The sequence below is a fragment of the Ricinus communis genome, chromosome 4, assembly GCF_019578655.1.
Source record: "Ricinus communis isolate WT05 ecotype wild-type chromosome 4, ASM1957865v1, whole genome shotgun sequence".
Classification (NCBI taxonomy): domain Eukaryota; kingdom Viridiplantae; phylum Streptophyta; class Magnoliopsida; order Malpighiales; family Euphorbiaceae; genus Ricinus; species Ricinus communis.
Genome location: NC_063259.1, coordinates 9,181,101 through 9,253,189, shown reverse-complemented (window position 1 = coordinate 9,253,189; position 72,089 = coordinate 9,181,101).

Sequence of the window (72,089 nt, the reverse complement as noted above, 5' to 3'; positions counted from 1 at the left end):
GAAGCTTTAGCTTGTAGGCATTAGGACCATATGCTTCTAAGACCCTGAAGGGGCCATCTTCTCTCGGGTCCAGTTTGGAGCGTCTCCTAGACGGGAAACGCTCCTTCCTCAAGTGAACGAAATAAGGTCCCCGGGAGCAAATGTGATATAGTGCCGGCCCTTGTTTGCCTTGTGCTCCAACTGCCTAGCCCTCCTTTCCAGCTGCTCCTCAGTCCTAGCATGCAACTCCTGAATCATCTCGGCCTGGGCAGCTCCACGAACATGGTCTCCGTCCTTCAAAGGATGCGGCACCAAGTCCAAAGGCGACAAAGGGTTGCGGCCATATACTACCTCAAATGGGGACATCTTCGTAGCTGAATGGACAGACCTATTATTAAAAAACTCAACAAAAGCAAGTAAGTCCTCACAACAGCGAGGGTTGGCCCTAAGCATTGTCCTAAGCAAGGTTCCTAAGGTCATATTGGTCATTTCCGTTTGGCCATCTGTTTGGGGGTGGTAGCTCGTAGAGAGTAGAAGATTGGTACCTAACTTACCCCACGAATTTCTCAAAAAATGGCTAACAAATTTCATGTCTCTATCACTAACAATAGTACATGGAATATCATGTAAGCGAACCACATGCTCAAAGAATAAAGAAGCACAATCTGAAGCATTGTTAGTGAACTTACATGGTATAAAATGAACCATCTTGGAGAACCGATCAACCATTACGAAAATAGAGTCCCTCCCCTTCTTAGATCTTGGCAACCCCATCACAAATTCCATGGATATATCCTCCCAAGGTACCCGCGGTATGGGTAAGGGTGTGTACAGTGAGGGGCTCGACCTAGACTTAGCTTTATGGCAAGTGACACAAGCATTGCAAAATTTAGTCACTTGTTTAGTCATGTGTGGCCAATAAAAGTGTTCCTTAAGAGCTGCTACGGTTTTGGCTATCCCGAAATGTGCCCTACTCTCATATGCTTCCTTAACTAGGAGACCCTTAATAGAAGATGATGGAATGCATAATTTCCCACCCTTATAGAGGTACCCTTGGTCAAGGAAATAGGTATCTAAGGTCCCTTGAGATGCGCAAGTCTCATAAATAGATTTAAATAAAGTATCATGCAAATACAATTCCTTAATCAAAGAAAAACCAAAGACTTTAGCATCAAGGGAAGACAAGAAAACATACCTACAAGAAAGGGCGTCAGCTACCACATTCTCTTTACCTTTCTTATGAAGCACCAGATATGGAAAGGTCTCCATGAACTCTACCCACCTAGCATGCCGACGTCCAAGGGTAGATTGGTGCTTGAGATAAGCCAAGGCCTCATGGTCCGTATGGATGACGAACTCCTTAGGCCACAAATAATGTTGCCACGTCTTCAACACTCGAATAAGAGCATAAAGCTCTTTATCATAAGTAGGATAGTTGAGGGTGGCGCTTGACAACTTCTCACTGAAATATGCAATGGGGCGGTGTTCTTGAATAAGAACTCCACCTATCTCGATGTTGGAGGCATCGCACTCAACCTCAAAGGTTTTGTTGAAATCCGGCAACTGTAGCAAAGGAGCATGGCATAGGCGGTCCTTAAGGGTCATGAAGGCGGCCTCATGCTTTGGCTCCCAAGTAATGGTGGTGCCCTTCTTTGTCAACTCATGTAGGGGCGTGACTATTGAGCTAAAATCCTGCACAAACTGCCTATAAAATCCAGCCAACCCCAAGAAAGACCGCACCATGGTCGCTGTAGTAGGGGTAGGCCACTACTTGATAGTGCAGACCTTTTCCTGGTCCACACGTAGCCCATCCCTAGAAACTACAAATCCTAAGAAAATTGTAGTGTCCGAGCAAAACACACACTTTGCCAAGTTGACGTACAATTGCTTGTTCCTAAGACATTGTAGAACTTGTCTAAGATGAGAAACATGTTCATCTAAAGACCGACTATACACTAAAATTTTATCAAAATACACAACAATAAATTTCTCCAAAAAATGTCTAAGCACATGGTTCATCAATCTCATAAAGGTACTTGGGGCATTGGTAAGTCCAAATGGCATCACAAGCCATTCATAAAGGCCATACTTCATTTTGAAGGCCGTCCTCCATTCATTGCCTTCCTTCATGCGGATTTGATGGTAGCCGCTCCTAAGATCGATCTTGGAAAAGAGAATGGCTCCATGCAGCTCATCGAGCATGTCGTCGAGGCGAGGAATTAGATGATAGTACTTCACCGTTATTTGATTAATGGCCCTGCAGTCCATGTACATTCTTCATGTGCCCTCCTTCTTTGGCACCAAAATCATCGGCACCCCACAAGGACTTAAAACTCTCTCGCATATAGCCTTTCTATAAGAGCTCAGTGACTTGACACTGGAGCTCCTTAGTCTCCTCCGGACTTGCCTTATAGGCTGCACGGTTAGGCAAAGAAGTCTCGGGAATTAAGGTCAATCTGATGTTCGATCCCACGAAGAGGAGGAAGGCCTTTGAGAATCTCATCAAGCATAATATCTGCAAACTCCTATAAAAGACAAGTCACGAAAGAGGGTAAATCATCAACATTCTTTAAAACAGACAGGCACGCAGTAGGAATCAATAAGAAGCAAGGAGAACGTCCCTGAACGATTGGAGTGAGATCCCTCGAACGTGCCATGAGTAAGCATCACTCACAACGACCTTGAATTGTAGAGGCAGGGTCTGCAGGCATTTGGGATCCAAATCCGGCGATTCCTAGTGCCTTAGGAAGCTGTTGTGCATTATCGTAGTGGCCGATTTGCTGCGTCGGAACCTGCAGCTTTCCAGCCTTTCCCCTGGCACTTCCATTGGTCAAAGGGGCCTCATGGGGTGGAAACAACCTGCAAGGTGGCTGGACCTAAAGAGTGCCTCGCCTTAGTTGACGCTTTGAGATTAGGCGAATGCTTGAGCCCGATAGGTGCCGTGGGCTTGATTGCCTCCTTTGCCTGCTCCAAGGCTTTGATGCGGTCTCTTTCCACATGTACGATTTCGTATGGTGTCATGGGCAGAAGAGTCACCCTACGCCCCTTGTTTTGGAAAGTGTATGTGTTAAGGAAACCATCATGCACGGCCTTCTTGTCAAATTGCCAAGGGCGATCTAGAAGGAGGTGAGTAGCATCCATAATCACAACATCATAAGTAACGGTATCAACATAAGCACCAATAGAGAATGTGATGTGGCATTGCCTTATTACTGCATCACCTTTACCTTCTGAAATCCATTGGAGGCTATAAGGTTAAGGATGTGGCGTAGTAGGTAAGTCCAAGACCCTCACCGCCTTCTCATTCAAGATGTTGCAGCAAGAACAACTATACACTATCACACTAAAAGATGAGGTACCCATAAGGCACCTTGTGTGAAATAAATTCTCTCGTTGGTCCCCTACAGAAGCATCTTTCACCATTAAAGCATGACGAGCTACAAGGGAAAGAGGCGTTCCTTTGTTCAAGTCCGGGGGACCACAAGTATAAGGCTTCTCATCATCAAACTCATCATAAACAGGCTGCGGAGCCTCCTCATTGTCCTTGTCATTGTCAAATGATACCTACCCTGTAGCTTGAGAGAATAATACCTTCCTAGGATTTAGACAATCCCGCGTGATATGACTGCTCCCGCCATATTTATAGCATACTTTATCGCTCGTCTTCTCTTGGCGAGGGCCATATGGAGGTTGAGATGGGGCTACAGCCGGCTTAGGAGCCTCGGTAGGGCGTGTAGGCCGGCCAGAAGTAGGGGCTTGAGGCCTAGGCTACACACTAGCAGCAGGATTAGTAGAAAACTTAGGACTAGGGTTAGAATCATACCTTCTTGATGAAGAAGCTGAGAGCCAAGGATAGACCTTCTTGCGCACGAGTTTAAGGTGACCTTTTGAGCGGCGTGTGCGAGCGCAGTTAAGTCATTGACGGGCAACACATCGACTTCTTCCCTCAAATCAACATGAAGACCATGCAGAAATTTGGTTCGAACGGTTGTCGGAGTCACACTCATGCCGGCCTTGAAATACAAGTCCTCTAATTGAGCAAAGAACTCAAGAGGTGTTTGAGTTCCTTGGCGAGCTAAGGCTATCTTCAACCTCATCTCATTCTTATACTCCGGAGGCACATACTTTTGAGTTATGATGAAGACAAGTTGGTGCCATTGTCTAATAGGCTCACGTCCCATGTGAGCTCTATTCACCATGTCTCTATGCCACCATGACCTTACAGCTCCTTGGAAGTGCAAAGTGGCAATCTCCACCTTCTCCTCTTCGGAATAGTGGCAATACTGAAGTGCATGTTTCGTCGCCTGTAACCAATCCAAAAAGATGGCCGCATCATATTCACCAACAAAGGTTTCAATCTTTACCTTGATGTCGCGTCTAGAGTTATGATTAGGTTGAACTTGGCATCTCTCCTCATAGTCGCGGTCACCATGATTGCTATTTGCATTCCCACGGCCTCCATTGTGACCTCTCCTAAGCCTAGGCTGCACATTCTCATACTCATCATAGGCATTAGGATTAACATTATCATAAAGCAAATGGGTAGGGATGTAAGGAGGAATCCACCCCTCCGGATGAACTTGGTTCTCGATAGGCTCAGCAAGCGGAGGGTGGTAGTTACCTGGGTTTACCTGGCTAGCTAAGTGCATATCCTTCTCATCATATTCACTGAAAGCAAGTGGAGAATAGGGCCTAAAAGTAGCTTGAGGTGCAGGCTGCGTACGGTCTCTATCCGGCCATGTGGTTGGCCGTGCATTGTTGGTGCGGTCGGAGTGATGCCCATAGTAATGAGGATCGGGGTTAGAGTGATTATACATGTGCTGCTCAAGTGATTGGTGGTTGCCTCTTGGAGTGGTCGCATGGTCCGAGTAATGACCATTGTCATTGAGGTCTCTAGAGTTGGATCGTGGCTGCCATCGATCATCAATGTCATCTATAGTAGGCCTCTTAATGATGGACTGCAGCCTCTTCGACTGCTTGTAGTGAACAGGTTATTGGTGTGAAGACGACGCTAGTCCCTTGCTCTTATCATGCCGGGAGTGTTGAAAAGCTTGTTGTCCGGCACTAGTGGCTAACGGAGTGTCCGGGACTAAGGAAGGGGGTGCTCTAGTAAGCCCATATTGAGCCTCCATAAGGCATGTCAAGTGAGCTAGTTGGCGCTTCGTAGTGGCCAACCGTTCAGCCAGAACAATGGGCTCAGCCTCAGACTTCTCAAGGCGTTCCTTCGTCGCCAACAATTCAGCCGCTTGCACGTCCAGTTCCTCCCCATGCAAAGGCATAGCAAGAGGTTAATAACAATAAAAAGGCAGCAACTACAAGAAGCACAATATGCAGTCCAACACACTCAAAGTATCAAAATCTCCCGACAACTAGTTTAAGCAATTTTTGAGGGAGGTCAAGGCAAGGAAGTGAACTCATATGCAATAACCTTCTCAAGCCACATCAAGCCTGCAATATTGTTCTATGATGATTAAATCAAAGCAAATAATCGATGCAAGATAAGGTCATTTATAGATTGTGGTACATGAAATGGATGTATGAGTGTAGAAAGTGAGGGATATCCCTTTGCCAGCGGGTTCGATCTATGATTGTGATCGGTTTTGAGTAAATATTTTTTTTTTGTGTTGAATTTTCAACTGCACTAGTGATGGTAACAAGCAAGAAAATAAGGTTACATAACAAATTTTAGTGTATTCGTGGAATGCAACCTTGCTCAAAAGATAGAAGATGATTGTAGACTTGTTGCAACAACCGTGAACTTATATTCATGCAAGATATAATATGCAACAAAATAATCAAGAGGACAATATGCTCGATAATATGATAAAGCAAGATAGAACTATTGCATACAAGGAAGTAGGGTTATGTACAAAATAAAAAATTCTCAGTTTGATTCAGCCTTGCATTGCAAAAAAGAATCCCTAGGGTTCAGATATATATATTTTTTTATTTGTAAAGTTTCGACCAACTATGGAAGAATAAGAAAATGGAAGAAGAAGCTAGGGTCAGAAATCTAATGGGAGAAATCGAAACAAGAGAATGATGAACAACACGTCGTACCCCTAGGCTCTGATACCAATTTGATGCGTTTGCCCCTTGGAAGGCTCGCTTGAATCGAATCTAGGCAGGATGTGTTGCAAGGAAAACTTCTCTTGTTGACGAATAAGAACAACTGAAGATGGAAGGAGGCGATTCCTCAAGACAGAGCGAGAACACGTACACAACCTTGGGGTGGAGGCAGCAATGGGACGTCGTCAACAGGATGACACAAGGACGATGATTAGAAACTATTTTCAAGCAAGGTTGAGGGCGAATTGAGCCTGAATTATGGCGTTGATACAAGGGGGCGAAGTTCAAAGCTCTCAACAAATACCTTGCATAAATTTCAACGTGAAGAAAAAAACCAAGACCAATATCCCACATATAAGGGGACCCTAAACCTAAGTTACTGATAATATTAACTTTCTAAAGTGGTAAAGTTTCTAATAAAGGAAAGCAAGCTAAAACAAATAAAAACAAATAGCAATTCAAAACCAAAGATGAAAGTTTAAGTTTAGGAAGTCTCTTCAATGACAAAATCATAAAGGCGGGTGTGGAAGTTGAGGACGCTCCATTCCTTGCAAAGGCCTTGGTGACAATGCTCGAAGTGGCTTGAGTAATGGCTTTGGCATGAGCCCTCATGATAGGTCTGTTTGAACGAATGCTCAACATGTCTTCCTCTTGAGCCTCCGTCAATGTCAATGGTGGAACTGCATCAGTAGGTTTCTGAATTTGGTTTTCTATCCTAACTAGCTATTTTCCTATTGTGTTAAGATAGGTATTTGAAAAATTGTTCTGTTGAACAATATTTTTGATATTTTTCTCAAACTCCTCTCCTAGTAATTTGTAAGGTGCGGCTTCAATTTCATTTTCTCCATAAGGAATGGTTATCTTCCTAAGAGGAGGATGTTCAGACTAGATGGTTTAGTTTTCTCTTTTAATCTATAATTGTAATAATAATAAATTTGAAGATCTTTTGAAATCATGTTGATTTCTCCTTCTAGATTTTGGATTATTGCTGATGGTGATGGTGAATAGGGGGTAGAAATGGACTCTGTATCATCATCTTTCTTCGGTTCATTGTAAACAGGTCTAGGGACATTGCTTTAGTAATCAACATTTTGTAATGTAGTGGTTGAGCTTGGTAAATCTGATGTTAAAAATCTCGGTAATGTTTGTGATGAGGTTGGTTCTTTGTAAGGGGCATAGATAACATAAGGTATACTTGATACCCTTCCAATATCTATGGTTAAAATTGAAGAACTGTCATCAGAAAATCTAGAAGAAGTTGATTTCCTATTGAACGTGAGCTTTACTTTCCCATCTGGAAACTGGGTTATGTTTCTGAGATTGGTGTTTGGTTCTATCTGCTTTGGTGATTCAGATTGGGTTGCTCCTTCAAGGATTCATTCTTCTGGAAGAGTGATATCTTTCCATTGAATAGTTTTTAGAATTGTTGCGTTGGCTTTAGAAAGGTCTGTTTGGAGGAATAAGGTTTCTCCTTTTGGTGAGTGAAGTTTGTGTTTCGAACCAAAGGTAGAAATCATGGCTTTGTAATGTATTTTGAAAATCAAAGCTATCTGGATAGACCCTTCAAGCATTTTATAATTATGCCTTTTTATCTGGAGAACAATATTCTTTAAAACATTTTTGTCATTTAAAGAAATTGTAATATTTGGAAAACAATTGAAACTAATAGGTCCTTTGTTAAGACTTGGCTCGACAGTTCCTAATAAAGAATCATAAAAATTTATAAACCTAGCATCTCTAAGGACTGCTAAGATGGAAGTATCTAAACCTTCTCTAATAAAGGGTTTTATTCCTTCCTGGATAAGGCCTATGTGGATGTATTTATAATCTTTTTTTTTATGTTTCTGTAGGATTTTTGGGTTTAGAAGATAGATTTCTTCAAAAGGCTTTGAAATTTAGATATCTCTTTCTTCAGTTTTGATAGTAAAATATGTTTTGAAGATGGAAAACTTTGAAAACTCATAAATTTGCTTCTTTTGAATTTTGGATAGTCTTTTGAAAGTCTAAAGCTTCGTCCTCCTCTTCAAGTACTAGCTCAGCAGCCATTGACTTAGATGGTGAGTCGAACGAAGATGACTGTTTTGGGATATTTAAGCCCATCAAATAAAATGCTCTAAATTCTTGTAAAGCCCTTGGGTTGAAAACCAGAAATGGCGGCCCATGGTAATTTTCTGTAATGGGCCAAAAACTCACATATAAAAAAAAGTCTTTTCAAAAGGAAAAAAGACAAAAGATTCTGCACCATTATTTCTGAAAAGAAAAGACGTAGACTCCATTATTCTGAAGCATGGCAGACAATTTTTGCTCCATTTCAGAAAAATTATGGAGCCCCTTACTCCATTACCAAAAGAATCCAAAGAAAGATTATTGAAGCCAAATGCTGAAGATCTCTATAAATAGAGGAGTTACCAAAGAAGAAGGCAGACTAAAAAATCACAAGAAACTCTTGTATTCTTCAAGTTCTACCATTAGAAATATAGTGAGAAGAGAGTGATAGTGAGAGAAAATAAGAGAACCCTTCCTCTTGTATTCAACTACTCTTGTAAGTTATATTTCTTTGTTTAAAGCTTTCATTTCAAAGTTTGTATATTTGTTTATTAATAAGAACTTGTTATTTCTTTCTATTTGTTGTGCATATTTGTAATAAGTGTATGCTCTGTGCTTGCCTCGTCTGAGGATCCTGCACATCAAAAACTTGTTAAGTTTCATATCAAATAATAAGTATATGCTCTGTGCTTGCCTCATCTGAGGATCCTGCACATCAAAAACTTATTATCATACTTCCCCATTTGTCGCTTGCCTCATCTGAGGATCCTGCACATCAAAAACTTATTATCATATACATATATATAGATATATACATACACACTAATCAAATGCATCAATAATTTATTCATATAATCACAACATAACTAAAATCATTCTATCAACATGATCGCTTAATATCTTTCCATAGTTTCATAGGCCAAAATAAAATATTAAAGTTTTAGAACACTATTGCGGAGAGTCTAGATTTTCAAATAATTCAAAATATAAAAATAAATAAATTAATTACAATAGGCCCGAAGGAGAAGGAAGTCGTGTTGTCAATAGAAAGATGGCAGAGAACCTAGCTGTTACTTGTAAAATTAAAATTGAGACTGTTAGTCTCCATAGTGAGTTAAAATTATATATTTGAATTAAAACAACCATATTTATATAATAATTATTTAAATAATATAGAACATCAGGGAATAAATAAATACGTCTCATATCATAATTTAAGAATATGTAATTTTTAGTACATACGGGACGAGTACTCCAGCAGAACCCTAACCCCAATTCTAGTAGCCTTTCAGCTCTCTTATTCCAATAAGATTGGCGCTTAGAGACTAAAGCTGGACCAGGATCCTTAAGTCAGTCTAATTATTTAAATACCAACACAGTCGGCACCTAGAGAGCAATGCTCGACTAGGGACCTTTCTCCAGCAAACTAAAATCCTATAATCCCAAAAAGCTATGCTCGATCAGGGCACATCACCAAATAATTTTCTATTACCAGACATTGATTCTCACCAGCGTGCACACGGTCCTGATGCAACCTGTTAGATGACACATTATACTTTTATCTCATCCCGAACCACAATACATATTAGTATCAATAATATTATATGTAACATGATACTCCAACAATCACAACTTTATTCGTCTAACATAAAATACTAAAATTAAATCACAGAAAATGTACCAACATAATTAAATGGTGCAATATTCATGATAATAATAATTGAACAACAATAAAATAATAATAATAATAATAATAATAATAATAATAATAATAATAATAATAATAGTAACGAAAATAAATTTAATAATACTTATACTACCAATATAACATAATAATTATTCATTAAAAGATTGCATATAGATTCAGATATGATACATGTAGTAGAATATATGACTTTAACTCGCAATTTTGTCGAATCTCCGCTAACTGTTCCTACTCCTCGGTGGAGCCAACTGAACCGACGGATTATCTGTTCACGAAAATAATTAAGATAATTAAGTTAATAATTTTTTTTATAATTTATCCTAACCTTAGACTCCTATATTAGACTGCCTAAAGAATTTCTGACTGATACCGACTCAGAAATTCTATAAAAAATTCATCAGAACCTCTACTAAAATACAGACGTCTACCCCCATATAACGGGTCCAAAAACTACTAAAACACTTTAAATATTTAAAATTTATTTAACAGGAGTCAGGCCACCAAAACTGTATTATTTTTCTTGACTCCACAACACAATTCATATCACAAAAATTATTTATCTGTTCAACATAAACACTTATTTCACAACCACTCACAAAAAATTCGCTGGTATTAATATAATTATTAATAGCCACGATTATCTCTAAACTGAGAAATAATTAAGTACATAATTAATTCATAATATTCATAATTAGATTATCAATTAATTAAATCAAATTAAATTAAATTATTTATAATTAAAAATTAATGGTAATAATATTTTTTTAAAATTCTTAAATAATTTTAAGGTCCAAATAAAATCTACTAAGCCCAAAAATCTAAAATCTATGCATCCGTAAAACACTAGGGTCCTAAAGCCGGTACCGCCAACGATGTCAAAATTCGAATGCAAAAGTGCTTACACGAAGCTTCAACTGTGGGGAGTTCAAACATGTAGATGTCTTCGCCTAAAACTTACCGAAAGCCACCGAATCATGGCCGAAAAGTTTCGGCTCTAGCGAGGCTTAAAGGAGCTGGAAAACAGCTAATCAACAGTAAGGAGGGGCCACCCCAAGGTTTTGGAAGGTAAGGAACTCAAATCCGGCGTCGGATTTGCAAGAAAACGGCAGCAGGTGGCAGCTCCAGCGATGGTAGTGAAGAGAGCGTATTCTCCACCTTGCTGTAGTGGAAAAACAATGAAAGGGAGAAGCAAAGAGTGGCGCCGACAAGGAAAAGAAAAGGGGAGGAAAGCTTGGTAGCTGGGTGGCAGAGATAGTGGCCGGAAATGGAAGAAAACGAGAAGCGAGAAAGAGCAACGGGCAGGAAGGAGAGGGAGGAGGGAGAGGACTGCTACAATAATATCCCCACTTTAAAAATAAAATACATATGTATATATATATATATATTTATACACTTAGGGTTATATTAATAATTCAACCTTAGTCTAATACTTAATAAAATCACGAATGCCATTAACAATCAAATTTAGGTCCGCTTAAAGTAAAATAATAAAAGTAGAAATAAAAAAATAAATAAAATAAAATAAACATTCGTATCAAGGCCGATTAAAATAAAATAAAATAAAATTTGACTTGCTCAATATTATAAAACAATATTCAAATTCATAAAAAATTCAATATATTATAGTATTGAATAATATTAAATGAAATGATACTCATATTATCGGTTTTTAAAATATTTAGTCAATAGCTCAATTCACATCGAAAATATTAATTTACTAAAATACCCTCCCCAAATGACGAAATTAAAATTTTAAGATTTACAGATATTACAGTATATAAGCTTAAGCCTAATCTTAAGCCTCATTTTAATCTCAACTTTAAGCTCATTTGTGTGTGACTCAAAAGGTTCCTAACATGTTAGCATTGAATTATGAATTATGAATTAAACCGTTTTAATTCAATGTTAATTCTCTTATTAACTTAATTTATATTTCATAGGTCGAGATTGGCATCTAGCAATGCATCATGACCACCCAAATGCGAGGAAGAATTAAAGTGCTTTAATCAACCTTTATAGTGAACAATCTCACAATGTAATTCAATCCTTTCATTATATTGTTTTCCCAATTGATTCATAGAGTATGGATGCAAGTGTCAACTCTATAATTGAATCAATCATATTTGTTCTTGATAATTGCATATAAAATCTTGAATAAGATATATGGAACACTTTTCATAATCTTGATTACACAACCTTGGCCAAGGATTTTCATGTCAAAGCATATAAAAAATCATTAGGATAAGGTTCCATGACATATTACCTTGGGCAATGAATTCTTTATTGATAACTTATTATCTTCATATGATTCTTACTATATCCAATGATTATCCCTTAAGCGCTCCATGAAGATGATAATATAAGATATTATCAAAGTATAATAATGCTCATATAAGATAATATACTGTTATCTCAAGTCTAAGGATTACATCTTACATGATTGTCACAAGAGTACTATTGTCCATAGACACTTATGATAAATTCTATATGAACTACTTAGTAGGATCGTGTTTAATGAACTTGTTCTTGTAACAAGCACCCATATACTTATCTCAAAGTCCCTATTCCTGAACCTTATGAGACAGATTGCTTACTTCACAAGTAAGTGATAATATATTATGGTAGTCTCAAGTGTTTGATCAATATCTAACGATCAATATCTAATTTTTGATTAAACATCGTGTAACGCCTGCATTTTCTCATCATCCATGTTATGTGCATTTACATTTAATCATTGGGCATATGATGGTATATCAATGATATTTTTATTTTATGAGAACATATATATATTAATTATAAGTAGAGAATAAGAAGCATGATATTAGATTATTAATTTAGATAAGTTGATTAAGTACTTGGGTTATGTGTATTAAGCCTTAAGACTTAATTGAACCAATAGTTGAAGGTTGGGTAAATAGATTGGACTTAAAAGATACAATTAAAAGTTAGTACCTATATATGGTTAGTAAGAATTAATTTAGGGTGATAAAAATAGTTTAGTAGGTGGTGGCATTAAGAGAGGAATATTGGAAATTGGAACCATGAGTAAGCTCATTTTACCTCTTCATTTCTCTAAAATTCGTTCATGGCCAAAAACACAAAATTTGGAATAAGAGAGAGGAGTGGAATACCTAGAAAAACTTAAGATTAAGATAGGATTTTGCCAACTATTGAAGGAGCCAAGCTAAAGCTAAAGGATTTAAGCATATTAGCAACCCAAAAGCTGAAATTGGTAAGTTGTTACTTGAGTGTTATTAATTTGTCATTAGGGTTCTTGATTACAAATTGGAAAAACTTCATTTGATGGTCTCATTGATTAATTAAAGGTCTGATTATCATGAATTAGTAGAGTATTGAATGATTGCATAAAGATTAAGCTTGATTTAAGTTTAAGTATGTTAAGATAGAAAACTGTCAAAATTCCAGCAACCTTGATATTCTGTATTTTAGGCATAACATGGGCTATATAAGTCCAAATTAAGCTTAATTGGTGTCTATGGAAAGTTTAAAGAGTCCTCTATAACTTTGTAGTTTTGTGATTTTGCTATTTTTGCCGTTTTGGTTGCTTAAATTGAGCAAACAGATTACTGCTCGGGTACAACTAGCTGTATGACCCTTGCTCAGTAATTTGAAAATAATTAAATCTATAGAAGTCGGAATTGAGTAATTCTTCTTGGAGATGAAACTAGACGCATAAATGGATATGTCAATTTAATATGAGATTTTTGTATTAAGCCAATTTTGCCCAGCAATAAATATACCTTGGTACTAAATTCTGTCTAGAAAACAGAAATGTTGGAGATTAGTTTTATGCAATTTATTGATGTTAATTTGAGTTAGATTGGTATTTAACTAGATGGGAAATGTTTATAGGATATTAAAACAGTAATTGAGAGTCTTAGAGGAAGAGTTAGACCTATGAATTAGAGAGGGGATGATCTTGTAATGCATTAGAACTCGCATTTACATGAATATTTGTAATATGCATGAAATGTGAATTGATGAATGTGTTGACAGTACTCAAAGGCCCTGGAAAGGAAGTTGTGGAGAAAGGAGGTTCTTATATGCTAAAGGAATAAGTATATTTTGAGTAAGTAAATAGTTAATATTTGCTATGTTCATATATTTAATCAAATGTTCCGCAAATGGTTGCGTTTGCTTAATATTGCTTATGTTTGAATGACTGAGATGGAAATGATTGGTGTTGAGTGGAACAATTGTTATTGCTGAAATATGATATAAGTGAAATGATTGAATTGTGATGTTAAGTGCATATGTGCATGTGAATGGTGGATTCCCCTATGAAAAAAAAAGATATATATATAAAGCCTTGGGAGGCTAAAGCCTAGAGAGGCTATAAAAGTGTATAATGTGAGATGAGGCGAGTACCACGTGTGTGATATGTGAGGATGAGGCGGAGCAGCACATTAAAGGGGATCCACAAGCCGTGAGAACTAACCATAATTGTTGAATTGTATTTCTTCTATGATGGTTGTAATGAATTGAGTAGAATGGTATGACTTTATACCTAAACTATGAATATCATGGAAAGTTATGTGATTGGGTGGAAATTGTATTAAGTGTATGTGATATAGATTATGTTGATTATTTATTTACTGAGCTGGAGGCTCACCCCTCTCCAAAATTTTTCTTTTCAGGTTTGTAAATAGTAGTGCATCCGTTGGTTGTATGCGAAGTCTAGCTTTTAGCAGTTCTGTCAAGTTGGGCCGGTTTGTGAAGTCTCCTCCCGATGCATTTTTGTATGCGCTATGTGATATATATGGAAGTATGCCTTATAAGGCATAAGAAGATGTTTGTAATACTTGTTAAATGATGTTTAAGTATAATCATATGTTTATATATTAATAACCTTGTGTCCGGATTCTTAACAACCTACATATTGACCTATCTACCCTGTAGTATATATTCTACGACGCTTGTATGCTTCCCCGGCTAATGTTTATTGGTTAGTATGTGATGGGGGTGTTACATTTTAGTGGTATCGAGCAGGGATTAGATTCATTGGGAGTAGATTCATGTTGCACATCATTAAGCATATGATATATGTTCTTTGAACTTGACTGAATATTTGCATTTCATATATATAGATGGAGAGACAAGGAGAACACGCGAATCGGCCCGGATAAGTCATTAGAGTCCTGTGCATGGTCATGAAAATGCATCCGAACATGATCAACATGATGAGCATGAGTTACATTCTGAAAATGCTGCACAATCGAATGTACAAAATGTTATGGAACAGTTTATGGATTTTCTGATGCAACGGGCAGCTCAACAACAAGCACCGCCTCAGACTCAACAACAAAAGGTCGTGATAGATAAGAATTATGAAAGAGTTAGGAAACAAGGTGCTAATGTTTTCAAGGTACTACCCGATCCTGGCCGAGGGCCGAGGAATGGTTACGAAATACGGAAAGGGTGTTGGATAGATTTAATTGCACATCCGAACAAAGGCTTCTATATACAGTATCTTTAATAGAAAAAGATGCACTTGATTGGTGGGAAACAGTTTTAAGAAGCAAAGATCGACCAATGACTTTGACTTGGAATGATTTCTTGAGAGAATTTCACGAGAAGTATACTCCGAAATTTATAGAGACAGAAGAAGCTTGAATTTCTTCAGTTGAAATGTGAATGATATGTCAGTTGCAAGAGTATGAAGTTCAATTTGTGAGATTATGTAAGTATGCACCGGAAGAAATAGCCAATCAAGAACCGAAAGGAAGAAATTTGAGATGGGTTTGAGGCTTGACATTCGTGAGAAAATGGCGTTGAAACCTCATAATTACAATGCCTCAATTGAAGCCGCTTTGAGAGTCAAGAAACATCATTTGAAAGGAATACTATGGAAGCTAAAAAGAAGAAGATCATTGGTGCTTATAGTAATCCTCCAAGACATATTAGTATTTCTTCGCTTAGAGGCTCTAATTCACGGTACCGAGTAGTTATCGTGGACGAGGGTTTGGTGGTCACCTAGTAGATCCTCCATAGTACCTTATAGTAGAGGTGGATACAATTCATCCGGACTTGAGGGAGGACAAGTTTCACCAAGAGGGTTTGCTCCTGTTTGTCCCACGTGCAACCGGAGACATAATCGGAGAATGTTGGGGACCTAGACTAGTAGTATGTTTTACTTGTAGTAGGCCAGGACATTATTCTAGAGATTGTCCTATGAGAAGAAATAATGCTGGAGAATCTTATACAGTGGGTCGAGTAGTGTTGGTGAAAATATTCCAGTTGGTTCAGAGGCAGAGGGAAGAGGTGGCGAGCAGTTTAACTATTTCAGCAACACCATCATAATAAATTGGTCAACCACAAGCACAAGCTAGAGTATTTGCTACTACTAGAAATGAAGCATTTGTAGCACCTGAAATTGTTACTGGTATACTTTCTATTCATGATTCTGATGCACATGTTCTTATTGATCCTGGATCCACATGTTCATTCATATCACATGATTTTGCATCGCATGTTCATGCTAATATAGAGGCATTAGGTTATGATATATATGTATCTATGCCTGCTGGGGTATTATCACAGTAAATACGATAGTGAGATCATGTCCTGTAGTAGTAGATAGTGTCAAACTACATGCAGATTTGGTTGTTATTAATCTTAGAGAGTTTGATGTTATTTTGGGGATGGATTGGTTGTCAAGAAATCATGCTATTGTTGATTGTAAAACGAAGGAAGTGGCTATGGAAATACAAGGAGAAATGAAAATAGTAATGGTGGGTGAAAGGAAGACAATTCCTAATTGTTTGATTTCAGCAGTGACTGCATGTCAGTTAATTAAAAATGGATGTGAAGCATATCTAATTAGTTTTATAGATACTACTAAGGTCAGTCCAGGGGTATTAGACATTCCAGTGGTCAGAGAATTTCCTAACATATTCTTAGATGATTTGCACGGTTTGCCACCAAATCGAGAGGTTGATTTTGAGATTGACATCATCCCCAATCGCACCTATTTCCATTGCACCATACAGAATGGCTCCATTAGAATTGAAAGAATTAAAGAAGCAATTAGAAGAGTTACTTGATAAAGGTTTCATCAGGCCAAGTACTTCACCTTGGGGAGCACCCGGGCCTACATTTGTGAAGAAAAGGATGGTAGTATGCGATTATGTATTGATTATAGGCAATTGAATAGGATTACAGTGAAGAATAAATATCCATTGCCGAGAATTGATGATTTGCTTGATCAGTTAAAAGGTGCAACTGTGTTCTCTAAAATTGATTTAAGATCAGGTTATTGGCAACTCCGGGTTGAAGAGAAATCTATTGCCAAGACAAAGATTCGGAACAAGGTATGGGCACTATGAATTTATTGTGATGCCATTTGGTTTAACAAATGCTCCCTACTGTTTTTATGTCAACGATGAACAAGACTTTCCAGCCATATTTAGATCACTTTGTTATTGTGTTCATTGATGATATTCCGATTTACTCTAGAAGCCCGGGAAGAGCATGAACAACACTTGAGAATTGTTTCATGATTTTGAGGGAAAAACAGTTGTATGCAAAATTCAACAAATGCGAGTTTTGGATGGAGGAAATTGCATTCTTAGGGCATATTATTTCTAAACATGGAGTGTAACCAGATTCATCAAAGATTAAAGCAATTATTGAATGGGAACCGCTTCTAGAAATGTTTCCCAAGTTCAAGTTTTCTTAGGTTACCGGCTATTATAGAAGATTTGTAAAAGATTTTTCGGTTATTGCTAAGCCTATAACAGCTTTGTTAAAGAAGAATGTGCCATTCCAAAGGGACGGAGTTATGTGATCAAAATTTTCAAGAGTTGAAGAAAAGGCTTACTACTACACCGATACTCGCATTGCCATCCGAAATGGAGGTTATGTTGTATATCGATGCTTCTAGGCAAGGACTTGGATGTGTCTTAATGCAGCATGGGAAGGTTATAGCTTATGCTTCAAGACAATTCGCGACCTCATGAGCTGAATTATCCTACACATGATCTTGAATTAGCGTACTATTGTACATGCATTGAAGATATGGCGACATTATTTATACGGGGAGACATTTCAGATATTTACTGATCATAAGAGTTTGAAATATATCCCTACGCAGAAAGAGTTGAATCTGAGACAACGAAGATGGATTGAGCTTCTGAAGGATTATGATTGCACTATTGATTATCATCCCTGGAAAAGCAAATGTTGTTGGCCGATGCTTTAAGTAGGAAGTCAGTGGAAAATTTTTCAAGTATGATTTGCTACAATGTAGAATATTTAGTTGCACTTAGAGCTATGGATGTGAAGTTTTATGTTTATGACAATGATCCTGTTAGCCACATTACAAGTAAAGCCTTTGATTGGAGATAAAATTAAAGATGCACAGTGTGAAGATTCTTATTTGCAAAGGATGAAGGGTAGAGTACAAGAAGGAAAGAATACACAATTTGTGTTGAAAGATGATGGTGTGTTATTGAATAGAAATCGTGTATGTGTACCTGATGTAGGAAAATTGAGAAAGGAAATCATGCATGAAGCGCACTATGCACCTTATGCAATGCATCCTGGAAGTACCAAAATGTACAAAAATTTGAAGCCTTATTATTGGTGGCCGGCAATGAAGAAGGATGTGGCGAATTTGTGAGTAAGTGTTTGACATGTCGGCCAAGTGAAAGGAGAGCACGAGGCACTGCGGTAAACTTCATTCTTTATCTATACCTGTGTGGAAGTGGGATAAGATTACTATGGATTTTGTTATGGGATTGCCGCGTACATTTAACAAGCATGATGCTATTTGGGTAATTGTTGATCGACTTACTAAATGTGCTCATTTCTTACCTGTGAAACAAACAGATTCACTTGATAAACTTGCTGAATTGTATATTTCTGAGATTGTTAGATTGCATGGTGTGCCTATATCTATTGTATCAGATAGGGATCCTAGATTTACTTCTCGTTTCTGGGAGAGTTTGCAGAAAGCATATGGTACTAAGCTTCATTTCAGTACAGCTTTTCATCCTCAAACAGATGGGCAATCAGAAAGAACTATTCAGACATTAGAAGATATGATGAGGGCTTGCACACTTGAGTTCAAGGGTAACTGGGATGATTACATACCACAGATGGAATTTGCGTATAACAACAGTTTTCATTCTAGTATCGGTATGGCTCCTTATGAAGCTTTGTATGGGAGGAAATGTAGAAGTCCAGTTTGCTGGGATGTTGAAGGTTTAAGACAGGCTTGAAGGTCCGAATTGGTACAAGAAACGTTGGATAAAATAGAGATAGTTAAAAAGAATTTGAAAGTAGCACAGATGACAAAAGAGTTATGCTGATTTGCATCGAAGGGAAATGGAATATATTGTGGGTGATAAAGTTTTCTTGCGGGTATCACCATGGAAAGGAATATTAAGGTTTGGTAAACAAGGGAAATTAAGTCCAGAGGTATGTAGGACCTTATGAAATTATTGAAAGAGTTGGACCATTGGCTTATAGGTTAGCATTACCTACAGAGTTGTCTTCTATTCATGATGTTTTTCACGTTTCTATGTTGAGGCGATATAGATCGGATCCTAGTCATATCATTCCAGGAGCCGGAGATAGAAATCACGGAAAAGTTGACATATGTGGAAGAACCGATAGAAATTCTTGATCGGAAGGGTTAAGAAATTGAGAAATAAAGACATTCCTATGGTCAAAATTAAGTGGAGTCATCATTCACCAAGAGAAGCAACTTGGGAAGTAGAAGAGCATATGAGACAAGTATCCGCATCTATTCCATTGTAATGTTGGTGAGTTGTTAAAATTTCGGGACGAAATTTCTTAAGGAAGGGAGAGTTATGCTTGCATTTTCTCATCATCCATGTTATGTGCATTTACATTTAATCATTGGGCATATGATGGTATATCAATGATATTTTTATTTTATGAGAACATATATATATTAATTATAAGTAGAGAATAAGAAGCATGATATTAGATTATTAATTTAGATAAGTTGATTAAGTACTTGGGTTATGTGTATTAAGCCTTAAGACTTAATTGAACCAATAGTTGAAGGTTGGGTAAATAGATTGGACTTAAAAGATACAATTAAAAGTTAGTACCTATATATGGTTAGTAAGAATTAATTTAGGGTGATAAAAATAGTTTAGTAGGTGGTGGCATTAAGAGAGGAATATTGGAAATTGGAACCATGAGTAAGCTCATTTTACCTCTTCATTTCTCTAAAATTCGTTCATGGCCAAAAACACAAAATTTGGAATAAGAGAGAGGAGTGGAATACCTAGAAAAACTTAAGATTAAGATAGGATTTTGCCAACTATTGAAGGAGCCAAGCTAAAGCTAAAGGATTTAAGCATATTAGCAACCCAAAAGCTGAAATTGGTAAGTTGTTACTTGAGTGTTATTAATTTGTCATTAGGGTTCTTGATTACAAATTGGAAAAACTTCATTTGATGGTCTCATTGATTAATTAAAGGTCTGATTATCATGAATTAGTAGAGTATTGAATGATTGCATAAAGATTAAGCTTGATTTAAGTTTAAGTATGTTAAGATAGAAAACTGTCAAAATTCCAGCAACCTTGATATTCTGTATTTTAGGCATAACATGGGCTATATAAGTCCAAATTAAGCTTAATTGGTGTCTATGGAAAGTTTAAAGAGTCCTCTATAACTTTGTAGTTTTGTGATTTTGCTATTTTTGCCGTTTTGGTTGCTTAAATTGAGCAAACAGATTGCTGCTCGGGTACAACTAGCTGTATGACCCTTGCTCAGTAATTTGAAAATAATTAAATCTATAGAAGTCGGAATTGAGTAATTCTTCTTGGAGATGAAACTAGACGCATAAATGGATATGTCAATTTAATATAAGATTTTTGTATTAAGCCAATTTTGCCCAGCAATAAATATACCTTGGTACTAAATTCTGTCTAGAAAACAGAAATGTTGGAGATTAGTTTTATGCAATTTATTGATGTTAATTTGAGTTAGATTGGTATTTAACTAGATGGGAAATGTTTATAGGATATTAAAACAGTAATTGAGAGTCTTAGAGGAAGAGTTAGACCTATGAATTAGAGAGGGGATGATCTTGTAATGCATTAGAACTCGCATTTACATGAATATTTGTAATATGCATGAAATGTGAATTGATGAATGTGTTGACAGGTACTCAAAGGCCTGGAAAGGAAGTTGTGGAGAAAGGAGGTTCTTATATGCTAAAGGAATAAGTATATTTTGAGTAAGTAAATAGTTAATATTTGCTATATCCATATATTTAATCAAATGTTCTACGAATGGTTGTGTTTGCTTAATATTGTGTTGTGTTTGAATGAATGAGATGGAAATGATTGGTGTTGAGTGGAACAATTGTTATTGCTTGAATATGATATAAGTGAAATGATTGAATTGTGATGTTAAGTGCATATGTGCATGTGAATGGTGGATTCCCCTATGAAAAAAAAGATATATATATAAAGCCTAGAGAGGCTATAAAAGTGTATAATGTGAGATGAGGCGGAGCAGCTTACGTGTGTGATATGTGAGGATGAGGCGGAGCAGCACATTAAAGGGGATCCACAAGCCGTGAGAACTAACCATAATTGTTGAATTGTATTTCTTCTATGATGGTTGTAATGAATTGAGTAGAATGGTATGACTTTATACCTAAACTATGAATATCATGGAAAGTTATGTGATTGGGTGGAAATTGTATTAAGTGTATGTGATATAGATTATGTTGATTATTTATTTCTTGGAGGCTCACCCCTCTCCAAAATTTTTCTTTTCAGGTTTGTAAATAGTAGTGCATCCGTTGGTTGTATGCGAAGTCTAGCTTTTAGCGGTTCTGTCAAGTTGGGCCAGTTTTGTGAAGTCTCCTCCTGATGCATTTTTGTATGCAGTTATGTGATATATATGGAAGTATGCCTTATAAGGCATAAGAAGATGTTTGTAATACTTGTTAAATGATGTTTAAGTATAATCATATGTTTATATATTATTAACCTTGTGTCTGGATTCTTAACAACCTACATATTGACCTATCTACCTGTAGTATATATTCTACGACGCTTGTATGCTTCCTGGCTAATGTTTATTGGTTAGTATGTGATGGGGGTGTTACACATCGACTATGAACAAAGTTTAGAAACGTATGTAATGAGAACCTTATCATTATAAAATCACTTTATAATTTCTCTTACATTTGTGTTTACATTCCATGGTGTTTATCTCTAACGGTTTGGATTATTCCTTAATAATACCCAACTACTCGTACCATTAGAATCGAACAATACCTTTAGTATAATTGTATTCTATCAATTGTGATGTATAAATTAACACAAATTACCTGACAACTCTTTGTCTTTAATACATACTCTAAGAATCTCCCACTTGCATTAAAGCATAATCAAAGCCAATCATCATGGTATCTGATACCGAGCTCTTTCTTATGATGATCATGTTTTTGCTAGGTTAAATTACTTTATTGGAGGATCAACTTTGTTATCGTCAATGAATGTTTATTTTATCTTTATATTCTACTAATAATTCATTTATTGGTAATGCTTCAATGCAATATTTTGGATCGCAGATGAGACCTTAGTTCTTTAAAAATGGCTCTATTGTCTATCTAACTCTTTAGATCAATAGTACTTAAGAACCACACCTTATTCTTAAAAAAGAATATTAAGATCCAAATATCTCTCATATATTGCTTCAAGTATAATGAAATGTATTGAGCCCAAGTCGTAAGAATGATCCTTTTGGAACTAGTTCCAAAACTCATGCTTTCCTTATAAAAATGAATTGAATATGTCTTGTGAATTTATTCTATGTGATTCACAATCTACATCTAGAATAACCATAAAGTCTAGTACATAACATGATGTATATATATATATAAATATATATATAATAGAATATTAGAATTTCCCATGACCTGTTTCTCAATGAGATGGGGCACATATCTTTGGAAAGAGATATGCATGATTCTTCCATGTTAAACTCCTTTAACACATATGTCTATATACTCAAAATTTAGAACATTCGTGTAGTTTGAAGCATCTATCTCCATAGATCTCAATCCTAGAAAGTAAACTGCATATTCTAACTCTTATGGATTTATAAATTTTGGTAGACTCATGACAAAGGATTTGTCACTTTTCCTTTTATCTATATGTCCACAACATACAATATTAGGAAATATTATTATACTCCCACTAACCCCTTCATATACACTTGTTTATTCTATTTGGATTGATACTTATAATTACATTACTAATCAATCCTTTGATTAAGTATGTAACTTATTAAGTTTTCTTTGCTCAATCTTGTGCAAAGACTTTCATATTAGTTTTTCTTAAAAAATCACTTGCACCTTAATGGTTCTAATCCATTTAGATGGGTCCACCACAGTCTTCACTTGGTTAAACAATATGGTATCCACAATAGAATCTTATTACTTGATGCCAACTTTAAGAGTTAATGTCAAACATTAGTTCTTAGTATAGTAGAGATATAATTACATATTCCATTAGAGATCTTCATTTCTTCTAAATATGTTGTATCCTACTACATACTAAATGTATATGAACAGCTTAAGATTGTGCATCTTATGCTAAACACCTTCAAGCTATTTTCCATTTTAATGCTAGTTTGTTTATCTTGATTTCTATCAAAATCTATCAAATTCCAATGCTTCTTTCAGAAAACTCCTTCTTGAAAGAAAACATATTCCAAACACACACTTTTGTTTTAAGAGTATGATAGTGTTGATATCCTACCTTTTTGGATATCTCACAAACTTACATTTATTAGATCAAGTCTTTCAACTTTGTCTAATTGTGTATGTTTCTCTTAAACATCACATATTAGTCCATATCTTATATAGACTTTATTATAATCATATCATAAATGGAACATATTGGACTTAATGGTTATAAGAGTATATATCCTATGAGAAGGCTTGCAACACTTTTTATTGATATAACTATGTCTCACAAAGTTAGGTTTCATTATGTTATGAAATTTTATCAATTTGGAAAATTGCAAGTTATAGACATTCTAATGATAATCCAAGTATTCTATATCATGATCTAATCTTGATATGATACTTTATCATAACTCATCCTAAAACAAGCATACATCCTATGTATCGCTTAGGAATTCAGCATATGTGTCTTTCTCAAAGACAACTTGATTATAATATTGATTTCATAAGATTTATAAGTTACAAAATTTATTTATGCTACTTATTTATCTTAATAGCAATAATATAATCCTTATACCTATTTAGGATTGCTTTAGTTCTCTCGCAATAGAGTTTTAGTTTTCTTACTTTCATACAACCTTTTGTATGATTTTCTAAAAACATAAATTATTTAACTAAATAAGGAAACAATTGGAAATTATTATTAAATGAAATAATAATCAACAATTTTCCTAGAAAAAGAATTACTAATAATTATTAAATTCTAAATAAGAAAATAAAACTAAACTAAATGACAACAATTGCCTTTATGCTAGTCTATTCCTTCTTTTCAGAATTAGAAGCTTGTTCTTGCTTCTTATCCTTCAAAGCAGCAAGATAAGCCTTGCAGTTCCTTCTCCAATGTCCTTCTTTCCCACAATGGTGACACGTTCCTTTATCCTTGTTTACACCTCCTATAGCCTCTAAAGCTTTCTTTCCATTTTTCTTTTTAGACTTACTCTTAGTAGCCTTAGAATGTTTTAGCAATAGAACTACTCCCTTTTGCTTCTTTATGGTGCCCTCCGCAGTCTTTAGCATATTAATAAGTCTGGATATCGTAATATCCAACTTATTCATATAAAAGTTCATAACAAACTGTGAATAACTGTCAAGTAAAAATTGTAAAATTAAGTCGATACTTAATTTATGGTCCATTACAAAACTAAAGCGCTCTATATATTCAATATATCTAAGCATCTTTAGTCCATATGCATTCACAGCTACACCTTCGGCCATCTTGCACAGGAATAATTCCTTTGAGGTCTTACACCTTTCAGTCCTTGACTGTTCATCAAACATTTTCTTCAAATGTAAGATGATAGTTTGAACATCTATATTTTTATGTTGTCTTTGTAGTTCGGAAGTCATACTTCCTAACATTGCATAAATAACTTGGTCATCATTTTCTTGGCGCTTTTTGTACTCTTGGACCACCTCCTTGGGTGCATCTTCGGCAGGGAGACGTAACAGATGTGTGTTTAGCACATAAAGCTTCTTTCTTATAAGAACAATTCTCATATTGTGATGCTAGTCAAGAAAGTTTGGCCTAGTAAGCTTGTCGGTGTCAAGGATACTACGCAAAGATAGATTGCCATTCATCTTTTCTTACAACCTTCCAATATAAAAATAAACGAATATAAGTTAATTTATGCAAGTAACTAGTAAAGGTCTTGCAACCAGTTACTTAACTCCCACTAATTTTTGATACAAATTAATAGCCCTCACTATTAATTTGGGATGCTAACAATTTAGTTGTCCTAGTGGGCTAGAATCCCATCTATTCTAATATGATCTTCAGTTTGTTCAACAAAAGTAAGTCTTCGTATCTTATTAGTGAAACTTACTATTTGAAATTCAACAGATCCTTTGTTTTCCTCTTTTTCTTCTTGTGAAATAACTGAAATGAATGAATTTTTTACCATAAAATAACCCACCTTTTTTTTAATTAAGATTAAGATGTATTACGACTCTTTCTTCATGAGTATTGGAATTGGAACAGTTTTATTATTCCAAAGAAATCAATTTCTATTTTTACAAAAAGTAATCCAAGATTAATTAGGTAGACAACTATGTGTCAATTGTATCTCTATACAATTTTTCCATCAATTAGGCGACAATAATGTTTGTTTAAATATATATTATAATATTCTAAACATCATATATGTTTAATCTAATCCATGGCTCTATCTTCATATCATCAAGGTTTTGCGCATATGAACAATATAAGATAGTTAAATAAGACCCATCAATTAAAATAGAGAACATATCCAGGTAATAGGCAACCTTGAGTTTACTTAACAAATTGACTTATGAACAAGGCTCTCATTCCTATTTTAATTATAGAAGGCAAGTTAATCATGTTCTTAACATGTGACTTAATATTAAACGAGGGATTAATTAAAAAACAATGATTAAGGTCTCATGCTTTGGCATGAACATACAAATATTGAATGTAAGGGTTTCCTGCTTTAGTATGATTATGCATATATCATACATCACATATATCATATAAGCTAAGCATGCCAAACTACTATGGATGATTATGGACTTTCTAAACTAGTTATCTTGAGCCATCGAAAATAACTAGATGGTCAAAACCTAGGTATTGCCTTTATAATCTTCAAGTATTGAAGCAATATCCCCTTTATCTCCATTTGGTGCCATATCTCCATCTAGATTATAAAATATAAATCTATATAATCTAAAACTATATATAGCATTTAGATAAGATTTAAAGAAACCTTGAGTTGCATTCAAGGAGAGTTAGATGAGAAATAGAATTTGAGACCTAGAGAAATTTAGAGAAAGGTAAGGAACGCAGTCCTTATTTCAAAAATACCAAATCAAAACATTCAACCATTCAACACAATTACATTAGTCTTTATAGTCCAAACCATCCATCATTGCCAAATATAATCATATTATATAAAGCATATAAAAGAATCAAGATAGTATAATTCAAGTCATTTGATCATTGTATGCAATTACGACTAAATGGAGTATGAAAAATTAGAATTCCATATTTTAGAGTGTAAATTTTGGCCAAAACAAAAATTAGGACATAAAGTCAACCTTTGACCAAATAAACTTTACTAATCCTAGTCATACTAGGAAACCAAGATTTAATCTTAGTTGAAGAAAGTTGTAGAGAATGAAAATTAATTAAATTAAACTTAATTAGTTATGAGGAACCAAAATCAGCCCTAATAAAAACCAAGAGTCTCAATACCGAAGAAATCCAAACCCTCCATTCTAAAATCAAGGACAAGCCCCTCAAAAAAAATCAAACTTGGAGGAAACACTCCAATCTTTTATGACAACTACCCATGATAGGATGGAGAAGAACGAAAAGAGAACTGATTCTATTGAAGCTTCAATGAAGTGATTAGAAACTCATATTAGGCAAATTGTCAAGTCAACCCGAGCAAGCAAAAGCCATCATCATTTCTTAAAGATGTTGAGTTATTTGATAATAATGTTAAAACCTTAATTGTAAAAGATTCTTATTATACAGGTACACCAAAAGGAGATGGATTAGTAGATGTGGAAATAACTAAAGGAGGCGTACAAAAAAGAAAGAAAGAGTAGAGCCTAATCTTGGATAAAAGAAAAAAGAAAAGGAGGTATTTTTAAGACCAGAATTTCATAAGATAGCTGAGCCTTATGAGCCTCCTATTCCATTTCGTAACAGATTGAAAGAAAGCAAATATGTTAAGCAGTTTTTTTAAATTTTTTATATGCTTTCTAAAGTTAACATTAATTTACCTTTGTTGGATGTTATCAGAAGTAATGCCAACTTATGCTAAGTTCTTCAAGGAGCTTAATTCCAACAAAAGGAGATATGAGAACAATGAAAAAGTTATGGTTTCTGAAACAACAAATGCTGTTCTTTAACAATTATCCCCTAAAATGAAAGATCTTGGGAGCTTTACTGTTGATATTACAATGGGGAATAAGAAAGTTGCAAAAGTCATGTTAGATTTGAGGGCAAGCATCAACTTGATGACTTTCTCAATTTATGTACAACTTGACTTAGGAGAATTGAAACCAACCACAATGTCTCTACAACAAGTCAATAAAGTATCTTAGAGGCATAGCGGAGGATTTGCTGATTCAGGTAGGTAAACTAATAATCCCTGCTGAATATGTGGTGCTTGACATGAAAAACACACCAATAAGAGACAAGAAGAAAACTATACTCCTTGGTAGACCTTTTATAAAAACTACCAAAATAGTTATTAATGTGCACAATGGAAAGTTGAGTACGATAGTGTTGGGAAAGACTGTAGAATTTAAAATGTTTGATTCTCTAACTCTATCTCTTATTACTTCAATCGATAAATGTTCATATATTTATTGTTTAAATTATTTTGCATATGAAACATATCTACAAGATAGAGATGATAAGTTAGAGGTTGCCTTAACATTAGAAAAATAGAGGAAAATTTAGATAAGAAAGTCCTAGATTTTCATGATAAATTAGATGAAGCTATTCCAATATCATTAGATGAAAGCATTAATGGACCTTTATATTTTTCCATTGAAAATGAAATAGAGATTCCCATGAACCAAAACTTAAGTATGTCTTTTTAGGAGAGGGAGATACATATCCAGTAATTATAACATTTGATCTTTTCCCTTCTAAAGAAGAGGCAACTATAAGATAATTAAGAAGACTTAAGAAAGCCATTAGATGAGGAATTTCTGATATTAAGAGTATTAGTCCAACAATGTCTACGCACAAAATTATTTTAGAGGGTAATGTTAAAGCTGTTAGAGATACCCAAAGAAGCTTTAATCCTAACATGAAGGAGGTAGTGAAAAATATGCAATAGTTGATAGTAATTAGGTAAGCCTTGTACATATAGTGCCTAAAAAGTCAAGTATTACAGTAGTCAAGAATGAAAAGGAGCGCTAGTTCCCACTAGAAGGACTATAAGGTGGAGAATGTGTATTGATTATATGAAGCTAAATGTTGCAACAAAGAAGGATAATTTTCTCCTTTCTTTTATTGATAAAATTTTAGAGTGTTTAGCAGGACATGGATTTTACTAATTTCTTGATGGTCGTTTAGGTTATTATCAGGTACCCATTGCCCTTGAAGATCAAGAAAAAACCAATATTCACATGTCCTTTTGGAACTTTTTGTTTTGAAGAATGCCATTTGGGCATTGCAACATACTTGTAATATTTCAAAGATGCACGCTTTCTATTTTCTCTGATATGTTAGAAGACTGTATCGAGGTATTTATGGATAACTTTTCAGTTTTTAGCGCCTCATTTGATGCATATCTTAGTAATTTATCTCGTGTGCTTTGAAGATGCATTGAATGTAATTTGACATTGAGTTGAGAAAAGAGCCATTTTATAGTTAAACATGGTATTGTGTTAGGACATATGGTTTCTAGTAAAGGTATTGAAGTTGATAAGGCAAAAATTAATTTAATTTCTAAATTTCCTCCACCTACTTTAATGAAGGGCAATAGAAGTCTTTTTGGCCATGCGGTATTTTATAGGTGTTTTATAAAAGATTTTTCTAAAATTGCCCACTCGTTAAATAAATTGTTGGCTAAAGATGTAAATTTTATTTTTGATGATGCATGTCTTTCTGCTTTTAATACCTTGAAAGAGAAGTTCACTAGTGCACCTGTTATTGTGGCACCTGATTGGTCTCCCCCCCTTTGAAATTATATGTGATGCATCTTATGCTATAGGAATAGTTTTAGGACAAAGAGTTGATAAAGCTTTACATGTTATATATTATGCTAGTAAAGCTCTTGATGATGCTCGAATGAATTATTCTACCATAGAAAAAGAATTTTTGACTGTTGTGTTTTCATTAAATAAATTTAGATCTTACTTGGTGGGATCTAAAATTATTGTGCATTCAGATCATGCAGCCTTGAGATATCTTTTGACTAAGCCAAATGCTAAACCACATCTTATTAGGTGGGTACTCCTATTATAGGAATTTGATATAGAAATCAAAGATTAAAAAGATAGTGAATATGTAGTTGCTGACCATCTTTCTAGATTGATTTCTGATTTTGATATCTTGGTTCTAAGAAAGTGATAAATGAAACCTTTCCTAATGAACAATTATTTGCTATGGATCATGAGCCTTGCTATGCTGATATTGTTCATTACTTGTTATGGTATTATAAGACCTGACTTAACTTGGGACGAAAAGAAAATATTTTTATCTATTTGTAGGAACTTTTATTAGGATGACCCCTATATATTTAAATATTTTTAGAAGATGTATTCTTGATTTTTGCCATGAGATGCATTATGGAGGTATTTTGGTGGTAAGAAGACAACCTACAAAGTTCTTAAATCAGGTGTCTTTTAAAGCATTTTTTTATTTATGGATGCTTATTTATTTTGTGCAAAATGTGATAAATTCCAAAGAAATGGAAATATTGGTAAAAGGAATGAAATGCCTCAAACTTTTAATCTTATGGTTGAATTATTTGATGTATGGGGCACTAATTTTATAGGACCCATTTCACCTTCAAATGGTTATGAATATATACTTGTTATTGTGGATTATGTCTCTAAATGGGTAGAAACATTGCTACCCGAACTAATGATGCTAATGTAGTATGTAAATTTGTGAAGGACAATATTTTTAGCAGATTTGGAACACCTAGAGCAATCATCAATGATGGAGGAACCCATTTTTGCAACATGACATTTGGTGCTTTACTTAAGAAATATAAAGTAACTCATAGAGTATTAACTCCCTATTACCCACAAACATCAGGATAAATTTAAGTAAGCAATAGGCAAATTAAGTCAATGCTTAAGAAATCAGTTCTGCCATCAAGAAAAGATTAGACAATTCACTTAAACAATGCTCTTTGGGCATATTGCACGGCTTACAAAATGCTCATTAGAATGAAAGCTTTATTATTTAACTCGCATTTTAAACTTTCAAACCTTAAGTCAAGGTAGAATGGACCTTTTGAAGTAGTAACGACATTTCCCTATAGTGTAGTGAAATTATGCAACAATAAGATGCAAGAGCAATTCAAAGTGAATGACCATCGTATAAAGCCATATTATGAAGGAATGGCCTATGGAGATGAAGTGGAGTGCGTTGATGCACTATCAACTTAAGCTCAATTCGACAAACGTCTTGCTATAGATAATAAACTTAACATTTGATATTTAAATTTTTAGTACTTTATTATTTATATTATATTTTTATTTTAATTAAAAAGTGCTTTTATTTTATTTTTAGGGACTTGCAAGTGATTCAAGCATCCTAACATCGAAATGAATCTCCAAGTGCCATAATACATAAGGAAGTGAAGGTGTATGTAGATGATATGATGGTAAAGTTTTAAAAAAGGGAAGGGCATTTCTAGGCTCTTGATAAATTTTTAGGATGAGTGGAAATGTATAACTTGAGGCTTAATATGAAGAAGAGCGTATTTGGAGTAACATCAGGGAAGCTGCTAGGGCACATAGTGAGTCAATGGGGAATATAAATTGATCTAGACCTATTCAAGAGATGCTAGTGTCAAAGACGGAGAAAAAAGTTAGAGGATTTCTAGGACGTCTGCAATATATCACCAGGTTCATTTCTAAGCTCACAATAGTTTATGATCCCATATTCAAGCTTTTAAGGAAACACCAACATGTATGGGATGAACATTATCAGAAAGCCTTTGACAAGATTAAAGAGTATTTAATAAAGCCACAAGTACTGAAGCCGCCAAAAGATGGAAAATCATTGATTCTATACTTGGCCTTAGAAGAGGAAGCCATGGGGGAAATGGTAGCATAGTGTGGGCAATGATATAGAGCATGCGGTCTATTATCTCAGTAAGAAATTAATGCCTTATGAGTCAAAGTATAACCTTATGGAGAAGACGTGTTTAGCCATGATATGAGCTACGAGGAAATTGAGACACTACTTTTAGTCTTATAGAGTGCAAGTGATTTTGAAAATAGACCTGCTAAAGTATTTGTTTGAGGCTCCATCTCTTATAGGAAAGTTGGCTAAATGGCTTGTGCTTCTAATAGGGTTCGACATTAAGTATGTAACCAACAAGGTAGTCAAGGGTAGGGTGGTAGCAAAGTTTTTAGCTCAGAATGAAATCGAGTGAGATCACCCTTGGGATCTAGAGTTTTCTGATGAAAATTTGAGGGTAATCGAGGATGTAGGAATGGAAGATGTACTTTAATGGAGCTATAAACACGAGATGAATGGTTAGAAGTAGTCCTGATCACATTGGAAGGAGAAATGCTATCAATGGCCATGAGACTGGACTTTAAAGTGACAAATAACATGGCGGAATACGAAGTATGTTTATTTGGATTGGAAGCAACCATGGTAGCAGGAGCGAAGCAGTTGATGGTCTACGGGACTCCTTCCTTATAATTCAACAAGCCACTAAAGAGTAGGAAGTGAAAGTGGAAAAGTTTAATCTATATGACAACTATCTCAAGACTCTAGTTTGCAGCTTCTCTAAGTGTTCATTCGTACACTTGCCGCGAGATGAGAACTAGATGGTGGATGCACTTGCTACCCTATCGTCCATATGGGATAAGCCCTGCAACTTCTAATGAGGCTGTTAGTGATTGTGAAGTCAGGAGATATTACTAGGGAGACCGAATAATGCAAGTCCAAATGGGACCAAAAGAGAAGCATCGGTCTACGATTTGAAATGGTTTGTAAAAGAAATGGAATATCTGAAAGAGGCAACTACGAAGAAAAGGCATGCGCTGCGGATTCAGGCTAGGGACTACATTAGCCATGAAGGAGTGTTATACATAAGGCTGACTTCAGGAGTCCAACTTTGATGTGTTATTGAGGCAAAAGCGCATGTTATAATGGAGAAAATGCATAATTGGGTATGCAAGCGTCATATGAATGACATAGTGTTAACCAGAAAGGTTATGCGTCAAGGATCTTACTTGTTAACAATGGAAAAGGATTATATAGCTTTGGTAAGGAAATGCTATAAGTGCCAACTTTATAGTGACTTGAGTCACACACCTCAGATTGGGATTCATAATTTCACATCCCCTTAGCCTTTTGTAGCTTGAGGAACTGACATCATCTGAAGATGAAACCTCATTCGAATGGTCATGGATACATAGTAGTGGCAATCAACTATTTTTCCAAGTGGGTCGAGGCTGAGTCTTCCACTACTGTGAGGGTAAGGCAGATGGCTAGGTTCATAGAGAGGAACCTGGTCTATAGGTATGAGGTTCCACATCATGTTGTGACATATAATGACATGCAATTCATAGAAGCAACAACATACATATTAGCAGAGTACAAGATTGAACATCACAGGTCTTCTCCGTACAGACCTTAGGCGAATGGAGCGGTGGAAGCAGCCAACAAGAACTTAAAGAAGATCCTCTCAAAATTGCATAAAGAATGGTCATTTCGGTTACCCTTTGCACTATAGGGATATTGAATAACGGAGCAGACATCGATAGATAGACTCCATATTCTTTGGTTTACAGGACTGAAGCGGTCTTGCCAGTTGAGTTAGAGTTGAAATTTTTCAGAGCTGTATTAGAGGTTGGAAACACCAGAGTACCAATGGGTTGAGTAAAGATACCAACAGTAGACTTTGATTGATGAAAAGAGGATGAAAGCCCTTTATCACATGCAATTGTACCAAAAGTAAATAGCTAGGCTGTTCAATAAAAAAATAAAGCTAAGAAAAATCAGAGCTGGTGACTTAGTGTTGAAACACACTAGACCTACTATGTTCGACCCAAGAGGGAAGTTCAGGCCTAGTTGGGATGGCCCGTATTTATAGAAGAGAATTCTACTTAAGGGTGCTGCTAAGATTTAAGACTCTGAAAGGAACAAATTCTTTGAGCCAATTAACCTAGATCGTCCCAAGAAGTACTATGTATAAGAATAAAAATAAATAGTATTAATAGGAAAATAGCCTACTGACCATAAAACCTAAAAAGGCTGTTCAGGCAAAAATCAGGGTAATGAGAGAAAATAATCAGCTAGAAAATATGAAAAGACTAGCTAATGACATGAGTTGTATCACGAAAAATCAAAATATATCCATTTCGGCCTTTACTAAATGAATAAATTGTTTAGAATTTAGAACTTTATCTCAATTTTTCTTTTAGTTAATGCGTAAAGTAATAAACAAACATATGTCTGTTTATTACTTTACGCATTAACTAAAAGAAAAATTAAGGTAAAGTTATAAGCAAAATAAATGAGATCTAAAAAAGAAGCATATTTTCATCTTTTGCTTCTTTTTGCATTTGCATATGCATTCCTAAAATTAATAGCTAGCTCTCAAGTTTCCGTAAGAGGGGTATATTTGTCAATATTAGAAAACAACCCCGTAAGAGGGGTATATCTTTCAAAATGAGAAAACAACCCCAAAAAGTGGTATATTTTTTAATATCAGAAAACAACCCTGTAAGAGGGGTATATTTGTCAATATGAGAAAACAACCTCGTAAGAGGGGTATATCTTTCAAAATGAGAAAACAACCCCATAAGTGGGGTATATTTGTCAATATTAGAAAACAACCTCGTAAGAGGGGTATATTTGTCAATATGAGAAAATAACCTCGTAAAAGGGATATATTTGTTAATATTAGAAAACAACCCCGTAAGAGGGGTATATCTTTCAAAATGAGAGAACAACTCCAAAAGAGTGGTATATTTTTTAATATCAGAAAACAACCCCGTAAGAGGGGTATATTTATAAATATTAGAAAACAACCCCGTAAGAGGGGTATATTTGTCAATATTAGAGAACAACCCCGTAAGAAGGGTTTATCTTTCAAAATGAGAAAACAATCCCAAAAAAGTGGTATATTTTATAATATGAGAAAATAACTCCATAAGAGGGGTATATTTGTCAATATTAGAAAACAACCCCATAAGAGGGGTATATCTTTCAAAATGAGAAAACAACCCCGTAAGAGGGGTATATCTTTCAAAATGAGAAAACAATCTCAAAAAAGTGGTACATTTTTAATATGAGAAAACAACCCCGTAAGAGGGGTATATTTGTCAATATTAGAAAACAACCCCGTAAGAGGAGTATATTTGTCAATATTAGAAAACAACCCCGTAAGAGGGGTATATTTGTCAATATTAAAAAACAACCCCGTAAGAGGGGTATATCTTTCAAAATGAGAAAATAACCCAAAAAAGTGGTATATTTTTTAATATGAGAAAACAACCCTGGAAGAGGGGTATATTTGTCAATATGAGACCTTACAAATCTAGGAGAAGTGGTAATCTAGAGCTCAATCCAAGCTTTGAAGTTATCATTCGTGGTTAAATTGCCTTCGAAACTAGGGTTGTGCTCTATATCTCAACAGGGCCAAACTCTCTTCACCTTATCCAAGAAATCTTATCTCAGTGGGAAGCTTTTGGATTTAGGAGGGAATTTTAGAATTTGTTGCTTCTACCCGTATTGAGAACAAATTCTCATAGGTCTGTAGAGGGTGGATTCCCACAATCTAGGTAAAGGCACACAATCACCGTACACCATGAGCATGACATGCTTTATCCTTCACTGGGGGCAAGTCCGGCGGGTAAGTGTGTTTGGAATGCCCCAAGAAATATAGCCATTGTGGTCTTGGGGCTAGCAATTTATCCAACTTGCATGTGGTTCGGCTTATACTTGTCAATATTCCATGGGATAGTTAGTATTTGAAGCTTCTCACATAGCCAAATTTGCAAAAAAGAAAAGGAGATAATGTAAAGAAAAAAAGAAATTAGAGAAAGAGAAAGCCAAGTTAAAAACCCAAAAGGGTAGCTTAGGCAAAAATAAAGTGTGCTAAGTTGAAAACCCGAGAGGGCGGCATAGGAAAAAATTAAGACATTAGCCTGCTAAGTTAGAGACCCAAAAGAGCATCTTAGAGAAAAGTTAAGGCAAAGACTAATAAAAAGGAAAAGAGATTTGGCTGCATACCTGCAAGAGAACAAGGTTGTCAGCAAACCGTTGATGAGTTTTGTACATTGTCTAACGCAATGATGGTTTCAGCTAAGATGATAAGAACTAGATCGGCTCAATGCTCTATTTGTTCAATGATGTCAGCAATTCTAATATCTCTCCCCTTCCTTGAGAAGAAATCATTTGAAATTGGGCATAGAGGTGAAAGCCTAGTATCCTAATCCAAGCAGGTGTACCTTTCTCTTTTCACAACAAGAAATCAAGGAAGTAAGAGTAATGTATTCATTAACAAAATGGGAAAGTACCTCAGCAGGGGGAATATCGAATAGCTCTACCAATTTGCCAAGTGTGGTTGGTGGTTTTGGGCGCGCACCCAGGTGTCTTCAGTGACTACAACATTGTAAGGCTTTTCAATCTAATCGGAAACACACTAACTAGTCACTAAGACTAGCTTGAAGATAGGAGTCGCCACCTAGGTAATCATTGGAACACTCTTACTAATGAGTGGCGTTTCTCATATTCCATAAAGAAGCTTACGCCACAAAATCTAGAGACGAATCCGAAAGCCAATATCCTTATTTGTGTATATTAGTCTTTAATTTTACTATTTAACAAATTATTCCTTAGAAACATAAGCAGTTAATACATAGGCATTACCAAATAACACACATAATTTACCTAGTTCTATCCATTTTATTCAAGCCCAACCCATATTAGAGTTGTCAGTCTAATTTTCTAATTAATTATATATATGGTCCAGTTAGTCTAGCCAATTACAAGTTATGCTTTTGATCTCCAATCTTTAGGCCTAAAAAACTACTTATTATGAAAAGATCCGTTCTGTGTGAACCTAATTCTAATAAAGCCTAATCCTAATTAAGACATGCCAAGGCCCATCTACTTCAATTTTAGAATTTAAGCCTAATTAATGTTGATTAGCCTATTGGACCACAATTTTCAAGTTGGGTCCAATTTTAGCCTTAAGTCTATATGTCCATTTTCAAATTAGATAGTCATATGACAATTATTTATTATACATTAAGCCATGAAATAAACAAAAATAAAAGAAGCAGAAATATAAACCTAACCATTACAATCTGACCTACAACTAAAATTGCAAAGAAAAAGCCCTAAAACCTAATACATTACACAAAACCAATGAAAATACATCAAGATTCATAAAAGTCCAAAAATTGGAATAGAAGGGTGTAGAGCCGATCGACTCAACGTAGAGCCAATTACCGTTGCATTGATCTAACCAACTTTGGAGTATTCAGGCATGCTATTTCACTTTTTGGTATATTCCTGGCGTCCCTAGAGCTGATTTTAACATGTATAGAAGGTGAAAAAAAATTAGATTGTGAAGGAGATAAAATAAAAATAAATTAGAAACAACATAAACCAATCGATTGAATCAGAAACCTTAAAAACTGAACATACAGTAATCATATAATCCTAATAAACTAATTTAATTACTGAATTATAATGAAAATATAAATCTAATCATTAATCCTATTCATATGCTTAATCATATTCAAAACCCTTAGATTGATAAAATTATTAGATTTAAAACCTTAGTGTTCTTATTATCAGATTTCAAAACCCAATAAACTAATAACATACTGATGGGCTCTTTATGCAACCTACACCTAAGGCAGTGAACCTACCGATGCAGCCTAGCACTAGTGAGTATCAAGGTCGTATCCCTGGAGATCGGGTGAACCTAGAGTTACTACTGCTTGCTATGTTATCTAGTCTGAAATAGGGTGTGAAAGTTCTAACATACCAGCTAATGGTTATGAGTGCAATTAAGTAAATGAAGGACAACAATGGACAATTAAAAGACAATTGTAAAGAGAGAAATAAATCCAAAAGGGAGCCTAAGTGATGGAATTCTAAAGATGAATTTTATGGATTGTCGATCTTGCTTACCCGTGCCTAAATCCTGAATTGAATCCCGGTTCCTCTCTCGAGCTTACCGGATTCCTAAACCTGCACTAACCTAATGGAATCTCTTCCTATCAGATTACTACAAATTAGCATTAAGTATGATTTAAGACTATTAAAAGTTGTTAGTTCTTAATCCGACGAGTAAATCAACCTCATCTCTAAGTGTTAACTACCAGTCCTTACTATTCAAAATCCAGTTGTAACAAGCATTTCTCAATGTTAAGAAACAACCTAATAAACAATTAATCCAACGTCTCAAATTAACTGCATCAAACTTTTATTACTGAATAGCAAGAAGATTGCAAGAATGATAATTATAAAAAACTAACAATTAAGCATAATCCATCAACAAAGGTGAACCCTAATGGATTCAAAAGATCTAGCTGCTCATGTTCATAGTCAAAGCAATTAAAGAAAAAAATAAGGAAAAACAAATTAAAGGTATGTACACCCTTCTCTTTCAAGCTGAATAAGAAACCCTAAATTTGCAAATTCAAAATCTCAAACCCTAGTTGCCTCTTGAATGCTCCCAAAGTTTGTCTTGATCTTCAATTCGATGTTGGAATAAGTGGAATCCCCCCTTCAATTGATGAAAATTGATCTCCCAGGTCTACAATGGAGGTATAGGAAATATTCGATTAAGTGTGTGTCTTGGAATTGAGTCCAAAAATTGTCCTCTTCAATTAGAATTCAAAATCGCCTATATAGTTGATTTAGCACGGCCGGAGTCCAGGCTGTGTTGAATCTGTGGAGTCTGTTGTGCTGAGCCACCACAGGCCGTGCCCAAGGCGGTGCTGATCCACCACAGGCCGTGCTGGAGGCCGTGGTGGCTATGGAAGTCGTGCTGAAATGGCACAATTGGGGATAGCCTCTTGATAATTCAACGCAGGAGTCCAGCCGTGCTCAACCTCGGGGTGCTTGTTCTCGCCCAATTTGATGGATTTTGCTCCGTAATCACACGTATTTCCCTCGATTACTAATGGTGTCCTTCGAAAATGACCTGAAACGAAAAGGGAAAGAAAAGACAGGTGATTCTAGCATAAAACGGGATAATCATGCATAAAAATGTGAACAATCGGGCATGAAAACATGTGTAGTATGATGCTTATCACATACCAATTCACAAGAAACCCTAACTAATCATATAAAATCAACCCTAATCATGTTTCTAAGGAAAAATATAAAAGAATGTAAAAGAAAAACAAAGAAACTAGTTTAGGAAGATGTTGATGATGATGGATGCATGTTTGAAGGAGTCCTCAGGTTTTCAGCATAGTTGATGATTCTGCGAGTCTCAGGTGATGAAGATGTAGTTGAATCAAAGACTGGTTAGGAATCCAGTGTTGGATCTAGTGTTGAAAAACCTTTTATTGATTAAAAAGAGGTTTCTAAGAAAATAATTCTTTCTTAGTAACCTAAACCTTCTATCTAATATTGAATGTCAAATTTTTATTTTTTTTCTTAATCGATCTACCTTTTGTTCTGTCTAGTTGTGTGTTATGTTTGTCCCCTTAAATCCTAGATGCCTCTTTCTATTTATAGAGGTAGGGTTTCAAAGAAAAATCTAAAGAAAATGATAATCTCAAATTTTTCAAAAAAAATAAGTTAATAAAATTTAATTCTTTAATTTAAATAGATATTATTAAAAATCCATGATTATCATAAAAAATCTTATAGAATCAGTATCTGGACGTAAAATCGTCAAAAAAATAATGTCGAAGTGAAAAAACCCCAATCGGCATTGTGTAGAGCCAATTGGCTCTATACATGGGAAGTTCAAAAATTTTGCAATTAGGTCTCTGAACTTGCGAAATCCTTCATTTTGACCCTCAAACTTTATTTTTCTTGACATTTGAGTCCAAATTGATTTTAAAAAGGTCATTTTAGCTGGATTAACCTCAACCCTAACCTTGGATTCACCCGTCCTTCGTCTCCTGAGACCTGAGAAGGCAGTAACTTTCATCACATGGTCTTCTATAATTTTCTCAATATCTAAATCCAGAAAAGGGGTGTTGATAACTGCCCCCATGATGGTGTTGTGTTGATTTGGTAATTTTTATGGTGCTTGGGAGTGGTTTGATGAGCTCCCTAGCTTGGTCCGAGCTAGTATTGGAGATACCAGCTTCTGTCAGTTTGTAGCCACACTCCCATCAGTCACCAGAATTGTCGACCATACTTCTATCTACACCCTGCTTGAGAGGTGGATGGACACGACTCATACCTTCCCCACATAGGTTAGTGAGCTGACTCTCTCTCCTCTTTCCTTTTTCGCCATCACAGGCATCAATTTCTCTGGCACGCCCATGCCGTTCAACGATACGATCCACGATTAGTGCTTCGACATCTAGGAGTGCTTCATCACTTATCTACTCGAGTTTTTACCGACATTCAAGAACTCATATTGTATTGCTTACTAGAGCATCCCCCTCCATTATCGGGGATTTGTTCCTCAAAATGCTCGGGAGGTCGACCAAATGGCACAAGACTTTTTTGTGTACCTCTTTGGTACGACTTTATTCAATGACTCAAGGAACTCATTGAACTTTCACTATTTGGCCCTGCTGCGGGATTTAGACTAGGTCTCCTTCTACAACTAGGGATCTGCAGCTCTCGCATATATGTATCATCAGATGGACATTACAGTCTGAGGCAGCAAGAGAATATGGAATTTCTAGCATGCAATCCAAGTAAGTTATGCATTGACTTCTTTTCCTTAGTTTCTTTTATTAATATAGTGAATGTTGACTCTTGTTTTGTAGGTTTGGGCCCAGCAAGCGTCGAGTTCCCTTATCTTCTCCACTTTCTATGTTTTAGATAGAAGATCTTGATAGGGAGGAGCTAATGGGGTGCTTGACGGGGTATGACGAGCCCGAGGATCTCACTATCTGATCCCAGTGGATGGACTATACTTTGTTCATCCCTCAATTGTTAGGGGGTCGTGCCTTTAGGCAATGACACCATAGCTCAGGTATTTTCTGAATTCACTTGGAATTCCCCTTTTTATTGTGTCTCGCTTTCCTAATCTTTTATTTACAGTTCATCCATCAGGCTTCTGCTGCTCGTGAGCCGACTAAGGGGCGATCTACCAGACATTTCAGGCCTTTCCATATCACAGGCTCTTCCACTAGTACAGCCTCCGAGGCACCTCTTACAACTACGTCTATTGTGGTTTTAGGGACTGTTTCATTCCCTCCAAATCTGATGGTCTCATATTGGAGCCCATATGGTTTAATGGAGCATCGACTCGCTATGGAGCAATGCCTCCCTTTGGAGCTCAATCCGAGCACTTGCACTCATGTAAGTTACTCTTCTCTTTTGTGTTTTCATCGCTTTATTTTCTTACAAAGTTAGGTGATATATTATGCATATATAGGTTCATAGAGATCATTTTGAGCATGTACATCAACTAGTTGGTGCTGCGAGGAGGCAGTTCTTTGTCCTCATCGAGGACTGGCAGGAAAGAAAATGAGTTATGCAATATAGTATGTATACATTTATGCATGAAATGCCCTGACTAATATCTTTTGAGCTCTATTTTATATTAAGTTTACCATTAATTTAGTTTGATTTGGTTGTTCAAGCTTGATTTTCAGTTCTTTTAGGCACTTTGAAGATAATACATGTCAAGGAGTCAAATAGAATCGAAAAGCATGAGAATCGGGCAAATAAAAAGCATATTTATTCAAAATTTTGTCTAACACGGGAAGCCAAACGGGCATGTGGCCTTCCCGTGTGAGTTGTGAAAAATGTTAGATTGCATGAAGGGTCCACACAGGAATCCCACACGGCCATGTGCTCCCCGTGTCAAACTGACAGACGAATTTCTACATTATGTAAATTTAATCGCATTAGCTGCAATGCAGTTTTTCATGATCTTACAGGTCTAGAATTGAAGAGTGGTCTACATCAACTTTGTAGAGGACTTCCTAAGGTATAATTCTTATGAATGGCTCAACTCCATATTAGGTTTCTAAGGATGAGAAAACTTGGATAGAAGTTAGATGTTATGCAGTTCGTTTCTATTTGGGTCAGTCTTAGTTTGTGGACCTTATCTAGAGCTACAGATGTTTGATTGAGGTGATTCAAAATCCTAAAATGAACTAAGCTTCAAGAGCTACAACGTTGATGAAGAACAAAAACCTTAATTCAATTTTTAAGATGTCCTAAAATAGCCCGCAAAGTGAAGAACGGATGGAGACACATATTCAAGCTACAAAAAGCTAAGGACGTCACACGACTGTGTGGTCCTCATGTCAATCATAAAGTCTACTATTTAAAGGAACTTTTAGGGTTATTTTAAGGAAGTTCAATCATATTTCCATTTCTAGAGAGAGAAACACTTAAAAACTTTATCTTTCTTTCATTTTTAGGGTTTTGATTGGTATTTTCTCAAGGAAGAACATCATTTCCTTCATTGCTTTGAAGATTGAGGATTCAAGATTGAAGATTGTCATTTCTATTCTTCCATAACTAGTTTGAGATCTTCTTCCCCTAATCTTTATTTCTTTATTGTAATGTCTAGGAACTAAATTTCTTGCTATTTGGGTTTTGATGAACCTTAATTTGTATGGATTCATTTAAAGTTAATACAATTAATCTTTTCCATGAGTTGTTTTGTCCCTTTGATTACTTAATTATCTATTTCAATTGATAAGTCGACGTATTGTTTGGGATTTATTTTCATAAACTGATTAGAGATAATTTTTTATGAATTGATCACGTTGTAAGGATTGAGGATTGATTGGGATACTAAAGATAAATCCACAAGATCCTTTGGTTTAATAGTTCCTTAATCTTAATGCATAACCTAAGTTAGTAGTTTTGAGAAGAGATTCCTCTCCCTCCTCTTTGGAATAGGTGTTTAATCACTTGAGAAAGACTTAAACCTAATTTTATGGAATGCTAACTCACCTCTTGATTTGAATTAATTGTTGTTTGTTTCATGAGATACTTAACTTATTAGGGGAATTCACTACCTAAATAGGCTTTATCCTTGATAAGTTTATCAATTGTTTTAAATCTTTGTTTTCTAGATTGTTTTACTTTTAAATATAATCACATTCAAACAAAATTTTGATTGCTAAACATTAGTGTATGATTTAAGGTAGTACTCATAATTAGGTCCCTAGTGGAACGATACTCTTATTCATCATTATATTACTTGATATGATTGGTGCACTTTACCATGTGCGGATAGTGCGGATCAGCAATATAGTATGTATGCATGAAATGCACTGACTAATCTCTTTTTGGGTCTTCAACAGAGGGACCATGAGGCCTTGCAAGGGCAAGTGGATGACTGCTAGTGTCAGATAGATGCTCAGCAACGTCGGATCGAGACGCTGACCCTTCAGCTATCGGCCTTGTGGACTTAGGGGATGGACACCGACTTGGACGATAAGATGGGGGGTTCGGGAGAAAACTCTGACTTTAGATCTTCTTTTTCACTTTCTTCTTTAGTTGTAGAACTTAAAACTCTTATAAACTTTTGAATTTTTTAAAGATATAAAATCATGATTTTGGCTTTTTGAATTACTTCTACTTTGCTCATTTCATTTTATTATTACATTCTTATAACCTTGTGTGCACCGAAAACCAAATGGGCGCTCGAAAAATTGCCGAAACTAGCCAAAAATTGCACCGGGAGGCCATACGGCCGATCAACTGTGTGCTCAGTTGATTCGGCTTTGGGTATAGCGGATCGGCTATACCCAGTGTTGGTAAGCTTTGTGGTTGCAAAGTCCAAATCGGATACTGACTTGAGGCCATGAGCCCCCTCACTCCTTCACATGCGATTGCCTTCTTCTAAAGTCAAAAAAACATGTCTCAGAAAGGCGCTAAAAGCCTACAAACCCTTTTTGAAAACCCTATTTGGTGATGATTAGATTAAACTTGAAAAATTTCATCTTTCATCTTTCAAAACTATGCAACACACCAAACTGGATTATGGGTTTCTCCATTCTACTGTCAACTTTTGGTGTCCAAGGGATCATGTCTTTAGATGTAATGGACAACAGTTGTGTCCCATGATTAAAGAACTCTTTGCTATTCTTGGCGTTCCCATGCCAAAACTTAATGAGCCTTTTCCTGGCAAACTAGTGGAGTTATTCAACATGACCCAACTGAGGTACTTTTCCATTATGTTGGCGAGTATGTTAATGTTACTTCATTGATCTCTTATTGTAAGATGAAGGAGAAGGCATGCCTTCTTGGATCTAGATGCTGGGCTTTTTCCTTTATGCCTAAATTTCTACTAATTTCTCCTCAATAAGAGGAAGGTATTAGAATTGCTGGCATTATTGACCAAGTGGAACAAGGAAGAGATCTAATTCTAGTCATCTTAGCTGAAACTATCATTAGGTTAGACATGTAAAAAACCCATCAACGATTTGGTGGAAGCCCCGTTCTCTAACAAGTACACAACTAAATTCCTTTTCTCTTACAGGGTTGTTTTCTAATATTGATAAATATACCCCTCTTACAGAGTTGTTTTCTAATATTGAAAAAATACACCCCTTTTATGGGGTTGTTTTCTAATATTAAAAGATATACCACTTCTTTTGGGTTGCTTTCTCATTTTGAAAGATATAATGCTCTTACGGGGTTGTTCTCTAATATTGACAAATATACCCCTCTTACGGTGTTGTTTTCTAATATTGACAAATATACCAATCTTACGGGCTTATTTTCTTATATTGACAAATATAGCCCTCTTACAAGGTTGTTTTCTCATATTAAGAAAATATATCACTTTTCTGCGGTTGTTTTGTCATTTTGAAAGATATACCCCTCTTACGGGGTTATTTTCTAATATTGACAAATATACCCCTTTTACGGGCTTGTTTTCTAATATTGATGAATATATCCATTTTACGATGTAGTTTTCTAATATTGACAAATATACCACTCTTACGGGGTTGTTTTCTAATATTAACAAATATACCCCTCTTACGGGGTTGTTTTCTAATATTGACAAATATACCCCTCTTACAGGTTTATTTTATTATATTGGCGAATATACCCCTCTTACGGGGTTATTTTCTCATATTAAAAAGTATATCACTTTTCTGGGGTTATTTTCACAATTTGAAAGATATACCCCTCTTACGAGATTATTTTCTAATATTGACAAATATACCTCTTTTACGGGGTTGTTTTCTAATATTGATAAATATATCCCTCTTACGGTGTAGTTTTCTAATATTGACAAATATACCACTCTTACGGGTTTTGTTTTCTAATATTAAGAAATATACTCCTTTTTCGGGGTTGTTATCTAATATTGACAAATATACCCCTCTTATGGGGTTGTTTTCTTATATTGACAAATATACCACTCTTACGGGGTTGTTTTCTTAATTTGACAAATATCCCCCTCTTACGGGGTTGTTTTCTTATATTGACAAATATACCCCTCTTACGGGGTTGTATTCTCATATTGACAAATATACCCCTCTTACAAGGTTGTTTTCTCATATTAAAAGATATACCACTTTATCTGGGTTGTTTTCTCTTTTTTAATGATATACCCCTCTTACGAGATTGTTTTCTAATATTGACAAATACACCCCACTTACGGGTTGTTTTCTGATAATAAAAAATATACCATTTTTCTGTGGTTGTTTTCTGATTTTGAAAGATATACCCCTCTTAGGGAGTTGTTTTCTACTATTGACAAAGATACGCCTCTTACGGGGTTATTTTCTAATATTGACAAATATGCCCCCTCTGACGGGGTTGTTTTCTCATATTGACAAATATGCCCCCCTCTTATAGGGTTGTTTTCTCATATTAAAAATTATACTCCTCTAATGGGGTTGTTTTCTAATATTGACAACTGCATCCCTTTTATGGGGTTGTTTTCTAATATTGACAACTATACCACTTTTACGGGGTTGTTTTCTAATATTGACAAATATACCCCTCTTACGTGGTTGTCTTCTAATATTAAAAAATATATCAATTTTTTAGGGTTGCTTTCTCGTTTTGAAAGATATACCGCTCTTACAGGATTGTTTTCTAATATTGAAACATATACCCCTCTTACGGGGTTGCTTTCTATTATTGACAAATATATCCCTCTTACGGGGTTGTTTTCTCATATTGACAAGTATATTTCTAATATTGACAGACATACCCCTTTTACAGGGTTGTTTGCTAATATTGATAAATATACCTCACTTACAAGGTTTCCTTTCTAATATTGACAAATATACCCCTTTTACGGGGTTGTTTTTTTATATTGACAAACATACCCCTCTTACGAGGTTATTTTCTCATATTCACAAAGATACCCATCTTACGGGGTTGTTTTCTCATATTGACAAATTTACCCCTCTTACGGGATTATTTTCTTATATTGCTAAATATACCCCTCTTACGGGATTGTTATCTCATATTAAAAAATTTTCCACTTTCTTAGAGTTGTTTTCTCATATTGACAACTATACCACTTTTACGGGGTTATTTTCTAATATTGACAAATATACCCCTCTTACGGGGTTGTTTTCTTATATTGACAAATATACCCCTCGTATGGGATTGTTTTCTCATATTAAAAAATATTCCACTTTCTTAGGGTTGTTTTTTCATTTTGAAAGATATACCCCACTTTGCGGGGTTGTTTTCTAATATTGACAACTGTACCACTTTTATGGGGTTGTTTTCTGATATTGACAAATATACCCCTCTTATGGGGTTGGTTTCGTATATTGATAAATATACCCCTCTTATGGGGTTGCTTTCTATTATTTACAAATACACCCCTCTTACGGGGTTGTTTTCTCATATTGACTAGTATATCGCTCTTACGACGTTATTTTCTAATATTGACAAATATACCCCTTTTAGGGGGTTGTTTTCTAATATTGACATATATACCCCACTTACGGGGTTGTTTTCTAATATTGACAGATACACCCCTCTTACGGGGTTATTTTCTTATATTCATAAGAATACCCCTCTTGTGGGGTTGTTTTCTCATATTAAAAAATACACAACTTTTTTTGGGTTGTTTTCTCATTTTGAAAGATATACCCCTCTTATAGGGTTGTTTTCTAATATTGACAAATATACCCCTCTTATGTGGTTGCTTTCTATTATTGACAAATATACACCTCTTGCGGGGTTGTTTTGTCATATTGACAAGTATACCTCTCTTATGGGGTTGTTTTCTAATATGGAATAATATACCCCTTTTACGGGGTTGTTTTCTAATATTGACAAATATACCTCACTTACAGGGTTTCCTTTCTAATATTGACAAATATACCCCTCTTCTGGGGTTGTTTTCTCATATTGACAAGTATACCCCTCTTACGCGGTTCGTTTCTAATATTGACAAACATACCCCTTTTACGGGGTTGTTTGCTAATATTGACAAATATACCCCACTAACAGGGTTTCCCTTCTAATATTGACAAAAATACCTATATTACGGGGTTGTTTTCTCATGTTGATAAATATACCCATCTTACGGGATTGTTTGCTTATATTGACAAATATACCCCTCGTAGGGGGTTGTTTTCTAATATTGATAAATATACCCCTCTTACGGGGTTGTTTTCTTATATTGACAAATGCACCCTTCTTACGGGGTTGTTTTCTTACATTGACAAATATACCCCTATTACGGTGTAGTTTTCTAATATTGACAAATATACCATTCTTACGGGGTTGTTTTCTAATATTGAGAAATATACCCCTCTTACGGTGTTGTTTGCTAATATTGACAAATATACCCCTCTTACGGGGTTGTTTTCTCAAATTAAAATATACCCCTTTTATGGGTTTGTTTTCTCATTTTGAAAGATATACACCTCTTACGGTGTTGTTATCTAATATTGACAAATATACTCCTCTTATGGGGTTGTTTTCTTATTTTGAAAAATATACCCCTCTTACGGGGTTGTTTCCTCATATTGACAAATATACCCCTCTTATGGTGTTGTTTTCTAATATTGACAAATATACCCCTCTTACGGGGTTGTTTTCTCATATTATAAAATATATCACTTTTTTGGGTTTGTTTTCTCATTTTGAAAGATATACCCCTCTTACGGGGTTGTTTTCTCATTTTGAAAGATATACCCCTCTTACGGGGTTGTTTTCTCATTTTAAAAGATATACCCCTCTTACGGGGTTGTTTTCTTATATTGACAAATATACCCCTCTTACGGGGTGTTTTCTCATATTGTCTAATATACCCCTCTTACGGGGTTGTTTTCTTATACTGACAAATATACCCCTCTTACATGGTTATTTTCTCATATTATAAAATATACCACTTTTTTGGGTATGTTTACTCATTTTGAAAGATATACCCCTCATATGGGATTGTTTTCTAATATTGACAGATATACCACTCTTACAGCGCTGTTTTCTAATAATGCCAAATATACCTCTCTTACGGGGTTATTTTCTAATGTTGACAAATATACCCCTCTTATGGGGTTATTTTCTTATGTTGACAAATATACCCCTCTTAAGGGGTTGTTTTCTCATATTAAAATATATATCACTTTTCTAGGGGTTTTCTCTCATTTTGAAAGATGTACCCCTCTTACGGGGTTGTTTTCTAATATTTACAAATATACACCTCTTACGGGGTTGTTTTCTAGTATTAAAAAATATACCACTTTTTTGGGGTTGCTTTCTCATTTTGAAAGATATACCACTCTTACACGGTTGTTTTCTAATACTGACAAATATACCCCTCTTACGGGCTTGTTTTCTAGTATTAAAAAACATACCACTTTTTTGGGGTTACTTTCTTATTTTGAAAGATATACCGCTCTTACAAGGTTGTTCTCTTATATTGACAAATATACCCCTCTTACGGGGTTGTTTGCTCCTATCGACAAATATACCCCTTTTACGGGGTTGTTTTCTTATATTGACAAATATACCTCTCTTACGGGGTTGTGGTCTAATATTTACAAATATACCTCTGTAATGGGGTTGTTCTCTTATATTTTCAAATATACCCCTCTTACGGGGTTGTTCTCTAATACTGACAAATATACCCCTCTTACGGGGTTGTTTTCTCATATTGACAAATATACCCCTCTTACAGGGTTGTTTTCTCATATTAAAAGATATACCACCTTTTCTGGGTTGCGTTCTCATTTTTAATGATATACCCCTCTTACGAGGTTGTTTTCTAATATTGACAAATATACCCCTCTTACGAGGTTGTTTTCTAGTACTGACAAATATACCCCTCTTACAGGGTTGTTTTCTCATATTGATAAATGTACCACATTTTTTGGGTTGCTTTCTCGTTTGAAAGATGTACCGCTCTTACAGGGTTGTTTACTTATATTGACAAATATGCCCCTCTTACAGGGTTATTTTCTCATATTGACAAACATACCCCTCTTACGGAGTTGTTTTCTCATATTGACAAATATACCCCTCTTACGGAGTTGTTTTCTAATATTGACAAATATACCCCTCTTACGGGGTTGTTTTCTCATATTGACAAATATACCCCCTCTTACATGGTAATTTTATCATATTGAAAGATATACCACTTTTTCTGGGTTGCTTTCTCATTTTAATGATATACCATTGTTACGGGGTTGTTTCCTGATATTGATAAATATACCCCTCTTACAGGGTTGTTTCCTAATATTGACAAATATACGCCTCATACGGGGTTATTTTCTAATATTGACAAATATACCCCTCTTACAGGGCTGTTTTCTCATATTAAAAGATATACCAATTTTTCTCGGTTGCTTTCTCTTTTTTAATGATATACCGCTCTTACGTGGTTGCTTTCTATTATTGACAAATATACACCTCTTGCGGGGTAGTTTTTTCATATTGACAAGTATACCTCTCTTACGGGGTTGTTTTCTAATATTGACAAATATACCTCACTTACAGGGTCTCCTTTCTAATATTGACAAATATACCCCTCTTCTGGTGTTGTTTTCTCATATTGACAAGTACACCCCTCTTACGGGGTTCGTTTCTAATATTGACAAACATACCCCTTTTACGGGGTTGTATGCTAATATTGACAAATATACCCCACTAACACGGTTTCCCTTCTAATATTGACAAAAATACCTCTCTTACGGGTTGTTTTCTCATATTGATAAATATACCCCTCTTACGGGGTTGTTTCCTTATATTGACAAATATACCCCTCTTATGGGGTTGTTTTCTAATATTGATAAATATACCCCTCTTACGGGGTTGTTTTCTTATATTGACAAATGTACCCTTCTTACGGGGTTGTTTTCTTACATTGACAAATATACCTCTATTACGGTGTAGTTTTCTAATCTTGACAAATATACCATTCTTACGGTGTTGTTTTCTAATATTGACAAATATACCCCTCTTACGGTGTTGTTTGCCAATATTGACAAATATACCCCTCTTACGGGGTTGTTTTCTCAAATTAAAAAATATACCCCTTTTATGGGTTTGTTTTCTCATTTGGAAACATATACACCTCTTATCTTACGGGGTCGTTTTCTCATATTGACAAATATACCACTTTTTTAGGGTTGTTTTGTCATGGTTAAATATATACATCTCTTACGAGGTTTCTTTCTCATATTGACAAATATACCACTTTTTTAGCGTTGTTTTCTTATGTTGAAACATATACACGATCTTAGGCGATTGTTTTCTATTATTGACAGATATACCCCTCTTACGGGGTTGTTTTCTCGTATTAAAAAATATGCCACTTTTTTGGGGTTGTTTTCTCATGTTTATAGACATACCCCTCTTACGGGGTTGTTTTCTAATATTGACAAATATACCCCTCTTAAGGGGTTGTTTTCTCATATTGACAAATATACCAGTTTTTAGGGGCTGTTTTCTAATGTTGAAAGTTATACCCCTCTTCTAGGGTTGTTTTCTAATATTGACAAATATACCCCTCTTACGGGGTTGTTTTCTCGTATTAAAAAATATACCACTTTTTTGGGGTTCTTTACTCATGTTGAAAGATATACCCCTCTAACGGGGTTGTTTTCAAATATTGAGAAACATACCCCTCTTACGGGGTTGTTTTCTTACGGGGATGTTTTCTAATATTGACAAATATACCCCTCTTACGAGGTTTTTTTCTCATATTGACAAATATACCACTTTTTTAGCGTTGTTTTCTTATGTTGAAACATATACACGGTCTTAGGCGGTTGTTTTCTATTATTGACAGATATACCCCTCTTACGGGGTTGTTTTCTCGTATTAAGAAATATGCCACTTTTTTAGGGTTGTTTTCTCATGTTTATAGACATACCCCTCTTACGGGGTTGTTTTCTAATACTGACAAATATACCCCTCTTACGGGGTTGTTTTCTCATATTGACAAATATATCATTTTTTAGGGGCTGTTTTCTAATGTTGAAAGATATAGCCTTCTTCTAGGGTTGTTTTCTAATATTGACAAATATACCCCTCTTACGGGGTTGTTTTCTCGTATTAAAAAATATACCACTTTCTTGGACTTGTTTTCACATTTTGAAAGATGTACCCCTCTTACGGGGTTGTCTTTTGTTATTGATAAATACATCACTTTTTTGGGTTGTTTTCTCATGTTGAAAGATGTATCCTCTTACGGGGGTATTTTAAAATATTGACAAATATACCCCTCTTACGGGGTTGTTTTTTAATATTGATAAACATAACCCTCTTACGGAGTTGTTTTCTTAGATTGACAAATGTACCACTTTTTTGGGTTGTTTTCTCATGTTGAAAGATATTCCCCTCTTACAGGGTTGTTTTCTAATATTGATAAATATAACACTCTTACGGGGTTGTTTTCTCATATTGTTAAATATACCACTTTTTTGGGGTTGTTTTCTTATGTTGAAAGATTTACACCTTATAACGCGTATGTTTTCTAATATTAACAAATATACCCCTCTGACAGGGTTGTTCCCTCATATTGACAAATATACCACTTTTTTGGGATTGTTTTCTCATGTTGACAGATAGGCCCTTCTTACGGGGTTGTTTTCGCATATTGACAAATAGACCACATTTTTTGGGTTGTTAACTCATGTTGAAAGATACACCCCTCTTACGGCGTTGTTTTCTAATATTGATAAATATACCCCTCTCACGGGGTTGTTTTCTCATGTTGACAAATATACCCCTCTTTTGGGGTTGTTTTCTCATGCTGAAAGACATACCCCTCTTACAGGATTATTTTCTGATATCGACAAATATACCCCTCTTACGGGGTTGTTTTCTTGTATTCACAAATATACCACTTTTTTGGTGTTATTTCAGATGTTGAAAATTATACCCCTCTTATAGTGTTATTTTCTAATATTGACAAATATATCCCTCTTACGGGGTTGTTTTCTCGTATTAAAAAATATACCACTTTTTTGGGGTTGGTTTCTCGTGTTGAAAGGTATACCCCTCTTACTGGGTTATTTTTTCATATTGACAAATATATCACTTTTTTGGGGTTGTTAGCTCATGTTGAAAGATACACCCCTCTTACGGGGTTGTTTTTTGATATTGAAAGATATACCCCTCTTATGGGGTTGTTTTCTGATATTGACAAATATACTCTTCTTACGGGGTCGTTTTCTCATATTGACAAATATACCACTTTTTTGGGGTTGTTTGTTCATGTTGAAATATATACACCTCTTACGAGGTTTTTTTCTCATATTGATAAATATACCACTTTTTTACCGTTGTTTTCTTATGTTGAAACATATACACGGTCTTAGGCGGTTGTTTTCTAATATTGATAAATATAACCCTCTCACGGGGTTGTTTCCTCATATTGACAAAGATATCCACTTTTTTGCAATTGTTTTCTCATGTTGAAAGACATACCCCTCTTACAGGATTGTTTTCTGATATCGACAAATATACCCCTCTTACATGGTTGTTTTCTCGTATTCACAAATATACCACTTTTTTGGTGTTATTTCAGATGTTGAAAATTATACCCCTCTCATCGGGTTGTTTTCTAATATTGACAAATATATCCCTCTTACGGGGTTGTTTTCTCGTATTAAAAAATATACCACTTTTTTGGGGTTGTTTTCTCGTGTTGAAAGATATACCCCGCTTACTGGGTTGTTTTTTCATATTGACAAATATATCACTTTTATGGGGTTGTTAGCTCATGTTGAAAGATACACCCCTCTTACGGGGGTTGTTTTCTCGTATTAAAAAATAAACCACTTTTTTGGGGTTGTTTTCCCATGTTGAAAGATATACCCCTCTTAAAGCGTTGTTTTCTAATACTGACAAACATACCCCTCTTACGGGGTTGTTGTCTCATGTTGACAAATATGCCACTTTTTTGGTATTGTTTTCTCATGTTGAAAGATATACCCTTCTTACGGGGTTGTTTTCTCATATTGACAAATATACCACTACATTAGGGTTCTTAACTCATGTTGAAAGATATATCCCTCTTCCGGGGTTGTTTTCTAATATTGACAAATATCCCCCTCTTATGGGGTTATTTTCTCGTATTAAAATATATACCACTTTTTTGGGGTTGTTTTCTCATGTTGAAAGATATACCCCTCTTATGGGGTTGTTTTCCAATATTGATAAATATCTCCTCTTACGGGATTGTATTCCTATGTTGGCAAATATCCCACTTTTCTGGCGTTGTTTTCTCATGTTGAAAGATATACCCCTCTTACAGCGTTGTTTTCTAACACTCACAAACAAAACCCTTTTACGGGGTTGTTTTATAATATAAACAAATATACCCCTCTTACGGGGTTGTTTTCTCGTATTAAAAAATAAACCACTTTTTTGGGGTTGTTTTCTCATGTTGAAAGATATACCCTTCTTACGGGGTTATTTTCTCATATTGACAAATATACCACTATATTGGGGTTCTTAACTCATGTTGAAAGATATACCCCTCTTCCAGGGTTGTTTTCTAATATTGACAAATATCCCCCTCTTACGGGGTTATTTTCACGTATTAAACAATATACCTCTTTTTTGGGGTTGTTTTCTCATGTTGAAAGATATACCCCTCTTACGGAGTTGTTTTCCAATATTGACAAATATCTCCTCTTACGGGATTGTATTCCTATGTTGGCAAATATCCCACTTTTCTGGCGTTGTTTTCTCATGTTGAAAGATATACCCCTCTTACAGCGTTGTTTTATTATACTGACAAACATAACCCTCTTACGGGGTTGTTTTCTAATATTGACAAATATACCCCTCTTACGGGGTTGTTTTCTCGTATTAACAAATATACCACTTTCTTGAGGTTGTTTTCTCATGTTGAAAGATATACAACTCTTACGGGGTTGTTTTCTAATTTTGACAAATATACTCCTCTTACGGGGTTTCTTTCTCATATTGACAAATAAACCATTTTTTTTAGGTAGTTTTCTCATATTGAAAGATATACCCCTGTTACGAGGTTATTTTCTAATATTGATAAATATACCCCACTTACGGGGTTGTTCTCTCATGTTGAAAAATATACCACTATTTTAGGGTTATTTTCTCATGTTGAAACATATACCCCTCTTAAAGCGTTGTTTTCTAATACTGACAAACATACCCCTCTTGCGGGGTTGTTTTCTCGTATTAAAAAATATACCACTTTTTTGGGGTTGTTTTCTCTTGTTGAAAGATATACTCCACTTACGGGGTTATTTTCTAATTTTGACAAATATACCCCTCTTACGGAGTTGCTTTCTCATATTGACAAAAATACCACTTTTTTGGGGTTGCTTTCTCATGTTGAAAGATATACCCCTCTTACAGGGTGGTTATCTAATATGGACAAATATACCCCTCTTACAGGGTTCTTTTCTCATATTGACAAATATGCCACTTTTTTGGGGTTGTTTTCTCATGTTGAAAGATATACCCCTCTTACGTTGTTGTTTTCTAATATTGACAAATATCCCCTCTTACGGGACTGTTTTCCTATGTTGACCAATATCCCACTTTTCTAGCGTTGTTTTCTCATGTTGAAAGATATACCCCTCTTACGGGGTTGTTTTCTCGTATTAAAAAATTTACCACTTTTTAAGGGTTGATTTTTCAGGTTGAAAGATATACCCCTCTTACAGGGTTGTTTTCCCATATTAAAAAATTTACCACTTTTTAAGGGTTGATTTCTCAGGTTGAAAGATATACCCCTCTTACGGGATTGTTTTCTTGTATTAAAATATAGATAACTTTTTTGGGGTTGTTCTCTCATGTTGAAAGATATACCCCTCTTATAGGGTTGTTTTCTAATTTTGACAAATATACTCCTGTTACGGGGTTGTTTTCTCATCTTGATAAATATATACCACTTTTTTGGTTGTTTTCTCATGGTGAAATATATACCCCTCTTACAGGGTTGTTTTCTTTTATTGACAAATATACCTCTTTTTTGGGTTGTTTTCTCATATTGAAAGATATACCCCTCTTACGGGGTTGTTTTCTCGTATTAAAAATTTACCACTTTTTAAGGGTTGATTTCTCAGGTTGAAAGATATACCCCTCTTACAGGGTTGTTTTCTCGTATTAAAAAATTTACCACTTTTTAAGGGTTGATTTCTCAGGTTGAAAGATATACCCCTCTTACAGGGTTGTTTTCTCGTATTAAAAAATTTACCACTTTTTTGGTTGTTTTATCATGTTGAAATATATACCCCTCTTACGGGATTGTTTTCTAATTTTGACAAATATACCCCTCTTACGGGGTTATTTTCTTTTATTAACAAATATTCCACTTTTTTGGGGTTGTTTTCTCATGTTGAAAGTTATACCCCTCTTACGGGGTTGTTTTCCAATATTGACAAATATCTCCTCTTATGGGATTGTATTTCTATGTTGGCAAATATTCCACTTTTAAAGTTGTTTCTCATGTTGAAAGATATACCCTCTTACAGTTGTATTCTAATATTGACAAATAAACCCTTTTACGGGGTTGTTTTATAATATAGACAAATATACCCCTCTTACGGGGTTATTTTCTCGTATTAAAAAATATACCACTTTCTTGCGGTTGTTTTCTCATGTTGAAAGATATACCCCTCCTACGGGGTTGTTTTCTAATTTTTGACAAATATACCCCTCTTATGTTGTTTCTTTCTCATATTGACAAATATACTACTTTTTTGGGGTAGTTTTCTCATGTTGAAAGATATACCCCTGTTACGGGGCTATTTTCTAATATTGATAAATTTACCCCACTTGCGGGGTTGTTTTCTCATGTTGACAAATGTACCACTATTTTGGGGTTGTTTTCTCATGTTGAAAGATATACCCCTCTTATGGGGTTGTTTTCTAATTTTGACAAACATACCCCTCTTACGGGGTTGTTGTCTCACATTGACAAATATGCCACTTTTTTTGGGTTGTTTTCTCATGTTGAAAGATATACCCTTCTTACGGGGTTGTTTTCCAATATTGACAAATATCTCCTCTTATGGGATTGTACTTCTATGTTGGCAAATATCCCACTTTTCTGGCGTTGTTTTCTCATGTTGAAAGATATACCCCTCTTACAGCGTTGTTTTCTAACACTAACAAATGAAACCCTTTTACGGGGTTGTTTTATAATATAGACAAATATACCCCTCTTACGGGGTTATTTTCTCGTATTAAAAAATATACCACTTTCTTGAGGTTGTTTTCTCATGTTGAAAGATATACCCCTCCTACGGGGTTGTTTTCTAATTTTTGACAAATATACCCCTCTTATGGGGTTTCTTTCTCATATTGACAAATATACTACTTTTTTGGGTAGTTTTCTCATGTTGAAAGATATACCCCTGTTACGGGGCTATTTTCTAATATTGATAAATTTACCCCACTTGCGGGGTTGTTTTCTCATGTTGACAAATGTACCACTATTTTGGGGTTGTTTTCTCATGTTGAAAGATATACCCCTCTTATGGGGTTGTTTTCTAATTTTGACAAACATACCCCTCTTACGGGGTTGTTGTCTCACATTGACAAATATGCCACTTTTTTTGGGTTGTTTTCTCATGTTGAAAGATATACCCTTCTTACGGGGTTGTTTTCCAATATTGACAAATATCTCCTCTTATGGGATTGTATTTCTATGTTGGCAAATATCCCACTTTTCTGGCGTTGTTTTCTCATGTTGAAAGATATACCCCTCTTACAGCGTTGTTTTCTAACACTAACAAATGAAACCCTTTTACGGGGTTGTTTTATAATATAGACAAATATACCCCTCTTACGGGGTTATTTTTTCGTATTAAAAAATATACCACTTTCTTGAGGTTGTTTTCTCATGTTGAAAGATATACCCCTCCTACGGGGTTGTTTTCTAATTTTTGACAAATATACCCCTCTTATGGGGTTTCTTTCTCATATTGACAAATATACTACTTTTTTGGGGTAGTTTTCTCATGTTGAAAGATATACCCCTGTTACGGGGCTAGTTTCTAATATTGATAAATTTACCCCACTTGCGGGGTTGTTTTCTCATGTTGACAAATGTACCACTATTTTGGGGTTGTTTTCTCATGTTGAAAGATATACCCCTCTTATGGGGTTGTTTTCTAATTTTGACAAACATACCCCTCTTACGGGGTTGTTGTCTCACGTTGACAAATATCCCACTTTTTTTGGATTGTTTTCTCATGTTGAAAGATATACCCTTCTTACGGGGTTGTTTTCTCATATTGACAAATATCTCCTCTTATGGGATTGTATTTCTATGTTGGCAAATATCCCACTTTTTTGGCGTTGTTTTCTCATGTTGAAAGATATACCCCTCTTACAGCGTTGTTTTCTAACACTAACAAATGAAACCCTTTTACGGGGTTGTTTTATAATATAGACAAATATACCCCTCTTACGGGGTTATTTTCTCGTATTAAAAAATATACCACTTTCTTGAGGTTGTTTTCTCATGTTGAAAGATATACCCCTCCTACGGGGTTGTTTTCTAATTTTTGACAAATATACCCCTCTTATGGGGTTTCTTTCTCATATTGATAAATATACTACTTTTTTAGGGTAGTTTTCTCATGTTGAAAGATATACCCCTGTTACGGGGCTATTTTCTAATATTGATAAATTTACCCCACTTGCGGGGTTGTTTTCTCATGTTGACAAATGTACCACTATTTTAGGGTTGTTTTCTCATGTTGAAAGATATACCCCTCTTATGGGGTTGTTTTCTAATTTTGACAAACATACCCCTCTTACGGGGTTGTTGTCTCACGTTGACAAATATCCCACTTTTTTTGGATTGTTTTCTCATGTTGAAAGATATACCCTTCTTACGGGGTTGTTTTCTCATATTGACAAATATACCCTTATTTTGGGGTTCTTAACTCATGTTGAAAGATATACCCCTCTTCTGGGGTTATTTTATAATCTTGGCAAAATATACCCCTCTTACGGGGTTGTTTTCTAATGTTGACAAATATACCCCTCTTAGGGGTTGTTATCTCGTATAAAAAAATACCACTATTTTGCGGTTGTTTTGTCATGTTGAAAGATATACTCCATTTAAGGTGTCTTTTTCTACTTTTGACAAATATACCCCTCGTATAGGGTTGCTTTCTCATATTGATAAATATACCACTTTTTTGGGATTGTTTTCTCACGTTGAAAGATATACCCCTGTTACGGAGTTATTTTCTAATATTGATAAATATACCCCACTTACGGGGTTATTTTCCCATGTTGAAACATATACTCCTCTTACGTGGTTGTTACCTAATATTGACAAACATACCCCTCTTACGGGGTTATTTTATAATATTGACAAATATACCCCTCTTACGGGGTTGTTTTCTCGTATTAAAAAATATACCACTTTCTTGAGGTTGTTTTCTCATGTTGAAACATATACCCCTCCTACGGGGTTATTTTTTAATTTTTGACAAATATACCCCTCTTATGGGGTTTCTTTCTCATATTGACAAATATACTACTTTTTTGGGGTAGTTTTCTCATGTTGAAAGATATACCCCTATTACGGGGCTATTTTCTAATCTTGATAAATATACCTCACTTGCGGGGTTGTTTTCTCATGTTGACAAATATACCACTATTTTGGGGTTGTTTTCTCATGTTGCAAGATATACCCCTCTTACGGGGTAGTTTTCTAATTTTGACAAACATTCCCCTCTTACGGGGTTGTTATCTCACGTTGACAAATATGCCACTTTTTTTGGGTTGTTTTCTCATGTTAAAGATATACCCTTCTTACGAGGTTGTTTTCTCATATTGAAAAATATACCCTTATCTTTTGGTTCTTAACTCATGTTGAAAGATATACCCCTCTTCCGGTGTTATTTTCTAATATTGATAAATATACCCCTCTTACGGGGTTTCTCTCTAATGTTGACAAATATACCCCTCTTAGGGGTTGTTATCTCGTATAAAAAAATACCACTATTTTGGGGTTGTTTTGTCATGTCGAAAGATATACTCCATTTACGGTGTGTTTTCTAATTTTGACAAATATACCCCTCGTACAGGGTTGCTTTCTCATATTGACAAATATACCACTTTTTTGGGGTTGTTTTCTCATGTTGAAAGATATACCCCTGTTACGGAGTTATTTTCTAATATTGATAAATATACCCCACTTACGGGGTTGTTTTCCCATGTTGAAAGATATACTCCTGTTACGTGGTTGTTTCCTAATATTGACAAACATACCTCTCTTACGGGGTTGTTTTCTAATATTGACAAATATACCCCTCTTACGGGGTTGTTTTCTCTTATTAAAAAATATACCGCTTTTTTAGGGTTGTTTTCTCTTGTTGAAAGATATACCCCACATACGGGGTTGTTTTCTAATTTTGACAACTATACCCTTCTTACTGGATTGCTTTCTCATTTTGAAAAATATACCACTTTTTTGGGGTTGCTTTCTCATGTTGAAAGATATACCCCTCTTACGGGGTTGTTTTCTAATATGGATAAATTTACAACTTTTTTGGGGTTGGTTTCTCAAGTCAAAAGAAATACCCCTCTTACGGGGTGGTTTTTTAATTTTCACAAATAAACCCCTCTTACGTAGTTGTTTTCTCATATTGACAAACATATTATTTTTTTGGGGTTGTTTTCTCTTGTTGAAAGATATACCCCTCTTACGGGGTTGTTTTCTAATATTGACAAATATACGCCTCTTAGGGGGTTGTTTTCTCATGTTGACAAATATACCAGTTTTTTGGGGTTATTTTCTCATGTTGAAAGATATACCCCTCTTACGGGGTTTGTTTCTAATACTGATAAATATACCCCTCTTACGGGGTTGTTTTCTCTAATTGAAAAATATACCACACTCTTGATGTTGTTTTCTCATGTTGAAAGATATACCCCTCTTACGGGGTTGTTTTCAAATTTTGACAAATATACCCCTCTTACGGGGTTTCTTTCTCATATTGGAAAATATACCACTTTTTTGGGGTAGCTCTCTCATGTTGAAAGATGTACCCCTATTACGGGGTTATTTTCTAATATTGATAAATACACCCTACCTACGGGGTTGTTTTCTCATGTTGAAAGATATACCCCTCTTACGTGTTTGTTTCCTAATACTGACAATCCCTCTTACGGGGTTGTTTTCTAATATTGATAAATATACCCCTCTTACGGGGTTGTTTTCTCTTGTTGAAAGATATACCCCACTTACGGGGTTGTTTTCTAATTTTGACAAATATACCCCTCTTACGTAGTTGCTTTCTCATATTGACAGACATACCACTTTTTTGGGGTTGCTTTCTCATGTTGAAAGATATACCCCTCTCATAGGGTTGTTTTCTAATATGGATAAATATTCAACTTTTTTGGGGTTTCTTTCTCATGTTGAAAGAAATACCCCTCTTACGGGGTTGTTTTCTAATTTTGACAAATAAACCCCTCTTACGTAGTTGTTTTCTCATATTGACAAATATACCACTTTTTTGGGGTTGTTTTCTCTTGTTACCCCACTTACGAGGTTGTTTTCTAATTTTGACAAATATACCCCTCTTACGGGGTAGTTTTCTCATATTGACAAATATACTACTTTTTTGGGGTTGCTTTGTCATGTTGAAAGAAATAGCCCTCTTACGGGGTTGTTTTCTAATTTTGACAAATACACCCCTCTAACGTAGTTGTTTTCTCATATTGACAGATATACCACTATTTTGGGGTTGTTTTCTCATGTTGAAAGATATACCCCTCTTACGGGGTTGTTTTCAAACATCAAATATCTCCCTCTTACGGGTTGTTTTGTCGTATTAAAAAATATACCACTATTTACGAGGTTATTTTCTAATTTTGACAAATATACCCCTCTTACGGGATTGTTTTCTCACATTGACAAATATACTACTTTTTGGGGTTGTTGTCTCATGTTGAAAGATATACCCCTCTTACGGTGTTGTTTTCTAATATTGACAAATATCCCCTCTTATGGGATTGTTTTTCTATGTTGACCAATATCCCACTTTTCTAGCGTTGTTCTCTCATGTCGAAAGATATATCCCTCTTACGGGGTTGTTTTCTCGTATTAAAAAATTTACCACTTTTTTAGGGTTGATTTCTCATGTTGAAAGATATACCCCTCCTACGGGGTTGTTTTCTCGTATTATAATCTATACCACTTTTTTGGGGTTGTTCTCTCATGTTGAAAGATATACCCCACTTACAGGGTTGTTTTCTAATTTTGACAAATATACTCCTCTTACGGGGTTGTTTTCTCATCTTGATAAATATACCACTTTTTTGGGTTGTTTTCTCATAGTGAAAGATATACCCCTCTCACGGGGTTGTTTTCTTTTATTGACAAATATACCACTTTTTTGGGTTGTTTTATCTTATTGAAAGATATACCCCTCTTACGGGGTTATTTTCTAATATTGATAAATATACCCCTCTTACGTGGTTGTTTTCTCGTATTAACAAATATACCACTTTTTTGGGGTTGTTTTCTCATGTTGAAAGATATACCCCTCTTACGGGGTTGTTTTCTAATACTGTCAAATATCTCCTCTTACAGGATTGTATTCCTATGTTGGCAAATATCCCACTTTTCTAGCGTTGTTTTCTCATGTTGAAAGATATACCCCTCTTACGGGATTTGTTTCTAATATTGACAAATATACCCCTCTTACGGGGTTGTTTTCTCATATTAAAAAATATACCACACTCTTGAGGTTGTTTTCTCATATTGAAAGATATACTCCTCTTACGGGGTTGTTTTCTAATTTTGACAAATATACCCCTCTTACGGGGTTGTTTTCTCATCTTGATAAATATACCACTTTGTTGGGTTGTTTTCTCATGTTCTAAAATATACCCCTTTTACGGGGTTGTTTTCTAATTTTGACAAATATACCGCTCTTACGGGGTTGTTTTCTTTTATTGACAAATATACCACTTTTTTGGGTTGTTTTCTCATATTGAAAGATATACCCCTCTTACGGGGTTGTTTTCTAATATTGACAAATATACCCACATTGAGGGTTGTTTTCGTATTAAAATATACCACTTTTTTGGGGTTGTTTGCTCATGGTGAAAGACATACCCCTCTTACGGGGTTGTTTTCTAATTTTGATAAATATACCCCACGTAAGGGGTTGCTTTCTCATATTGACAAATATATCACTTTTTTGGGGTAGTTTTTTCATGTTGAAAGATATACCCCTGTTACAGTGTTATTTTCTAATATTGATAAATATACCCCAGTTACGGGGTTATTTTCCCATGTTGAAAGATATACTCCTCTTACGTGGTTGTTTCCTAATATTGACAAACATACCTCTCTTACGGGGTTGCTTTCTAATATTGACAAATATACCCCTCTTACAGGGTTGTTTTCTCTTATTAAAAAATATACCACTTTTTTAGGGTTGTTTTCTCTTGTTGAAAGACATACCCCACTTACAGGGTTGTTTCCTAATTTTGACAAATATACCCCTCTTACTGGATTGCTTTCTCATTTTGAAAAATATACCACTTTTTTCGGGTTGCTTTCTCATGTTGAAAGATATACCCCTCTTACGGGGTTGTTTTCTAATATGGATAAATATACAACTTTTTTGGGGTTGGTTTCTCATGTTGAAAGAAATACCCCTCTTCCGGGGTGGTTTTTTAATTTTCACAAATAAACCCCTCTCACGTAATTGTTTTCTCATATTGACAAACATACCATTTTTTTAGGGTTGTTTTCTCTTGTTGAAAGATATATCCCTCTTACGGGGTTGTTTTCTAATATTGACAAATATACGCCTCTTAGGGGGTTGTTTTATCATGTTGACAAATATACCAGTTTTTTGTGGTAGTTTTCTCATGTTGAAAGATATACCCCTCTTACGTGGTTCTTTTCTCTTATTGAAAAATATACCACACTCTTGATGTTGTTTTCTCATGTTGAAAGATATACCCCTCTTACGGGGTTTCTTTCTCATATTGAAAAATATACCACTTTTTTGGGGTAGTTCTCTCATGTTGAAAGATATACCCCTGTTACGGGGTTATTTTCTAATATTGATAAATATACCCCACTTACAGGGTTGTTTTATCATGTTGAAAGATATACCCCTCTTACGTGGTTGTTTCCTAATATTGACAATCCCTCTTACGGGGTTATTTTCTAATATTGACAAATATACCCCTCTTACGGGGTTGTTTTCTCTTGTTGAAAGATATACCTCACTTATGCGGTTGTTTTCTAATTTTGACAAATATACCCCTTTTACATAGTTGCTTTCTCATATTGACAAACATACCATTTTTTTGTGGTTGCTTTCTCATGTTGAAAGATATACCCCTCTTACGGGGTTATTTTCTAATATGGATAAATATTCAACTTTTTTGGGGTTTCTTTCTCATGTTGAAAGAAATACCCCTCTTACGGGGTTGTTTTCTAATTTTGACAAATAAACCCCTCTTACGTAGTTATTTTCTCATATTGACAAATATACCACTTTTTAGGGTTGTTTTCTCTTGTTGAAAGATATACCCCACTTACGAGGTTGTTTTCTAATTTTGACAAATATACCCCTCTTACGGGGTAGTTTTCTCATATTGACAAATATACTACTTTTTTGGGGTTGCTTTGTCATGTTGAAAGAAATACCCCTCTTACGGGGTTGTTTTCTAATTTTGACAAATAAACCCCTCTAACGTAGTTGTTTTCTCATATTGACAGATATACCACTATTTTGGGGTTGTTTTCTCATGTTGAAAGATATACCCCTCTTACGGGGTTGTTTTCAAACATTTACAAATATCCCCCTCTTATGGGTTGTTTTGTCGTATTAAAAAATATACCACTTTTTTGGGGTTATTTTCTCTTGTTGAAAGATATACCCCACTTACGAGGTTAATTTCTAGTTTTGACAAATATACCCCTCTTACGGGATTGTTTTCTCATATTGACAAATATACTACTTTTTTGGGGTTGTTTTCTCATGTTGAAAGATATACCCCTCTTACGTGTTTGTTTCCTAATATTGACAAGCCCTCTTACGGGGTTGTTTTCTAATATTGATAAATATACCCCTCTTACGGGGTTGTTTTCTCTTGTTGAAAGATATACCCCACTTACGGGGTTGTTTTCTAATTTTGACAAATATACCCCTCTTACGTAGTTGCTTTCTCATATTGACAGACATACCACTTTTTTGGGGTTGCTTTCTCATGTTGAAAGATATACCCTCTCACGGGTTGTTTTCTAATATGGATAAATATTCAACTTTTTTGGGGTTTCTTTCTCATGTTGAAAGAAATACCCCTCTTACGGGGTTGTTTTCTAATTTTGACAAATAAACCCCTCTTACGTAGTTGTTTTCTCATATTGACAAATATACCACTTTTTTGGGGTTGTTTTCTCTTGTTGAAAGATATACCCCACTTACGAGGTTGTTTTCTAATTTTGACAAATATACCCCTCTTACGGGGTTGTTTTCTCATATTGACAAATATACTACTTTTTGGGGTTGCTTTGTCATGTTGAAAGAAATAGCCCTCTTGAGGTTGTTTTCTAATTTTGACAAATACACCCTCCAACGTAGTTGTTTCTCATATTAGCGAGATATACCACTATTTTGGGGTTGTTTTCTCATGTTGAAGATATACCCCTCTTACGGGGTTGTTTTCAAACATCAAATATCTCCCTCTTACAGGTTGTTTTGTCGCATTAAAAATATACCACTATTTACGAGGTTATTTTCTAATTTTGACAAATATACCCTCTTCTGAAATTGTTTTCTATATTGACAAATATACTACTTTTTGGGTTGTTGTCTCATGTTGAAAGATATACCCCTCTTGATGTTGTTTTCTAATATTGACAAATATCCCCTCTTATGGGATTGTTTTTCTATGTTGACCAATATCCCACTTTTCTAGCGTTGTTCTCTCATGTGAAGATATATCCCTCTTACGGGGTTGTTTTCTCGTATTAAAAATTTACCACTTTTTAGGGTTGATTTCTCATGTTGAAGATATACCCTCCTCACAGGGTTTGTTTTCTCGATATTATAATCTATACCACTTTTTGGTTGTTCTCTCATGTTGAAAGATATACCCCACTTACAGGGTTGTTTTCTAATTTTGACAAATATACTCCTCTTACGGGGTTGTTTTCTCATCTTGATAAATATACCACTTTTTGGGTTGTTTCTCATAGTGAAGATATACCCTCTCCACGGGGTTGTTTTCTTTTATTGACAAATATACCACTTTTTGGGTTGTTTTATCTTATTGAAAGATATACCCCTCTTACGGGGTTATTTTCTAATATTGATAAATATACCCCTCTTACGTGGTTGTTTTCTCGTGTTAACAAATACCACTTTTTGGGTTGTTTTCTCATGTTGAAAGATATACCCCTCTTACGGTTGTTTTAATGTCAAATATCTCCTCTTCGAGGATTGTATTCCTATGTTGGCAAATATCCCACTTTTCTAGTTGTTTTCTCATGTTGAAGATATACCCCTCTTACAGGTTGTTTATGTTGACAAATACACCCCTCTTTGAGTTGTTTTCTCATATTAAAAATATACCACTCTTGAGATTGTTTTCTCATATTGAAAGATATACTCTTTCTGAGTTGTTTTTTCGGTAACCATTGATATACCCTCTTGGGGTTGTTTTCTCATCTTGATAAATATACCACTTTGTTGGGTTGTTTTCTCATGTTCTAAAATATACCCCTTTTACGGGGTTGTTTTCTAATTTTGACAAATATACCGCTCTTACGGGGTTGTTTTCTTTTATTGACAAATATACCACTTTTTTGGGTTGTTTTCTCATATTGAAAGATATACCCCTCTTACGGGGTTGTTTTCTAATATTGACAAATATACCCCTGTTACGAGGTTGTTTTCTCGTATTAAAAAATATACCACTTTTTTGGGGTTGTTTGCTCATGGTGAAAGACATACCCCTCTTACGGGGTTGTTTTCTAATTTTGATAAATATACCCCTCATAAGGGGTTGCTTTCTCATATTGACAAATATATCACTTTTTTGGGGTTGTTTTCTCATGTTGAAAGATGTACCCGTGTTACGAGGTTATATTCTAATATTGATAAATATACCCCACTTATGGGGTTGTTTTCTCATGTTGAAAGATATACCCCTCTTACGTGGTTGTTTCCTAATATCGACAAACATACCTCTCTTACGGGGTTGCTTTCTAATATTGACAAATATACCCCTCTTACAGGGTTGTTTTCTCTTATTAAAAAATATACCACTTTTTTAGGGTTGTTTTCTCTTGTTGAAAGACATACCCCACTTACGGGGGTTGTTTCCCTAATTTTGACAAATATACCCTCTTCTTTGGATTGCTTTCTCATTTTGAAAATATACCACTTTTTTGGGTTGCTTTCTCATGTTGAAGATATACCCCTCTTACGGGGTTGTTTTTATCAATAAAAACACTTGCTACAGTTGTATTCTAGTAGTGATAAATATACCCCTCTTACGGGGTTGTTTTCTCGTATTAAAAAATAAACCACTTTGTTGGGGTTGTCTTCTCATGTTCAAAGACATACCCCTCTTATGGGGTTGTTTTCTGATATTAACAAATATACTCTTCTTTTGGGGTCGTTTTCTCATATTGACAAATATACCACTTTTTTGGGGTTATTTTCTCATGTTTATAGACATACCCCTCTTACGGGGTTGTTTTCTAATATTGACAAATATACCCCTCTTACGGGGTTTTTTTCTCATATTGACAAATGTACCATTTTTTAGGGGCCGTTTTCTAATTTTGAAAGTTATACCCCTCTTCTAGGGTTGTTTTCTAATATTGACAAATATACCCCTCTTACGGGGTTGTTTTCTCGTATTAAAAAATATACCACTTTCTTGGACTTGTTTTCACATTTTGAAAGATGTACCCTTCTTACACGGTCTTAGGCGGTTGTTTTCTATTATTGACAGATATACCCCTCTTACGGGGTTGTTTTCTCGTATTAAAAAATATGCCACTTTTTTGGGGTTGTTTTCTCATGTTTATAGACATACCCCTCTTACGGGGTTATTTTCTAATATTGACAAATATACCCCTCTTACGCGGTTTTTTTCTCATATTGACAATATACCATTTTTTAGGGGCTGTTTTCTAATTTTGAAAGTTATACCACTCTTTTAGGGTTGTTTTCTAATATTGACAAATATACCCCTCTTACGGGGTTGTTTTCTTGTATTAAAAAGTATACCACTTTCTTGGACTTGTTTTCACATTTTGAAAGATGTACCCTTCTTACGGGGTTGTTTTTTTTTATTGATAAATACATCACTTTTTTGGGTTGTTTTCTCATGTTGAAAGATGTATAGTCTTACAGGGGTATTTTCAAATATTGACAAATATACCCCTCTTACGTGGTTGTTTTTTAATATTGATAAACATAACCCTTTTACGGAGTTGTTTTCTTAGATTGACAAATGTACCACTTTTTTGGGTTGTTTTCTCATGTTGAAAGATATTCCCCTCTTACGGGGTTGTTTTCTAATATTGATAAATATAACCCTCTTACGGGGTTTTTTTCTAATATTCTTAAATATACCACTTTTTTGGGATTGTTTTCTTATGTTGAAAGATTTACACCCTATAACGCATTTGTTTTCTAAAATTAACAAATATACCCCTCTGACGGGGTTGTTCCCTCATATTGACAAATATACCACTTTTTTGGGATTCTTTTCTCATGTTGACAGATATGCCCTTCTTACGGGGTTGTTTTCGCATATTGACAAATAGACCACATTTTTTGGGTTATTAACTCATGTTGAAAGATACACCCCTCTTACGGCGTTGTTTTCTAATATTGATAAATATACCCCTCTCACGGGGTTGTTTTCTCATGTTGACAAATATACCCCTCTTTTGGGGTTGTTTTCTCATGTTGAAAGATAAACACCCTCTAACGCGATTGTTTTCTAATATTGATAAATATACCGCTCTGACGGGGTTGTTTCCTCATATTGACAAAGATACCCACTTTTTTGGAATTGTTTTCTCATGTTGAAAGACATACCCCTATTACGGGATTGTTTTCTAATATCGACAAATATACCCCTCTTACGGGGTTGTTTTGTCGTATTCACAAATATACCACTCTTTTGGTGTTATTTTCAGATGTTGAAAATTATACCCCTCTTATAGGGTTGTTTTCTAATATTGACAAATATATCCTCTTTACAGGTTGTTTTCTCGTGTTAAAAATATACCACTTTTTGGGTTGTTTCTCATGTTGAAGATATACCCCTCTTACGAGTTGTTTTCTCATATTGACAAATATACCACTTTTTGGGGTTGTTAACTCATGTTGGTATACCCACTTGGGGTTGTTTTCAACTGTTGATAAATATACCTCTTACGAACATTTTCTCATGTTGACAAATATACCACAGTTTTTGGGTTGTTTCCTCAGGTTGAATGATATTTCCCTCTTACAGTGTTGTTTTTTAATATTGATAAATATACCCCTCTTACGGGGTTGTTATCTAATATTGACAAAGATACCCCTTTTACAGAGTTATTTTCTAATATTGACAAATATACCCCTCTTACGGGGTTGCTTTCTAATATTGAAAAATATACCCCTCTTACGGGGTTGTTTTCTCATGTTGACAAATATACCACTTTTTTGGTGCTGTTTTCTCATGTTGAAAGATATACCCCAATTAAGGGGTTCTTTTATTGACAAATATACCCCTCTTACGGGATAGTTTTGTAGTATTGGAAATATACCCCTCTTACGGGGTTGTTTTCTCGTATTAAGAAATATAACACTTTTTTAGAATTGTTCTCTCATGTTGAAAGACATACCCCTCTTACGGGGTTGTCCTTTGATAGTGACAAATATACCCCTTTGACAGAGTTGTTTTGTCATATTGATAAATTTACCACTTTTCTGGGGCTGTTTTCTGATGTTGAAAGATATACCCCTCTTACAGGGTTGTTTTCTCGTATTGACAAATATACCACTTTTTTTGGGGTTGTTAACTCATGTTGAAATATATACCTCTCTTACGGGGTTGTTTTCCAATATTGATAAATATACCGCTCTTACGGGGTTGTATTCTCATGTTGACAAATATACCACTTTTTGGGTTGTTTTCTCAAGTTGAAAGATATACCCCTCTTTCGAGCTTATTTTCTGATATTGACAAATATACCCCTTTTACGTGGTTATTTTCTAATAATGACAGATATACCCCTCTTACGGGGTTGTTATCTAATATTGAGAAATATACCCAATTTACGGGCTTATTTCCTCATATTGATAAATATACCACTTTTTTGGGCTTGTTTTCTGATATTGTCAAATATACCCCTCTTACGGGGTTTTTTCTAATATTGACAAATATTTCACTCTTACGGGGTTGTTTTCTCGTATTGACAAATTTACCACTTTTTTGGGATTGTTTTCTGATGTTGAAAGATATACCCATCTTACAGGGTTGTTTTCTAATATTGGCAGATATACCCATCTTACAGGGTTGTTTTCTCATACTGACAGATATACTACTTTTTTGGGCTTGATAACTAATGTTGAAAGATAGACCGCTCTTACGAGGTTGTTTTCAAATATTTATAAATATACCTCTCTTATGGGGTTGTTTTCACATGTTGACAAATATACCACATTTTTGGGGTTGTTTTCTCATGTTGAAAGATATACCCCTCTTACGGGGTTGTCTTCTAATATTGACTAATATACCCCTCTTACAGGGTTGTTTTCTAATATTGACAAATATATCCCTCTTACGGGGTTGTTATCTAATATTGACAAATATACCCCTTTTATAGGGTTGTTTTGTCGTATTAAAATATATACCACTTTTTTAGGGCTGTTTTTTCCTGTTGAAAGACATACCCCTCTTACGAGGTGTTTTCTAATTTTGACTAATAAACCCCTTTTACAGGGTTGTTTTCTCATATTGACAAATATACCACTTTTTTGGGATTTTTTTCTCATGTTGAAAGATATACCCCTCTTACGGGGTTGCTTTCTAATATTGATAAATATACCCCTATTACGGGGTTGTTTCCTAATATTGACAAATATACCTCTCTTGTATGAAAACATATACCACTTTTTTAGGGCTGTTTTCTCTTGTTAAAAGATATACCCCTCTTACGAGGTTGTTTTCTAATTTTGACAAATATATCCCTTTTACGGGGTTGTTTTCTCATATTGACACATATACCACTTGTTTGGGGCAGTTTTCTCCTGTTAAAAGATATACCTCTCTTACGGGTTGTTCAATATACTTGGCAGGGTTTTCATATTGAAAATATACCCTTTTCTGAGGTTGTTTTCTCATGCTGAAAGATATACCCCTCTTACGGGGTTCTTTTCTCATGTTGACAAATATACCAACCTTTTTGGGTTGTTTCCTCAGGTTGAAAGATATGCCCCTCTTACAGTGTTATTTTGTAATAGTGACAAATATACCCCTCTTACGGGGTTGTCATCTAATATTGACAAAGATACCCCTTTTACAGAGTTATTTTCTAAGATTGACAAATATACTCCTCTTACGGGGTCGCCTTCTAGTATTGAAAAATATACCCCTCTTACGGGGTTGTTTTCTCATGTTGACAAATATACCACTTTTTTGGCGCTGTTTTCTCATGCTGAAAGATATACCCCAATTACGGGGTTCTTTTCTAATAATGACAAACACACCACTCTTACGGGGTTGTTTTATTATATTGACAAACACACACTTTTGGGTTGTTTTCTCCCATTGAAAGATATACCCCTCTTACGGGGTGGTTTTATAGTTTTCACAAATATACCCCTCTTACGGGGTTGTTTTCTCATGTTGATAAATATACCACTTTTTTGGGGTTATCTTCTCATGTTGAAAAATACATCCCCCTTACGGGGTTGTTTTCTAATATTGACAAATATACCCCTCTTACGGGATTGTTTTCTAATATTAGCAAATATACCACTTTTTATATTTTTTTCTCATGTTGAAAGATATTCCACCCTTACGGGGTTGGTCTCTAATATTGACAAATATACCCCTCTTACGGGATAGTTTTCTAGTATTGGAAAGATACCCCACTTACGGGGTTGTTTTCTCGTATTAAGAAATATAACACTTTTTTGGAGTTGTTTTCTCATGTTGAAAGACATACCCCTCTTACGGGGTTGTCTTCTGATATTGACAAATATACCCCTCTTACAGGGTTGTTTTCTTATATTGTTAAATAAACCACTTTTTTCGGGTTGTTTTCTCATGTTGAAAGATTTACACCCTATAACGCGTATGTTTTTTAATATTGACAAATATACCCCTCTCACGGGGTTGTTTCCTCATATTTACAAATATACCACTGTTTTGGGATTGTTTTCTCATGTTGACAGATATGCCCTTCTTACGAGGTTGTTTTCCCATATTGACAAATAGACCACATTTTTGGGGTTGTTAACTCATGTTGAAAGATACACCCCTCTTACGGCGTTGTTCTCTAATATTGATAAATATACCCCTCTCACGGGGTTGTTTTCTCATGTTGACAAATATACCCCTCTTTTGGGGTTGTATTCTCATGTTGAAAGATATACACCCTCTAACGCGGTTGTTTTCTAATATTGATAAATATACCGCTCTGACGGGGTTGTTTCCTCATATTGACAAAGATACCCACTTTTTTGGAATTGTTTTCTCATGTTGAAAGACATACCCCTATTACGGGATTGTTTTCTAATATCGACAAATATACCCCTCTTACGGGGTTGTTTTGTCGTATTCACAAATATACCACTCTTTGGTGTTGTTTCTCATGTTGAAAATTATACCCTCTTATGAGGTTGTTTTCTAATATTGACAAATATATCCCTCTTACGGGGTTGCTTTCTAATATTGAAAAATATACCCCTCTTACGGGGTTGTTTTCTCATGTTGACAAATATACCACCTTTTTGGCGCTGTTTTCTCATGTTGAAAGATATACCCCAATTACGGGGTTCTTTTCTAATGTTGACAAATATACCCCTCTTACGGGATAGTTTTGTAGTATTGGAAATATACCCCTCTTACGGGGTTGTTTTCTCGTATTAAGAAATATAACACTTTTTTAGAGTTGTTCTCTCATGTTGAAAGACATACCCCTCTTACGGGGTTGTCTTTCGATAGTGACAAATATACCACTTTTCTGGGGCTGTTTTCTGATGTTAAAAGATATACCCCTCTTACGGGGTTGTTTTCTCGTATTGACAAATATAC